At 36.9% G+C, this 72,089-nt stretch overlaps 1 protein-coding gene and 2 long non-coding RNA genes across 6 annotated transcripts; 2 read left to right on the top strand and 1 right to left on the bottom strand.

Annotated features, from left to right (window-relative positions):
- The first annotated feature begins 23,440 nt into the window (after positions 1-23,440).
- On the top strand, positions 23,441-25,392 carry LOC140754250 (uncharacterized). 2 transcript variants are annotated; one of them, XM_073089211.1, is made up of 5 exons: positions 23,441-24,172; positions 24,289-24,384; positions 24,493-24,591; positions 24,704-24,829; positions 25,172-25,392. In XM_073089211.1, the coding sequence occupies exons 1-5, from the start codon at positions 23,749-23,751 to the stop codon at positions 25,387-25,389; spliced, it is 963 nt and encodes a 320-aa protein (XP_072945312.1). In that variant the 5' UTR covers positions 23,441-23,748; the 3' UTR covers positions 25,390-25,392. The 2 variants fall into 2 exon arrangements, with proteins under 2 accessions (XP_072945312.1, XP_072945311.1); XM_073089210.1 differs by having other exon boundaries at positions 24,289-24,591.
- A 15,177-nt stretch (positions 25,393-40,569) lies between these two features.
- LOC140754474 (uncharacterized) lies at positions 40,570-42,471 on the top strand. Its single transcript, XR_012103665.1, has 4 exons — positions 40,570-41,622; positions 41,882-41,998; positions 42,084-42,175; positions 42,317-42,471. It is a non-coding gene; the product is annotated as an uncharacterized LOC140754474 (long non-coding RNA).
- On the bottom strand, positions 42,452-67,306 carry LOC140754475 (uncharacterized). Of its 3 annotated transcripts, none has more exons than XR_012103668.1 (3): positions 43,163-43,794; positions 42,690-42,975; positions 42,452-42,591 (listed from the first exon to the last, which is right to left on the bottom strand). It is a non-coding gene; the product is annotated as an uncharacterized LOC140754475 (long non-coding RNA). The 3 variants fall into 3 exon arrangements; XR_012103667.1 differs by adding an exon at positions 67,151-67,279 and having other exon boundaries at positions 42,453-42,591; positions 42,690-43,307; XR_012103666.1 differs by adding an exon at positions 67,181-67,306 and having other exon boundaries at positions 42,454-42,591; positions 42,690-43,307.
- Positions 67,307-72,089: the final 4,783 nt, after the last annotated feature.

Genomic DNA, 72,089 nt, shown 5'->3' with positions numbered 1-72,089 from the left:
TTATCTAGGCTCGCGACTGTTTGCTGTTGGACAGCTTATATTTTGAACTTTTTGTTTATACAAACCAACACCTTTTTATGAAAATGACTTAGATAATATTTTGTATATCTTTTTACAAAAGTTATATAATTGTTCACCGGGCCTTGGAGATCTAGAGGTTAATGAGGTTAAAGCTTATGACTCCCTACGTCACCTAGCTATTTCAGTAAAGCATATGCTGCTATGACATATTGTGTTTTAAACAACGCGAGACTTTACAAAATTCACTTCGAAGTTTGTTGGAACGGTGTCCGAGTTCCGAATTCACGTTTGAAAATTGAAATGAAAAAGTTAATGAACTTTTTTTGAAAGGCGATTTCTTTAAAGTATCGTCTGAGTTACTATATATGTGGTCACCGAGCAGAAATAATTCAAATGAGAAGAGATGGTATAATAAATTTTGTACGAGACCCACTAACTAAGGTTGCCTTAAGGAAGATTCCACCTTCGAGTCAACATCTATTTAATGCAGAGTTGTTACGCAAGCGGGTCCGAGTAAGCCTGTACACCACCCCTCGCAGCGGCAGGTAATATTTCAAATGCACCCTCGCAGGATATTTCACATGGAGGTTATGCTACAACGCATATTGCCCATTTTAATCAACCCTCGCAGGGTTACTCTAAAAGTGAACCTTCACAAGGGCAAAGGCTCAACAATGCTGACCCTCGCCTTGGATTATTAAATAATTACAGAGGATCCTTTCGCCCAAGAGGAGGAAGATATCATAATAGGCCACAGGAATATCATAAAGGCAGCCAAAAAAGGCCTGCACCATCCTCTGAGATCAACAGCCGCGGGAAAAAGCGTAAGTTTTGCCAATCAACCTTTCATAGCAGGCAGATTACGTCTATTTCTCCATGGGTGGAGAAAATTAGGTGCTTCGAAATTCATCCTGAAGTTAATTCAAGGGTACCATACCCATCTCGAACCTCCTCCAGTAATACCAAATCTTACGCACGCTCGACTGCTATGACAACGGTATTAATTCAATTGCGGAATCAGAGTGTGTTGGTGATAGTCAAGCCTGCCCCGAGTTTTGTTTCGGAAATGTTTTTGGTTCCAAAAACCGACGGGTCTCACAGACCCATCTTCAACTTGTCCACGCTAAACAAATATGTTATAACAGACAAGTTTCGCTTAATAAACGTCTACCGAGTACCCGATTTTTTACAGCCCAAGGATGGGATGTGCGAGATAGACTTGTCTCAGGCGTACTTTCACGTAATCGTGAGCGGACACAGACGGTTCCTGTGTTTAACTCACAATCATCAATTGTTACAAATGACTTGCCTACCGTTCGGTCTAAGCACAGCAGCAAAAGTGTTTGCGTCTTTGACAAATTGGGTTGCTCAGACTCTGCGAGAGAAATGAATGAGGATATGTCATTGTGACAAATGACAGCAGTTGTCAATTTTACAAATCGGACGAGCTTTGTGCGGTGGCGGAAAGAATTGGAAACTCATATTATTTGGATTAACGCTATAAAAGTAATTGTGAAATCGCGAGTACTGCAAAATGTGTGCCGGAAGACCGGAGTGGCACACAAGGTTGGCGCATCAGAACTTTACTTACGTGAAAGATATTTTAAGGAAAAACAACATTGAAGTTAAACAACAAAGCCTGAGTGTGAGAGTTGCTTGATCGGTAAAATGCATAGAAAAAACACAAGAGCACCGAGACATGCGAGTTTATTCATGCTGATATCTGCGGTCCCATGGAAGAAATGTCAGTCGGCGAGTCAAGATACTTTGTCATTCTAAAAGATGATTATTCAAACTTCAGGTGAAGACAAAAGATGAGATCAAACATTGCATTGAGAATTTTATAAATAAGGCGGAGAATATTACTGAAAACAAAGTGAAAATATTCAGGAGTGACAATGGCCTCGAGTTTGTGAACAGTGGTGTGAAGGAAATATTCTCAATAAAGGGTTAAATACACCAAACGACAGTAACATACACCCCCGAACAGAACGGGAAAGCAGAAAGAGAGAACATTAGTAGAAGCGGCAAGGACAATGATTCATGAGAGGAATTTACCTAAGAAACTATGGGCGGAAGCGATAAATATAGCGGTGTTCGTATTGATCAGAACGAGAAAGAGCCATAAAGAAAGACAGCATCCGTTTTTTCTGTTTGGTATGGACTGGTAAAACATTGAATATGCATAATTTGAAAAACTTTGGTGCAGAAGTGAATATACACATTCCAAAGGAAAGAAGTAGGAAGTGGGATAATAAAGGAGGAAGATGTGAAAGGGTATCGCATATACTATCCTCAGAAGAACACAGTATAGTCGAAAAGGGACACAGGGGAAAAAGAGAAAAAAAAAAACTTAAATGAAGAGAGATGAAGGTCAAGCTGCAGTGTAATTAGATATTTAATAAAGAGTCAGAATTTGTGTATAAAGTACAGTGGAGAAAGCAAGGATCTTGTTGGATATTCAGATTCAGATTTTGCTAATGATATTGATATATGTAAATCCACTGCAGAATATTTGTTTATGATGAATCGAGGACCGATCACATGGTCCAGTCAGAAACAGAAGACCGTTGCTCTTTCCGTTCAGAATATGTACTTGGTAGTGAATACTACTTGGTAGTATTCACTACCAAGTACATATTCTGCGTAGTGAATAATACCAAGTACCACTACCTCTTTAGTACATTCGTACTAATATCTCTTTATCGTCTAAGAGCTGGCAACGTTTTTGAGAGAGAATTTCAGGTAGGCCAGTTTTTAGATATGCTCTCTCTCTCACTCTCCCGGACATCATACGGGCTATCTGGCTGGCGACAGTGGTTGCGCTCATCAGTGCGCATCGTACCTGTACAGGTAAAATATCAATTTTTCAAATCATTTTAAGAAGTTTTTTTTTTTTATTGTTTTTATTGGACTTTTTGCAGGATGAATCTATTATTGCCAGGCATTTTTAGTGTTGTTTTAATTGTGCCAAGCGCCAATTTTGAATGCAATTTTTTTTTTTTTTCGAATTACTTTAGTATGGCTGAAATTTTAATATGATGTTATTTAAGTAACTAAAAACACAAATTTAATTTGCCAAGCAATAATTCGATTGTTAACACCTTCGGCCAGATCGATCTAAAATTGAAAAGTGATTGGGCATATTGGAGGAGTGCAGACAATCACGTGCTAGTCGCGCAAGCGAGATAGACGACAACAGCTGTTTGTAGTCAAGATGGCGTCAGTTTAGTCACGTCGATGCATTTATTGCCGGTATTTTTAATGTTTTTAATGAAATTGTGTTACAATGGCTAGTGAAAAATTGAAGTGTGTTTTTTGTAAGGACAGAAATGGAAAAATAATCTCTTTTGTAGAAGATAAACTGAAAAAGTGTAAAGAAGTTCTACAAATACGTGTAAATTTTAAACTTAAATATGATAGTGTACAGTTACCAGAGCAAATTAATGACACTGACGGTTATCACAGAAATTGTTACAATAGTTTTACAGCTCTTATGGCAAAATATCGCAATTTATCTGAAATTAATTTTTCATCAACAGTAAATCTTCCCAGCACATCTAATTCAACTTCGATATCAACTACAGCAGATGTTAGCAAAACTCTGTCCGATAATACGTCTCAAAATCCACATACAGAAGTAAATATTCAAGAAATTGACAGTTCTAATGCATTTATTGAGCTTGATACTGAGGTAAATCCGTCAAAATCAAATTCAAACATCAAACGAGTTTGTTTTTTTTGTGGAAAAGATCGCAAGCAAACAAAAGGTAAACAACAAACTTTACATTTTTCAAATGATGCTAAAATTTATAAAAAAATAGCAGAATGGATGACAAAATTGAATAATCAAGAGCTGCTGGACAGAATAGAAAATTTACAGTCAAAAAGTGAAATTATATTTTACCATCATTCGTGTGAATTGGGGTACTTAAATGATTATAATAAAGTTATTGCTGATAATCCACAAACTCCCTGGCATGACAATCGAAGTGTGATTTCAAAAAAATTTAATCATTAATAGAGGAAGAAGTTATCAATAGTAAAAACTGTTTGCTGTTATCTTCTATTTGTGATACATACAATGATGAATTGAAGCTTCAGTCTCAGTCAGATGTAAATTTAATGACAAATCATTATCTTGAGGAGAAAGTATTGAAACAATTTAAAAAATCAATTAAAATTATTTCAAAAAATAAAAAAAAAAATTTCATGCATAATGAGAGTAGTTTATTAGAAGATAATGATTTGACGAGGCTCGAAGAAAATGAGCTCATTGATAAAGCTGCATTACTTCTACGGAACACCATTTTAAAAATGGACAAATTGGAATGACCATCAAAAATCAAGCCACGTGATTTAATTAACAGTGAATGTACCATTCCTGAAAAACTAGATCGATTTTTTAAAACGTTGATTGGAGGTGATAAATATGCGGACAAGGGAGCGAGTGAAAAGGCAGCTGTCTATTAACGCACTGTCGTATATTCGTGAAACACCGGTGGTGGTGGGCGCAGCCACGCACACATGCATACTGTACTATACACATACACAACATTCCTCCCCCTTTAATTTGACAATTATTATTAGTGGTTGAAGTATACCATTTAAACATATTAAGGGCGTTTACGTAACAACCCTGTCGGTTCGACCTTCTAACCGTCATCCTGTTCCTCAGCCTCGTGAAATTCATCCTCTGCGTCATCCAAGGCTGATCTTCTTTGTGAAGCTGCTTGTTCGCCAGTCGTCACATCACTCTCATACTCGCCTTCCCCCGACGACAACGTTTCATTAGGCTTATAAATTTCTGCTCTTCTCCCTCGAATACGGGTATTAATGACATCAGGCGATGAGTCCCGGGATGAAGTAGGGTGCGACGCCCCAGGTGACTGAGCCATCGAAATTGCGGTCGGCAGTGGTGACAGGGGACGTGTCAGTACCGCGGACGGCGGCGTTGATGGTGTCGATGATATCGTTGGTGATGGCGGTGAGCAGGGTCGTACTGGCGACGGAGGCAGTACCGACGGGCCCGGCGAGTTAGGCCGAGAACGCGACTCAGGTTTGTTACTTTCCCCGGCATTGTCCCAAACATTGCTAGGTGTCCCCTTGTACAACAACAATTGATTTACATGTCTTTTATAACAAGTTAATGTTTTAACATTCTTAATTAAATATAATACTTTCCCTATTTTTTTTTCAACTATCCCTTTTTCCCATAAAAAATTACCTTTACCATAAAACAATTTATACAGTACTAGATTGCCCGGTTGAAATGTTTTCACTGATAATTTTTTATTTAACTTTTCATTTTGCATACACTGTTGGTTACTTACACGGTTAGACACGGACGGTGACGAAGGTGTCGATGACTTCGGATTGATTAAATCTATTCTAGACCTAAGTTTACGGCCGAAAACCATTTGAGCCGGGGACAAACCAGTGGCGGAGTGAACAGAGTTTCGATAGTCCATTAGGTACCTAAGTAATTTTAATCGCGTATCCTTTACATTTCGACACGATAGCAAACACGATTTAATACCCTTTTTTATAACTTTCACAAAACTTTCTGCTTGACCATTACTGGGCGCATGATAAACCGGCGATGTAAGGTGTGAACAACCATTGGCCGTACAGAACAATTCAAATTTCTGAGAACTAAAGGCTGTGCCATTATCACTCACTATTGTTTGCGGAACCCCAAACCTCGACATGAAATCACACATTTTCTCTATTACTGCTGCTGACGTTGTACTATTATTCATATTGTAAGTTTCTACCCATTTAGTATGTGCGTCTACAACTACTAGGTATACACACCCTTTAAACGGACCTAAGAAATCTATATGTATTCTTTCGAAAGGGTGGTGCGGGAATTCCCAGTGGGCCAACGGTGCCCGCGGGGGAGAGGCGCGCAATTGGATACATACTTCACATGATCCTATCATTCTCTCTAAAGCCTGGTCGATCCCCGGAAACCAGAACCTCGACCTAGCTTCGGCTTTAGTTTTTACAATCCCTAAATGTGAAGAATGTAACTCTTTTAAGACTGTCCCATACAAGCTTTCGGGTAACACCACTTTGTGTCCTCTCATTACGCAACCATTTTCGTAAGATAACTGAGATTTACACAAGTAATACGGTTTTATCTGCAAATCTGTTAATTTCGGTGGCCAACCATTCATAATTAGACCCACTACACGCTTAAGAACCGCATCGTTTTTCGTTTCCTCGCGCAATTTATCTAAAGTAATCGGCATGGTGCCGTCTACGACAAAACAAACGTAAGTAGCCGGATCGCAATTAAATTCATACTGTTCAGTGCTCGCGCACTCGCCGTCGAGCGTCGCGGGCGCTGCGGCGGCCGCATCCGACCCGTGCGCCCCTCCCGCGCCGATCGGCTGCGGGCGCGCGGCGAGAGAGGCAGCAGGTAAACAAGAGCGAGAAAAATAATCGGCACTATTATCGCTACTACGAACATATTCTATTACATAATTGTAATTACTGAGATATAAAGCGTACCGTTGCAATCTGTTCGCAGACATCTCGGGTATCCCTTTGTGCGGTCCGAATATCGTAATTAGCGGCTTATGGTCGGTACGCAGAATAAACGGTTCTGACCTACCATATAAATACTGGTGAAATCGTCGCACCCCAAATATGATAGCGGTTGCTTCCTTTTGAATTTGAGCGTACCGTTTTTCTGCCGCACTTAAAGTTCGCGAAGCGTACGAAATAGGCCTCTCCACACCATTCGATCCTATTTGCGATAAAATAGCTCCTAAGCCACTTGGTGAGGCGTCCACAGTTAATATGAGCTTAGCTTGTGGATCGAAGTGTGCAAGAACTTGATTTGAGGTCATCATTTTTTTAATGGTTTCAAAAGCCTCATTATGAGCATTAGTCCAACTCCAACTACGGCCTTTTTTTAATAAGTCGTATAAAGGACATAGCACACTGGACGCATTCGGTACAAAGTTCCTATAATAATTAATTAAACCTAGGAATGACTGCAATTGATTAACATTCTTTGGTATCGGGGCTTCTATCATAGCTTTAATTTTCTCAGGCGCTTTTTTTAATCCGTCTTTTGAAATAATATATCCTAGGTAAGTAACTTCGTCTTCAAAAAAATGACATTTCCCCTTTTGCAACGTAAGCCCCGCCGCCTGCAAACGCGACAGAACTGTTTTCAATCGTTCTAAATGCTCCTCTTTGTCTTTACCAGTTACCAATATGTCATCCAATAAACAGAGGACCCCGTCTATACCCGACAACACCCCTTCCATGGCGCGTTGAAATATAGCCGGTGCGCTGGCTAGACCGAAAACAAGACGAGTGAATCTATACAACCCACGATTTGTATTGATGCAAGTTATATTTTTAGATTCATCATCTAATACAAATTGGTTGTACGCCATGGACAAATCAAGTTTACTAAACTGTTGACCCCCATGTATTTTAGAAAACAATTCATTTATAGTGGGAAGCGGATATTGTTCCACAAGTAATTGTTTATTAATTGTACCCGAATAATCAGCACACAACCTCACAGTTCCGTCACGTTTTAATACTGGGACTATCGGCGAAGCGTAAGGAGAGTACTCCACTGATTCTAGAATACCTAAACTGACTAATCTAGTGATTTCCTTCTCAACTTTATCGCGTAATGCAAACGCTATTGGACGAGCTTTACAAAAAACGGGTGTGGAGTTATCCTTTAATACTAAATTAATTTTATATTTCTTGAATGTTCCTAATTTACTCGAAAATAAGTCAGAAAATTGTCGCTCTAAGTCTCTTACGCACAAATCTGTGTCCTGACAATAATTAATTGGCACTAGATGTAATTTAAATTTAGATATGAAGTCCCGACCTAGAAGCGGCGGTCCACCATCGCGAACAACATAAAATGAGATTTGATTAGTTTGTCCCGCGTAACAAACCGGTAAACACATTACACCTATACAACAGATATTCCTGCCGTTATATGTCATCAGCTGTTTACGCGTAAATGATAACGGCACATCCTTGAAATGAGTTTTGTAATAGCCTTCTGAAATCACCGTCACAGCTGATCCACTATCAATTTCGAATTTAAATTCAATATTGTTAATCGAAACTGTTTCCACCATTGGCTCGCCCCTGAATGAACGAATATAATAAATCTTACCGTCATCGTCACTTTCGTCAACGCGGTCCGCCTCCACGTAATTTACCTTCGTGCACATTTTACGCAAGTGACCCTTTACATGACACTTTTTACACACGTAGTTTTTATATTTGCACTCGGACGACCGGTGATTGTTAAACCCGCACACACTACACTTCACTTTTCCTACATTTGCACTTCTTCCATTGTTCGAGATTTTGTACAACTGCGCGTCGGGTGCCGCGGGCGGGGCGGGGCCGGCCGAGCTGGCGGCCGCCGCCGTGGCACGCGCGCAGCTCAGGTTCTCCGCCATCTCCACGACCTTCGCTAAGGAAAGGTCGTTCAGATCCACAGCATACAGCTTCTCCTTTTCAGGTCCTGGGCGCATACCCATTATAAATTTGTCCCGAAGTGTCTCTTCGACGTTTAAAAAGCCACAATGTGCCGTTAATCCCCGCAGTCTTGCAGCCCATTGTGAATGCGACTCGCAAGTGTGTTGAACGGCGGCGTAAAAATTATGCCGCTCACCGAACCCGATGCGTTTTGGAGAGAAATGGCCGTCTAATATTTTCAACAAATCTTCGTAGGGCACGTCTTGGACCTCTTTAGGCAACGCCAAATCCGTTGCCAGCCGGTACGTACCCTCACTGAGTGCGCTCAACAAGATCGCCTTCCTCTTCTTTCCCGTTGCGTCTGACTGTTCATTTATATCGTTCGCAATAAAGTACTGCTCTATGCGACCTTTATATGTTTTCCACGTTTGCACATTATGGTCGAAGCTATTTAAAATTCCGAAGTGAACGTTCGACATTGCAATTTTTTTTCTTATAACGCGGGTAATCGTCGCCACTGATAAATATGCGGACAAGGGAGCGAGTGAAAAGGCAGCTGTCTATTAACGCACTGTCGTATATTCGTGAAACACCGGTGGTGGTGGGCGCAGCCACGCACACATGCATACTGTACTATACACATACACAACAGGAGGTAAAGATATTCGTCGCAGAAATGGTGCGAACTGTACTCGATTATGCAACTCAATCGCCTCTGATATAATTTTTTGTGTAACCAATGGCACAATTAAACAATCAAAACATATTACTCTCGGCATGACTGTTAAAACTCTTACAAGTAGTCGAAGAATCATCAACATTCTTAATCGTCTTGGACATTGTTGTAACTACACTACACTGGAGGAGCTGGAAACTGAAGCAACTTATTCATCCGTACATCGCTCTGAAATTTGTCCACCTGACATTACTCGGAAATCATCGTTATGCACAGGTGTCAACTTCGATAACTTTGACAGATACGTAGATACGCTCAATGGGAAAGAAACTTTGCATGACACTGTAGGGATAATATATCAAAATGTTGACAATGATTCTCTCGATGAAAGTGTTATCGCTTCTACAAGTGATCAATCTGACGAGTTACCACCACCAGTAAAAAGGAGACGAACCTTTGAAGCCATTGTTCCTGAACTTATTCCGATTTCTGCCCGATTGCAAATGTTAGATCAATTAACACCTGTTGAGAACATCGAGCAAAATATTCCAAGTACTTGGTCTTTAGTACAAACTATTGATTTATTACATATGGTTTCACTCTTTCTCCATGTGCCAAACACTCCAATGTGGACGGGATTTAATTGCAAAATTATACAGGATGATACTCCAAAACAAAAAATATCCAATTAATTTGTCACCAACTGAGACGTCAGTAGTAAAGTTAACAATGATACAGGCTAAACAAGTTGGCGTGGAATGTGACCAAAAATATGTCCAAGTAACATATGATTTGGCCATTGCTAAAATAGCTCTCAAAATTCAGTCAACAGAAGCTCCACAGTTTGATAATCTGTTCATTCATCTGGGCTCATTTCATCTGATGATGGCGTTTTTTAAAGCTATTGGAGTATTCATCAATCAGTGTGGATTATCACATATGATGGTTGAGAGTAAAATTATAGCATCTGGCTCTGTAAACGGAATTATTGAAGGGAAACATTTTAACCGGTGCAAACGTCTGCATCCGTTAATGGCTGTAGGTTTGCAAATATTACATTTTGACCAATTCTTAAAAACAAAACAAGTGGAACGCGATTTTTTGAAAGAACAAATCTTTGATGACCTTTTACAATATCAAGATCTTGCAGTTTCCCATTCGACTACAACTGCTGAATTATTACCGAATCAGGAACTGTCCCGGCTGCTCTCTTCCTATCAAAAATTCGTAGATAAAACAAGACAAGGTGATCATGGTAAAACTGCTCAGTTCTACATGACCTACATCCAGCTAGTTAATTATTACGTCATTTTATCGAGAAGTATACGCCTGGGTGATTTTCAAATGTTTAAGCATATAATTCCAAAAATCACAAATTTATTTTTTATGGTTAATCAGCCAAACTACGCTCGGTGGTGTGTTAAGTATTATGACAATTTGCAGAGTGTAGAGGAAACACATCCAGGACTTGAGGAGGACTTCAAATCAGGATGTTTTGGTATTAAAAGAACAGACAAATCTTTTTCAAGAATACCAATAGACCTTACGCTGGAACAGACAATAAATGCTGATGCAGCAAAACGTCTCAGCGGCATTGCACATTTCACAAATTCGCTAGCTGCACGTCAACGCTGGTCAAAAAGCCATAGTATAAGGGCTGCTTTGATCTCCCATGTTCTCGATTTTTGTGGATTAAGATACTTACAAGACATTACCGCAGACTTACAACCCAATCGGATTAAAATTTTTGAAAATCAACTTGCCCTATTCATCGATATTTTGGAAATAAACTGTAATCCGTTCGATCCAGATTTAAACAAAGATGATCTTTACAATATAGCTACTGGAAAGCCGGTCTCTGAACAAATAGCAGAGTTTCTCCTGAACATCGAAGAAAGTGGTGATGCATTAAGAAAGCAATTTATTACTGAATGTGCGGTAGATGGAAGTAGATTTGACAAACCTATAAAAAAGAATAAAATACAGAATTTCGCTGAAGCTCCGAAAAAAAAAATTAACTCTCGGAAATAAAATTGTAGAGCTGAGAATGCAACGGGACTTATTTGGGAGAATGTTGGGAATATCCTTAACTCATAAAGTTGATATTGAGAAGGTTTTAACGTTTCCACTGACACCAGTGCCAACATCAATGTGCCACGCAGATGGCAGTATTTGTAAAACTGATAAATCTCAATTAGTTAAATTAATTGAAAAGAAAATCAGTGATAAGGTCGATAAGCCACCTTCGTGTTTTGATGTAGCTATTTTAGATGGTTTCTTCATGCTACACTTGATGAAAGAAGTACCTGTAACCTTCGACGCTTTATCTAAAAAAATTCTGAGCATGATACTACGATTTAAATCTAATCGAGTCGATGTTATCTTCGATCAATATTTTACACCATCAATCAAAGATTTTGAGCGCACACGTCGGGATGAATTAATGAGCCAAGTTACAATCGGGCCCAATCAAATCCGCCCACATAATTTTGTGGCTGAACTGAAAAATATTAATTTTAAGGAAGCCCTTGTCAATTTTTTTATTGATCATTGGGCTGGTGATGAAATAGCTCCTATTATTGGAAATAAAATAATTTATGTGAACTTCAACAAGTGCTATTCATACCGGGTTGAAAATAATAAAGTAATTAAAACTGTGGAAGATTCATTGATTTGCGAAGAACATGAAGAGGCCGATTCACGAATAATATATCACATTTGTCAAATAAATGTTGATGCCGAAGTTGTGGTACGCTGCTCGGACACAGATATTTTAATAATACTTCTTGGTAACATGGACCATTTGAATGCATCTCTGAAAATCTGGATAAATTTGGGTGTCGAGAATCACGAACGATTTATAAGCGTCAATCAAATATACGAAATTCTTGGGAATTCTTTATCGAAAGCGCTACCGTGCTTTCATGCCCTCACAGGATGCGACTACACACCAGCCTTTTTCCGAAAAGGTAAACTTCGGCCTTTCAAACTGTTAGAGCAATCAGAACAGTATCAGACAGCGTGTCAAAATATTATAACAGATGATGAAGAATTGTTAGAAGAGACCTTTAAGATCTTAGAAAAGTTAATTTGTCATATTTACGGAGTTCGTGATTCTTGGAACGTCAATGCAGTTCGGTTCCAACTGTTCTCAAACACTTACCGGTCCAAAAAATCAGATGACAACTTTGAAAAAGATTCCGTAATTTTGACCCATCAAGCCTACCACCATGTAAAGCTGAATTATATCAGCATTTACTACGAGTTCGTTACGTAACAAAGTTCTGGAGGAATGCATATTTAAAATATCCAACATCTTTATCGCCTCAAGCTTCCGGTTGGACCATAAATGACGGAAAATACGATTTTATCTGGTTTGTTGGGGAACAATTACCATCATTAGTTGCCGACATTATAATTAAAGGTAAAAATTAAAAATAAAAGCACTTATAAATTTTTTTACCCGAAAAAAGTATAAAATTTTTCATTTTATTGCAGATAATAATTTATTACAAAAAGATGATGAAGAGAAAAAAACCCATGAATTTTGGGTGCCTTTAAGAGATGAGCACAAAAACAAGTGCAATTGTGGTATAACCGGAAGGCCGAGAAGATGTCAATGACGATGCTCGTCCTGGTGGCCCGAGCACGTCAACAACCGATGAATCCAACATATTTCATATTTTATTGTTATAACTGTCAAGTACCCAATTATGAACCTCTTGAGGTGTTTAGCCTTATTTTTAAAAATTGGTTACTTGTTTACCATGGATAAAATTATTATAGTATTCTTAAATGTTGTATCTATGTAAGAGTATAAAATATACTAAATTGTACTCCATTATACGGTCACAAAAAATATTGAAAATGTAACTCGCTTCGCGCGCGAAATCTGTTTTTCGCCGAATTTCGAGCGAAGTTTATGAGTAAAAAAGTGGAATTATTATAATACAGACATGCATATTTTTATTTTTTTTTGTAGCAAGATTATACTATAAACCATATAAATAAATAGATATGAAATGAAACCATCTGTTTTTCTTCTTAATATATATTTATTCTAAAATAATACCAGTTTTTACAAGATCCGCTCAAAACAAAGAGCCGTACAAAATTAGACAAACATTTAAATGGTATTGTTTTTGTTTCTTGTTAAAGCTTATCTATCTGACTTTCAAGAATAATAACCCGAACTCCTCTAACCCAAGCAATCGGCACTTGAGAAACATAAATAAACGATTTCAAGTGGCCGCGCGCCATGACGTAATTCGATCGCGGCGGTTAGCGGTCCTTGGAATTTCACGAGCGCCTGGACTTATGTCGGTTAAATCGCAGATAGACCAAAATCCTAATATAGAAAATTACGTCATTTTCGATTCGGATAATTGTGGCGGTCAACAAAAAATAAGTTTCGTTTGTCTGCCTATTCCTATGTCGTCAACAAGGTGTTCCAAGATTCAAGGTTGCAAGGTTATAGGGATGTAGGTCATGTACTCGTCATAGACAATTGGTACAACCAATTGCCTTTGACGATGTACCTGAAAACCCGTCGTACAGATGTATTGGGGACGAAGCCGTCGTCGCAATGGCATCCCACCTGCCATAAAGGGTTTAATACCAAACAAAATGGAGCGTGGTGCGGTGGTAAGTAGTCATTGCGGTAACATGGCGTTAACCGCCTGGAAAGACGTGAAATTAGTCACAGCAATTTCGACTTACCACCAGCCTTTGATGGTGCCGGGAAGACGCGCGGTTCAGGCGGTCCAGAAGCCTGAAGTGATCCACGAGTATAACCGATACGTAGAGGGTGTAGATTTAAAAGACCAGAAATTGAGTATGTTCCTTATGGAACGCAAGAGGAACCTCAAGTGGTACATGAAAGTGTTAAGGCGGCTGTTAAACACCAGTCTTCTGAACGCTTTCATAATTTACCGCAAAAGCCCCATGTTTCGTGTGTACTCACATCGGCAGTTCAGGCGGATGGTCGCCGAAGGGCTTTTGAGTCGATACCCGCGCGTATCACCGGTGTCGGTATAATAACCTGGCTGGGCAAATATCAGGTCTGTCCCGAAAATAAGGGAGTACAAGAGTTGGTTGTATTGAATTTACAAGCGAAGTCTTTATTAAGTCGGGTATTTTAATTGTAATTTCACTACAGCTTATATTAATGTTACGAATGTTAATTAATGAAAAGGTTTGAACCCTGTGTGCTGTCACTAACGCGAGTAGAGTGACCAATTTATATGACATTTTGAAACCCTAATGATTTGCTTATAATTGGCTACTTGACACTTTTTGGGAAACTGTTTTAATGAATTCATATACGTATTATATATGCCTTTCATTGATCATTTTTTCGAAAAAGGGCTATTTATTAATAAAAAACATATTTTTATTACGGTAAACGGAACGTTACGCCAAAACAGGCGGTCAAGTGTCATTTCGTAGCGTGACGTCAACACATTGAAAATATAGAAATAAACTTCGACGTTACACATACTTCAGGTTTCGATGTGATCGACAGGTTTCGATGTAGTGACGTCACATGACATTTGAGGCAGCACTGTCGCCGTTTTGGGATTTAAAATCCACAGATAAAAAATCGAAAATTTCTTTTTAAAAATTAAAATACTTAGAACATATTAAAAAACAAACGAAATACTGCATAATTTATGTTTACTTATAAGCTATCATATCCAACATATTTCATATTTTATTGTTATAACTGTCAAGTACCCAATTATGAACCTCTTGAGGTGTTTAGCCTTATTTTTAAAAATTGGTTACTTGTTTACCATGGATAAAATTATTATAGTATTCTTAAATGTTGTATCTATGTAAGAGTATAAAATATACTAAATTGTACTCCATTATACGGTCACAAAAAATATTGAAAATGTAACTCGCTTCGCGCGCGAAATCTGTTTTTCGCCGAATTTCGAGCGAAGTTTATGAGTAAAAAAGTGGAATTATTATAATACAGACATGCATATTTTTATTTTTTTTTGTAGCAAGATTATACTATAAACCATATAAATAAATAGATATGAAATGAAACCATCTGTTTTTCTTCTTAATATATATTTATTCTAAAATAATACCAGTTTTTACAAGATCCGCTCAAAACAAAGAGCCGTACAAAATTAGACAAACATTTAAATGGTATTGTTTTTGTTTCTTGTTAAAGCTTATCTATCTGACTTTCAAGAATAATAACCCGAACTCCTCTAACCCAAGCAATCGGCACTTGAGAAACATAAATAAACGATTTCAAGTGGCCGCGCGCCATGACGTAATTCGATCGCGGCGGTTAGCGGTCCTTGGAATTTCACGAGCGCCTGGACTTATGTCGGTTAAATCGCAGATAGACCAAAATCCTAATATAGAAAATTACGTCATTTTCGATTCGGATAATTGTGGCGGTCAACAAAAAATAAGTTTCGTTTGTCTGCCTATTCCTATGTCGTCAACAAGGTGTTCCAAGATTCAAGGTTGCAAGGTTATAGGGATGTAGGTCATGTACTCGTCATAGACAATTGGTACAACCAATTGCCTTTGACGATGTACCTGAAAACCCGTCGTACAGATGTATTGGGGACGAAGCCGTCGTCGCAATGGCATCCCACCTGCCATAAAGGGTTTAATACCAAACAAAATGGAGCGTGGTGCGGTGGTAAGTAGTCATTGCGGTAACATGGCGTTAACCGCCTGGAAAGACGTGAAATTAGTCACAGCAATTTCGACTTACCACCAGCCTTTGATGGTGCCGGGAAGACGCGCGGTTCAGGCGGTCCAGAAGCCTGAAGTGATCCACGAGTATAACCGATACGTAGAGGGTGTAGATTTAAAAGACCAGAAATTGAGTATGTTCCTTATGGAACGCAAGAGGAACCTCAAGTGGTACATGAAAGTGTTAAGGCGGCTGTTAAACACCAGTCTTCTGAACGCTTTCATAATTTACCGCAAAAGCCCCATGTTTCGTGTGTACTCACATCGGCAGTTCAGGCGGATGGTCGCCGAAGGGCTTTTGAGTCGATACCCGCGCGTATCACCGGTGTCGGTATAATAACCTGGCTGGGCAAATATCAGGTCTGTCCCGAAAATAAGGGAGTACAAGAGTTGGTTGTATTGAATTTACAAGCGAAGTCTTTATTAAGTCGGGTATTTTAATTGTAATTTCACTACAGCTTATATTAATGTTACGAATGTTAATTAATGAAAAGGTTTGAACCCTGTGTGCTGTCACTAACGCGAGTAGAGTGACCAATTTATATGACATTTTGAAACCCTAATGATTTGCTTATAATTATGAACCTCTTGAGGTGTTTAGCCTTATTTTTAAAAATTGGTTACTTGTTTACCATGGATAAAATTATTATAGTATTCTTAAATGTTGTATCTATGTAAGAGTATAAAATATACTAAATTGTACTCCATTATACGGTCACAAAAAATATTGAAAATTTAACTCACTTCGCGCGCGAAATCTGTTTTTCGCCGAATTTCGAGCGAAGTTTATGAGTAAAAAAGTGTAATTATTATAATACAGACATGCATATTTTTATTTTTTTTTGTAGCAAGATTATACTATAAACCATATAAATAAATAGATATGAAATGAAACCATCTGTTTTTCTTCTTAATATATATTTATTCTAAAATAATACCAGTTTTTACAAGATCCGCTCAAAACAAAGAGCCGTACAAAATTAGACAAACATTTAAATGGTATTGTTTTTGTTTCTTGTTAAAGCTTATCTATCTGACTTTCAAGAATAATAACCCGAACTCCTCTAACCCAAGCAATCGGCACTTGAGAAACATAAATAAACGATTTCAAGTGGCCGCGCGCCATGACGTAATTCGATCGCGGCGGTTAGCGGTCCTTGGAATTTCACGAGCGCCTGGACTTATGTCGGTTAAATCGCAGATAGACCAAAATCCTAATATAGAAAATTACGTCATTTTCGATTCGGATAATTGTGGCGGTCAACAAAAAATAAGTTTCGTTTGTCTGCCAATTCCTATGTCGTCAACAAGGTGCCAGTTAAGTCCATAACGCACAAGTTTTTAATAGGCGGCCATTCTCAGAACGAAGGAGACAACGTACAGTGTAGTTGAAAAACAAATCAAAAGATACTTGCAAGCGGGCCCAATTTACATACCAGAACAATACTGAACGCGCCACAGCCCTGCGCCCGCGATCGGGTGCGGGGAAGCGGTGCGGGCGCACCTTCCTCCGCCCCCCTCACCAAGACGACGGAGGCGGGAGCTCATTTATCCGCGAGCGACCAGCGAGTCCCCTTAAAACATTCGAAGCGACCGCACGCTACTCTTATGTAATTTTCGGTTAATATAATACCAGCTCAAACACATTCTACGTCTTTTATTTCGGGGCCTACCTCCGAGAGATAGGGACTGCGCACCACCAAATACAAAACATTGATAACCACGGCAAAAAAGACTGGAAAACCTTACAAACTAGTTGAAATGACCTACAATCAATTTATTGATGTTAAAGCTTTACAGGAATAGGGGTTCGTTCTTTGATGATTAATGCCTGCCTTCTGCAAATATAAATCAAACTGACTGTTACAAAACTCAAGACCATTATCGCTTCTTAAAGTTTTTATTCTTTTATTTGTTTGATTTTCCACTTTTGCTATAAATTCCTGAAAACAGGCCAACGCTTCATTTTCTGCTTTAAGAAATACACAAATATCATGCGTGAGTAATTATAAATAAATAAAATGAAATATTTAGAACCTCCTATTGACTTCACCTCCATTGGTCCACAAATATCTGCGTGCACTAAATTTAGCAATTCATTACTTCTTGAACCAATATGACTAAACATCTGATCTGAGTAATCAATAGCACATTTATGACGATTATAGTCCGCTATCAGCGTTGATTTCATCGTCACTTTGTTACGGTTTCTCCTACTGCGCACGGTGACAAAAACCAGGTGTATGCCGAGTCGATAGATCTAAGACATCAGGCTTGTTTATCCATCGTAGAACCAATACTCCGTCATTATTTTCCATTACACAGCTCTCGCCTTTCTTCAATTTCTCTTTCAATAATTCTTTTGGCAGCCGTTTTCTGTTTTTCTGAGAGTCCCCAATAAATGAGTATTTTGTTGTAGTAAGTTATTTGCCAAAGTAACACTTGCGTAGTAATTATCCGTTACGATACTTCTTCCAGTATTAAAATACTTTTCACTGAGTTTCATTACTATTACACACGATACGTTTTGTGTCGTTGACGTGGTCGTTTTTCCTTCATATGCAATAAAATCGTAGGTATATCAATCGTCGTCGCATACTTTAAATACCTTTATTCCGTATTTATGTCGCTTTCCAGGTATGTATTGCATAAAAGCAATCCGGCCACGTAAAGCTACCATAGACTCATCAATGGTAAGAAAAAGAATCTCTACGAAACGTCTTATTTTTACCAGCTCTTGTCGTTCCAATATAATAAGTATCTTCGAAATGCCAACATCGAAGTAATATTTCAAATCGATTTCTACTCATCACTCTTTTTGCTACATTGTTTTCATATAATACATCCGTACTCCAATAATCACTTATTTTTGGCGGTTTTTTGAGCCCCATCCAAATCAGCAATCCGAGAAATTTCTTCATTTCGGCAGCATCATAATCGTGCCACTTAGACAACCGACTGTTTTTTTGTGTTTTACATGCGTACGAATTAGTCATAAGAACCATCAAGTCAATAATCTCATTATCCAAAAATAAACAGAAAAAGTCTAATTCACTTTGACAATCTTAATGAATGTTCTTCATACCTGGAATAACTGTAAACGGAAACTGCTTTTTACTTGAACTATCTGATGAGGGCATATTCCAACTAGAATTTGGCAGGTTGGCATTCTTCGTCTGTAGACGGCTGGTAGTATGGGTCAACTTCTGAGTTCTGACTCAGACTATGTCTGATAACCACGGCAAAAAAGACAAGACTATGTCTGCATAGTCATAAAAACTTGGTACAAGTACCAAAATGCACAATAATGCAGAGATTCCACAAAAAGCGCGCGAAAATGAGACCGTTACAAGCCATGCGGGCGACCAGCGGGCTAAAGATTGATTAATAGGTATTAGGATAGCCCCAGAAGTATGTAATCTATTATTAAAACAGCAGTGCTCCGATAACTTTCTCTTTAATCTCACACACAACACAATAATACACGTCTTGTCCTTTTTCTTAACAGTCGAGAGACAAACCACAATTACCCGCTTTTTTATATATCTTGCTATTCTTTATCTATGATTATTGATACATTGTTTACTTTATACATTGCAATAGATATAACGTGGTTAACTGTTGAATCATTCATCATAAATTATAATATAAATATTAATTACGTTAGGCTTAAATATCAATGTTAATATATACCATAGAGTAACATAATATCATCGTATACCATAGGCTAACAGCTCGGCCTTCCTGTTGATAGCGAGTCCTCTCGCGCTAATATTTTAGTTCTAAGTCTGAGTCCATCAAGTCACAAGCCATCAAGATAAGATGTGTCTAAATTCTTATTACAGTTAATTTAAAATCATCAAACGTTTTAAGCATTATTAGAATGTTATATATACCTAATCAAAAGATAATAGTCACTAATCGTTTAATACATATAATCATTTATGACATAAATTTAAATACATTTAAATCACAAAATTTACATTGCGTTACTTTATGTTAACAACTACTCAGACCTTGTTGTTATATATATCTGATTATTATTTGTATTATTATTATTATTATTTTTTTTTGTAGGTTTACCCTTTCTCCCATTTCTGGGGTAATATCCATTGCCGCGGGCTTGGGGCCAAACGACATTTGAAAGTATATATGTTAAATCTATAGATAACAAATAAGTAGGTACATACTTAATATAATATATATTATTCCTTACTCATCAAGTGACAGAAATTTTCTTACTATTCTACAAGTGTTTATGATGACAGCTTTCTATAGGAGAATGTGTGTGAGATAATGGATACCTAAAATGTAAGACTATTTTGAAGTGATCGTGGTACGACTCCTGTGGTAGATAGAATTATAGGTATTGTTTTGACTGTTTTTACTTTCCATTGTGATTTTAATTCTATTGAGAGATCAGTGTATTTGGTAATTTTATCTGTATATGTGCTACTTAAATTGTGTGTATTTGGTACTGCAACATCAATTAGGTAGACTACTTTATTTAACTTATCATAGAAGGTGATGTCAGGCCGGTTATGCTGAATTGTTTTATCTGTTAAGATGGTTCGATCCCAATAAAGTTTGAAGTTATCTGACTCTATCACAGCTTGAGGAGTATATTTATAATAGGCAGTTTTTTCTTTAACTAGTTTGTGTTTAAAAGCCAAATAATGGTGGATGATTGCCGCAACCTGATCATGCCTGTGCTTGTAATCTGTTTGAGTAATGGCTCGGCATGCACCTGTAATGTGTTGAACAGTTTCTGATGCACTGTTACAGTGTCGACATTGGTTATTATTATTATTACAAAAAAATATTTATCCTTTTTTATTATTCATTTTGATTTTGTATCACGAATATATAAGTACATAAATTTTAGTAAATCATCTATTATAAAATATAATTTGAGATTTGATACAAAATTATTATGATCCAATATTAGATGAACTATTCATATTTCATTTTTTTATTTTTTATTATTTTTATTATTTATTTTTTTATTTTATTATTTATTATGTAACTATTGTAAATGTATAAATGTAAAGTTATATTGTAAATATTGTAAATGTAATATTATAATTTGAATAATCCTAATACATTTTCATTTTGTAGATAAATTAATCCCCACCTTCATCATAAGAATTATTTTCCTCACAGCTACTTTCTAGATCCCTATTAAAGTTGAGCCACGGCTGTATCTTATCTACTGCTACTACGGCTTCATATCGACGATTATTTTTACGTGTTAGGAGAGTATCTTCTATCATATCTGTCATTTGGAAGCACCTTTGTTAGCCGATAAGGACCCTGATATTTAATGACTAATTTTTGAGACTGCCCATCGTGTGGTACTTGTCGTTCTACGCGAACCAAATCTCCTTCCGAGTAACACTTAGCTGCTTTCCTTTTGCTATCGAATCTTCTCTTATCCTTGGTTTGTTGTTCTTTTATTTTTGTGACTGCGTCTTCTCTGAGGTCCACTAACTTATCTATAGAAGTTGCTTTAATAGTGTCGTCTAAAACATCGCTTAAAATCCCTTCGCTTTTGCTTTTAATGTTGAACCCAAAAAGAAGTTCGGATGGTGTCTTTTGAGTTGTCTTGTGGGTTGTAGTATTGAGGCCTAATTGGATATCTGGAACTTGTTCATCCCAACATTTTTCATTTTTGCCATGAGTCGAGGTAGAGAGAGCGTCGAGTATAGTTCTATTGAACCTCTCCACTTGACCATTCGCCCGAGGGGTAGACACGGCGTTGACTATGTGCTTAATGCCATAACTCGTGATGAACTCTTTGAAAGCACCGCTTGTGAAGCTACTACCTTTGTCGGTTATAAGGCGCGTAGGGACACCAAAACAGCTAATGTGGTCTTTAAGAACTTTAATTGTAGTCGCTGATTTGGTATCCCTTACAGGTCTCACATTTACGAACTTTGTGAAGCCATCTACAAGAACCAGTATATAGCAATTGCCTTTTTTACTCTTTATAAATGGGCCCAAGTGGTCTGCGTGCAGTGTATGAAATGGCAAGCTTGGCTTTTCAATAGGGTGTAATTCTCCATCTCGCTTCCCACCCGGCGCTTTGTGATGCGAACATTCCAAACAAGATGTAACATATTTCTTAACGAGTTTTCGAATCTTGGGAAACCAGTAGTTCTTGCGAATACGTTGCAGGGTTTTATCATAGCCACAATGGCCGACATCGTCATGATTCATCTTCAATATCTGCCAACGTACACCTTTTGGTACGAGCCACTTTATTTCATCTCCTTCAATTCTGTAAACTCGGTTGTTTTTAAGTTTATAATTTTTGTGGATGTCCATGACTTTTTCCGAATTAGGGTCAGATAAAATTTTTTTTATCCTTTTCACTTCCTCGTCAGCTTATTGTACGGTAGCAATCCAGTCTTGATCGTGACTTTCGACAGCAAGAACGTCAAAACACTTCTCGGGCTCCGTCGCACATGCATCAACTGGATTGCGGCTCAGCGCGTCAACGTGAGTCATACGCGATCCCGGTCTATATTCAATAGTGCAGTTAAATTCCTGCAACTGAACCCACCAACGCGCTACTCGTGGGATTAGATCGCGTTTAACGAAAGTTGACCGCAATGCATTGCAATCAGTAAATATTTTGAATTCAATGCCCATGAGGTAAACTCTAAATCGATTATGCGATGCCACCACAGCCAACGTCTCGAGGTCGTAAGAATGAAGTTTTCGTTCTTCCGGGTTTGTTTTGCGACTAAAATACGACACAGGTTGAAACACACCATTCGAATTAGCTTGAAGTAAGATGCCCGCCAACCCATCTTTGCTGGCATCTGTATGTACCTGTGTTTCCGCGTTGTGATCGTAGAGCGCGAGTGCTGGCCTATCTATCAACATTTTCTTAATTTTGTTGAATGCACTCTCCTGACTATCTCCCCAGATCCACTTAGCGTCCTTTTTTAGTAAATCAGTCATCGGCGCAGCTATTAAAGCATAATTCCTAATAAACCGTCTGAAATACCCTGACAGGCCCAGAAACTGTCTCAACTCGTGTTGGTTCGAAGGTTTTCGAAATTTCGACACCGCTTCGGTTTTCCGTTGCCCCGGTCGAATCCCACTGGAGTTAACTTCATATCCGAGAAAGTCAATGGTGTCCAGGAAAAAGTGGCACTTGTTTAACTTAAGCGTCAGACCACCCTTCTCGAGGAGCCCTAAGACTTCCTCTAATCGTTGCATGCCTTCAGCAACATCCTTCACGGGAATCAGGACGTCGTTCATGTATACTATCGCATATTTAATTTTCGCTTCCAGCAATATCTTATTGATAGTGCGCTGAAAAACCGACGGCGCATTCACTAGGCCAAAAGGCATTCGGTTGTATTCATACTGACCGTCTGGGGTCACGAAGGCGGTTTTATGACGTGACTCTTCGGCTATCGGTATCTGATAGTATCCAGATGCCAAATCAAGCGACGTAAATACCTTGTTACCAGCCAATTGGTCTAATTGATCCTCGATCCTAGGGAGGGGGTAATGTTCCTTCTAAGGGCCTCGTTCACCATCACCAAGTAAAGCGTTAATTAGTTACTTGGCAATTAACGTTAATTGGCAAGTAAAACTTCCGAGTATCTTCTATCAATTTCACAAACGAAAATCAAGCTTCGAGTAACAACTCACCGGTTAAGTGAACGACGTAACAAATCATACGTTACATTCGTTCAATATTACGTCAAAGTCACTTGTCAAACGTCGTTTTTTGGCAGCTTAGCTGTCATTTTTAATTTCGTATCTTCATTTCGCGTCATAGCGTGTTGTTTATTTGGTTGTTATTGTTTGTATTTATTATCATGGATGTAATGGACAAAGTTAAAAGAGATAGAAGTGCAAACTTTTCGTTGCCCGAGAGGGATATTTTGGTATCCCTTGTGCAGAAATATCAAACTGTGCTAGAAAATAAAAAAAGCGATGCTTCGACGTGGAAAATGAAGGAAGCCGCTTGGGAAAGCATCCAGAACGAATTTAATGCGCGATCTGGAGGCACATTCAGATCAACCAAAACTTTAAAAGTAAAGTATGAGGGCCTGAAACGTACGGTCAGAAAAAAGTCGGCTGCAATACGCTTGGAGCTTTACCGCACTGGTGGTGGCAGTAATAAGGCACCTTCATTGGATAATGTGGAGGAACAAATAAAATCCATGATTACACTCAGCACCGATGGCATGAAAAGTGTTTACGATTGTGATGTAATATCACAAAGTCATGAAAATCAAGGTGAGTTAAATGTTTATTTGTTTAATAAATAAAGTATTATAATGTTCAGTATCGTTAATAAATTATGAATTCCTAATTCCTAATAAATGAAATGAAAATATATGCTTATATTACAGATGTCATTGATGTTCCCAAATTAGAAGAATTTAAAGGGATTTCAGTATTAGACGTTGACATAACTGAGGTTGTACAAAGTGAGACTACTGAAAATCGTAAGTATCTAAAGTACTTAGTAGTTAGTCAATGTTATTTCATAGCACAGTCAATGTTATTTCATAATTATTCCCTCTTATCTGGTAATTATGCTATTTTTTTTACAGAAGTTATGTTACTAGTTACTGACGAGTGTGAACCATTGCCAATTACTAGTACAGACACAATTCCAGGAGAAACAAATATAATGCTAGAAAATATGAATGGTATGAATTGATATTGTTTTTGATGCTTTTTCTAAATATATAATCCTAAAAGAAGTGTGTAGTTGTCTCTGCCTTAAAAGTTTATGTTTAAAATTCATTAATTTTGTTACAGATGCACAAACATTGCTTGATACTCCAATGAGGAAAAATGTAATAACTCCATGTACAAATGCAAATAAAAAATGGGATGTCACTAGTAGAAGGAATTTAAAATCAAGGAAACACTCTTCACTGATTGGTAAGACATTAGGTTTACAGCCACAACACCACATCTTGATTGCTGTGCTAATAGAGAAACTCCCTAGGTCATTATTTCTTAACCTGTGGCCTGAGAGTCAAAGAGCAGCTGCTGTGTATTGGGGTCTGCCGTCTTATCTATTGGCATTTAAATTAGTTAAATAAATAATTGTAAGTTATTTTTTGCAGCACTAAAATTAATTATAAAAATAATTTTGCTAAGAGGGCCCGTGAAATCATACTTACGTTAACAACCACTGCCCTGGATCAAAGTATTACCTGTGCTGAGTGGTCATGTGTACTATTTCTATCGGTATTTATTTTACTATTGTTTTCTTTACAGCTAATGTACAGAAAAAAACACTTTTCGATGAGCTGACTCAAGCAAAATTAGATCTAGTTCTACTTCAAAAAAAATTTTTGGAAGAAGAAATTACTGAAAAAAGGAAAGTGTGGGAATTTGAAGAAACTGAACGCAAGAAGGAGGCAGAGTTTAAAGAAAAAGAGCGCAAATGGAAGGAAGAGGAGTACAAATTAAAATTACAAAATAATTTTAAATGAAAACTTTTGTTTTATTTACTCTCTATTATTATTTAATAATGGTAAAAAATATTCTTGCACCAGTCTATTCCTCAAATCATTATTCAAATCAGGACTCTGTGTTGCATTTTCTTCACCAGCCTCAGTATGTGAGTCATAGTTGTCTGCAAATTTTTCTTCATTTGCATCAATTGCAATATTATGTAGTACAAAGCAGGCAACTATTATAGCTTGTACACGATCTAATTTTAACGTTATCTGTCGCCGAAGGACAGGAAATCTGTTTTTACACACACCAAAACATCTTTCAATGGTGTTCCTTGTCCGTATGTGTGATTCGTTATATAAATTTTCTGCAGGGGATGAAGGATTCAGAAAGGGGGTTAAAAGATATTGCTTTATTTCATATCCACTGTCACCAAGAAGCAAGCTATCTCCAAAATATCCACTTTCAAATCTTTGTTTCAAACAAGAATTGTTAAAAATAGTCTGATCATGAACAGACCCTGGCCACCTTGCCACAATATCCAAGCATCTTAATTGACTATCACAAACCACCTGAACATTAATTGAGAAATTAGATTTTCTGTTTCTATAATTTTCAGCTGAATCGCCTCCTGAAATAACAAGTATTACATTAAAATGTTGTACTATGTACGTTCCTAGGTGAACAATCATAATAACTTCCATTCATGATAATATTTAGAAATACTTATAACATACCGGGTGACTGTATTGTAACATGGGTACAATCTAGAGCTCCTATTACCCTGGGGAATTTTGCGATTTGATAAAAACCGTCTTGTAGTGCAGTTAGGTCCTCAGGGAACTTTATTGTAAGTGGTCGTAATTGAGCGATAGCCTCAGTTACTTTCTTAACAATACGGCTTGCTGTTGGTGGACTGACACCACAAAAGTCAGCCGCACTTCTTAAGTACGATCCAGTAGCAAGATACCTCAACGTTAATAATAGGCTTGCTTTAGTTGAAACTGCTTGATTTCTGAAATAAAGATTTTATGATTAATTAAAGTAGCTGAAGTAGGTTACTGATAGAACGCCGCATTCAATCTTTACGTCCTTCTATACGTCGTCGTATAGAAGGAACATTATGTTTTTATAGGTTATCTATTAATAAAATCATTTAATTAAATTATTCATAAATAATTAATGATACTCACCTTTGCGTTTTAGAAGTTATTTTATGTTTTATAAGGTTATGCACTTGGTTTACTGCAAACTTCGATAAACGAAATCTAGCCAAAAAATCACTTTCGTCTAAATTTGTAAAATAATCAACACGGAATTTAAACACACGAATCCTCGGTATCCGTTGCAGCGTAGAATATTCTAATTCATCCAATTGATGGTCAATTAAATCAATTAAATCCATTTTTACACGACCGATACACAAATGTTCATAAATCTAAAGCCTGTCATTTAATTTAACTGCCAAGTAAACACGCTAATTGGCAGACAATGTGGCAAGTAAGTTACGAGTCAGTTTAATCATATGATTAGTGTTACTCGAGCGTCGTGAAATAGACACATGCAGTTACGGGTGACTTTAACTGACGATTAGTCTACTCGATACTTTACTCAAGGGTGGTGAAAGAGGCCCTAAGTCTTGCGATTTAAAGCCCGATAATCAACGCACAAACGTTTCTCACCGGTTTTCTTTTGCACCAGAACAATAGGGCTCGCATACGGAGATGTCGATTCCCTAACTATACCGTGATCAGCCATTTCTTGTACCATATTCCTCACCAAGGCACGGTCTGCATACGACATACGGTAAGGGCGATAGACAACCGGCTCGGTGTCTTCAAGTTCGATTACCATCTCTGTTAAGTCCGTGAAGCCTAGATTCTTCAGCCCGCTCGAAAAGCAATTACTATATTTCTCAATCAACTGTTGTAATTCCGATCGTTCTTCATCGCTTAACTTATCGCTACAGTTCAAACTGTCATTGTTTTGTGTTTCGCAAAATGTAACACTACACGTGCTTATTTCATATTTCGATCTTTCTGTACCCATGTGACGAACTCTCGTTAATAGGGTCCCCTTCTCGAGAGTTATTAAATTGGGCGAAGCATTAAAAACCAATAGCACGCTGGCGCTGGCTTTTATTTCGTACTCCCCTGGGAGAAGATAATGTTCTTTCCCTTCGCATCCTCTTAGAGAACCATTGACGTAAACGCGCATGTTCGTAACAGAACTGGAGGTTACTGAGACGGCACGTTATGCGTTTGAAGGTATCTCGATGTCTTTATTACTCACTAGGTGAATTTTATCGCTGCAAACTTTCTGGAATATTACCGCAGTCGGGGTCTTTGTAATAACGATATCAGGCCGTTCCGTAAAAGAATGACCTAATAAAACAGACTGATTAATAACATAGTCATCCACAACGTATAGATTTATCTTCTCGTTAATGCCTTGAACCTCCACAGACGCCATTGTCATACCTAACGGGGACACAATATTCGCGCTTATACCCCTAAGAACTGGCAAATCTTCGGGTACCACTATGTCCAGGCTAAGTTCTCTGGCTTTCGACAATTTTATAAGAGAGCACTGGCTACCTAAATCTAAATGGCAGTCAATAGTCTGCCCATTCACTTTGATGCTGATCATATATTTAGCTGTTAAGTCCTCAGTCGTACATAATTGAGCTACCTGTTTCTCATTCTTTCTTTTATCCTTGTTCGTGTTCGTCGTATCGCGATCTTTATTTGTGTTTTTATTTTTGAAACAATGTATTGCTAAGTGGCCCGACTTATTGCAAGCAGTGCAGTTTGCAGGCGGCTTCTCGCATTTAAAACTCGGGTGACTAACTTGGTCACAGTTGTAACACGTCATTTTAAAATTAATAAACTTTGCAGTAACGTTTACACCCTTGCGATCATTTCGAGACTTTGAGTTTACATCGTTATTTTCGCGACTTTGTCCGACTTTAACAGTCCTAAAATATTTTAACACCTGTTCGGGTTCGGAAAACTGTGCCGCTTGTGCACCTACTTTTACCGCCCTATCTTCAACGCCGTACAGTAGACAATCTACAGCCTGTCGCCCATATATCCTACAGCGATTTAACAAATTGATTTTGGCATAATAATAAATCTCTAGGGATTCCCCAAATTTGACCCTTTTGGCTAACATCTCAGTCAAGAGTTCAGCGTAGTCTTCACGGACCGGAAATGATTCTATTAATTTCTTTTTCCACTCTGCCCAAGTAAACAACATTGATGGTAAGCTTTGATACCAAGATTTAGCTATGCCACTTAATTTGGGAAGAGCGTAGTGTATAATTTCTCTATCTTCCCAATGATAAATCTCAGCGCACTCTTCTACTTTTGTCAACCACGTCAAAACCGTTTGTTGCTTTGACATAGGGTCGAACTCGGGAACAATGTTAGTATTAAAAGTTAATTTAGGCTTCTCTGAACTCTTGACTGATTGCAAAATTGACAAAACCTTATCTAATACGTTATCGGTAGAATCAGTAGGTTTATACCGTTTAGAGGTAAGTGATTGTACTCCATCATAATCTCTTAACGCGTCACGACTTCGCTTCCTCCCTCGTCTAGTCCTGTGTCGACTCGAACGCCTCGCGTCAGCGGCCTCGTTGTCGCTGGAGTCGGAGCGCGAACGTGAACGCGAACGTCCGCGCACTCCCCTCGCTGGCGTCCGGAGCGACCTCTCCCTGAAGGTATGTGACTCGAGGGTCTTCCGTGCTTGATGCCCTCCATCAAAGATGTTATTTAAATCAACCTCAGTATCGCGCACCCGCGATACCCCTGGTTGCTCCGAGTAATGCCTCCACGTCTTCGCCTGACCCTCAAACCTGGGTCGCCCTGGCCACGACACATTACTCGCTCCACGTTGCCGAAAGTCTCGACCCTGACCCTCAAACCTGGGTCCTTCTGGGTCAAGATTTTTCGCCATATTCTCTGGCTCCACATCTTTCGGCCGAATCATATCCGGACCTGAAACTGACAGGTAACCGCTCAACTAGCTGTCACAACACCAATATTTTACAACACAACAGACACATATAAAAACTTTTTATACAATTCAGAGCGTAACCTACCTTAAAGTTTGTTTCAAAACGTAAATATCGCCTTAATCGCAATAGTATCCTCAATGGCACTTAGCTTTAACGTTACGTCAACTATTACACAGTTTGTATTATTGATAGAAAAAATATATATATGCTGCTTTACATTAAAAGACTAGTGCTAAATCACTTGAAGATGAGTACAATAGATTATATAGTGGAAAAAACAAACGCCAACGCCGACTTGTTTAAACGTATATATCGCTGACTGAATACATTAGTGGCACAAGTCGAAATTGTTGCAATTTGAGTTAGTAATGAATTGTTGTTCTAAATTAGGTACTTTATTTTATGCATTAAAGACCTAACTCGTTAGTTCATAAACTACCCAGTTGGAGGCGTAAGTGTCGTTAGTGAATGAACGATAATGTTGCATCTCTTTCATGCAACACCGGCTCATCGTTAGTCGGCCACATGCGCTCGCGGCTACCGCACGCTCAATGTTGTGCAATAGTGACACTTCGGAGTTGTGCCAGTTTTGCACAAACATCGCGAAGTTTTTTTAGTTGTGCCTGGTGTAATTCTGATAACAATGATGCCAAACAAAAATATGTGTGCTGTACCACGGTAAGTAGTCATTAATTTTGTTTTAAATAAAAATAATCACCATTAATAATACAACATAATGTAACCATACTGTGAAATGTGTGGGGAGGCCTATGTTCAGCAATGGACGTCTTTCGGCTGATGATGATGACTGTGAAATGTGAAAGACACTTGTTTGCCTAAAAAAAATAATTATTAAGTACGTACAGTTCGAAAACAATCCAGCTAGAAATATTATTATACGTAGCTGATTGTTATGTTCTATTGTAATGTTTTTTAATGTATCACTCTCAGCCCCTTATTTGGTCTGAGGTATCACTAGTAAAAACTTAATACAGCGTATAATTTGCCTTAAAGTGTAAAATATTCTTTTGAAGATTTAATTGACAAATGTATTTTTTTTATCAAGGTCGCTCTTAAAAACAAATAATATAATTGACATCGTGTAATATAACGCAAATTTCTTAATACCGCAAAGAATCGAGTATGGATTAATATACTATAACTGTTTTTTTTTCAGGTCTAAAGAAAACCCTTGTCAAAGTGAACACGATGAGACTGGTTCATCAGTCAGTGACCCTGGTGTAAAAAAATTGAGTGATGCTAGAAACACAATTGAAAACAAATGTTTCTCCGGACTTGATTATGATTTAATGAAGGATCTCTTTGGAAAAAATTGTGTTTCGAATGTATCTCAGATTTTATGTGACTCACCATCGACTGCATCAGATTTCGAGTTTTCGCAAAGTCAACCTGAAAGCTTGGACAAACAATCAAAAAGTGTTATCTCTTTGGAAAACGATAGACCAACGTTCTTCTGCGTGCCAGAGGGAGAAATATTGTACGAAAGCTCGGCATCTTTAGATACAGATAAAATTATAAATTACCGTACAATGTATGAGCAAGACACGCCAAACGATCCAAATAACATTATATATAATATAAGTCCTGGTAGTCCTTCGATTTTGCCACCAACGTCTGAATTTAGAACTGAACCCATAGAAGACGATTTGACTGATTGTGAAAGTCCTAATAAACAGCAAATGCCCCTAAATCTATCTCCATTAGATAGCCCTTCGCGATATGACACTCTACTTGATTTACCCACCAATGTGTCTCCGGAGCACCATTACTCCGAAGTCAATTTAATACCAACTTCTGATTTTAAAAATTGGTGGTAAGATTAAAATTGGTGGAATATACACATTAAATAGAAATATATTTACAGAGGCTGATTACATAGCCGCTGCTGCTGATGTTTCAGCGGATCAAAAGCCTCAAACGAGTTCAAACCCGCTCGGCTCCTCCGTGGCCGCTTTCCGGCAAATGGAGAATTTTGTTGAACTTTGTTTCGTTTTTTGCTCAACAAGAAGCTCAACTTATGGCCCTGATAAGGAATCCAATCGCTAGTTACTCCCTCTCAAATTACTCCCGTGCCAATAGTAAAAAAGAGAAAAAGCAATAGACGCCCATTAAATTATGCCTTTTCTATTGTAATCTACAAACATATTAAGCGGCACCTAGGCGAGATTTTCAGTATTTAAGTGGCAACGAATGGGTTAATGAATGAAAAACTAAAGCGCGGCATACAGCTCAAAGCTAATTTCATTGAACACCGTGAAACGCAAGAGTATATTGAAATTTGGAAAAAATGTATTAGCAACTATAAATGTTTACAACAATTTTGTTCGACTTCTGTATTTTTGTGAGGCATCATTTTCGAAAATGAGATTCTTGATAAAGAAATAATTAAGCAAAAACAACGGACCAGCGGCGGCAGTCTCGACATTCGTTACGTATCTGACGTTAACTATCGATCGCTAAATCTGAACGAAAAATATTGCTTGCAAAAATCTTCTTTACGACAAATGCAAGTCTCGACTACTCAAATTCCACGCAAAGTCGGTACTTGAAACGTCGGTAATTCGGTACGATAGCGAAATCCGTATTCATAGCAGTGACAATTTATATCAAGAAATGTCGCAACTTAAAAAATGTAAGGCAGAATTGGTGAAGTTAATTTAATAAAAATAATTAATTCATTTTGGCAATTACTAAAAAAGTATGTGAAATAATCTTAGGAAGTATATTTTTATTAATCTATTTCATTTTAGTGATATAATTTTAATATATCGAGAATTGTAATAAAATCAATGCACATTATAATTTATGTTACTGTAACACTAGCGAACGTGACGTTTTATTATTGAGACAATGTCAAAATTGTTTTTTGTTAAAACTACCCCAACAAAAACCGGTTCACTTTTCTGAATATTATTTAATTATTAAAGTAAAATGGGTGACGCTGACAGCAACAGTGAGTTGCAACTGCCAGGGTGTTCGCAAGGGACGCTTACTAAAAAGTAAGTAGAAAGAACTTTTAACCCTTAATGCATTTTTGTACGTTTTTTGGGACAGCTAAATTTTCAACGTTAAAAGTATTTCGAAACGTAAGAGTGCTCTGTTTCTGAACGCAGCGTTAAACGTCGGTGATATATCTATCTCTCTCGCACACACACTTCGCGTTGCGCGCATCACAATTGCAACTGTCGTCATTTAAAATTTGACAAGTTGAGACTCGGCGGCTACTCGTACAATAGTTCCAAAATTTGTGTCACAAAATGGTTAAACCACTAAGACCTACGGTTATTTTGAAAGGAGGTGAGTTTATTTTTTGTTTCTAATCAACACATGATTGTTTTTCACGTGAATTTCTAAGACTGTTATGCTTTTTGTTAGGTGTCACTTTTAACGGACATTGCCGCTTTAGCAATACTCGGTGCTTTATTTTATTTGTCCCAAATAACGGACCTTGCCAATAATACTAACAATAATAATCGGGACGAGCACGTATCTATTATTGATTTTTTTGATGACTTATGCTTTGTGGTGATAGGTTTTAATAGCTTAATATGCTTGTTAAAGGTAATTCTACTAATAAAAGCACAGCATGGCGTACTAATAGAATATTGTCCATGATTCCACCATCGGACTCGGAACAATCAGACATCGAAAACGATGAGGAAAATGAAGAAAGAGTACTTTCTCATATACCGCTAGATGATTCATCTTCCTGTCGAACTTTATCTCCCGGTCTGGAAGAATTACTGAATGGCTTTGATGATGATTATGATGAACAATTAGCGAGTCCTTCTGTACTAAACAATTATGATACTCTAAATGATTCCCCTGCATTGAGCAATAATATTCCTCCTCAACCTTCCCCATCTGTGGTCACCACATCAGTACTATCTCCAAGGAATGTTCCCAATATTCAGCCGCCTCAATCAGTACCATCCCCAGCAACACCACTTGGTATTTCAACACGACGTACAAGAAATGTAATAAATACTAATAACACTGCTCCTTCTGCATCCAACCCTGTTAGAAACCGGCGAAAAAAATTAGAACAGATGGAATTTAAATTTAAACGCCAAAAATTCAGTAGCCAAGTCCAGATTGACTCAGAATTTCACCCTTTCGTTGATTATACTGATAAAACATCTATGGATTATTTCAAAAAGTTTTGGAATGAGGATTTATGGAACCACATAGTCGTCATGAGCAACTTGTACTCAATTCAAAAACAAGGCAAGCCTATAAATTTGACAGTCAAGGACATAAAATCTTTTGTCGGCATCGAAATATTAATGGGCATAGTAAGTATGCCAGCTTATGCTGATTACTGGGCGCAGGGTACTCGTTTTGCTCCTATTGCAGATGTTATGAGCCTCAAAAAGTATGAGACAATCAGGGGTAATTTACACTTCTGTAATAATGCAGAGGATGATCGTACAGACCGTTATTTTAAAATAAGACCAGTGATGGAACACATACGGCAAAATTGTTTGGCTGTTGAAGAAGAGAAATCATACTCCATCGACGAAATGATGGTACCGTATAAAGGAAAAAAGGCTGGGTCTAGACGTCAATATATGCCCAAAAAACCCACGAAATGGGGTTTCAAATTTTTTGTTCGAGCTGGAAATTCCGGGATAGTATATGACTTTTTTGCATACGATGGTGGCAACAGTTGACATTGACGTTGACATTGACATTCGACATTGACGTGCTAGTGAGAAGACGTGTTATTGCAGTTCTGAGTTATTTTAATACAATAGTGTGTTTAGTTCATCTTAATCGCCTCTTGAGTTATACCAAACTAATCAGCGTATCAAGTACTACAGACTCGTACAAAACTTGTGTTCGAAAAGTGTCGAGATCGTGTGCAATCTTAAAAAACTGTTTTAAAATCTTCCATTGCCCTATTAAAACTACGCAAAGAGAACAATAGATTGGACTTTGACCTGGTGACCACTGAGTTAATTATCGTTATTTCCGATACATAAGTAACTCGAAAGTGAAACCCGTTCTCTTATTTCGGAATCGTATGTTACTTACTGCGTGGTGTAGTGGCTAAGAGACCGAACAAAAACAGTCGACGCTGCAGAAACCGCGAGGCGCAGGATCGATCCTCACTTATACCATTTTTTTTTTTTTTTTAATTTAATTTTTTTTTTTTTTATTCCTTTTTTTTATAAATTATTTTTCTTCATCATTATTATACATATTTTTTTTTATTGAAAAAGAAAAAGAAGTGAGAACAAGGGATTTTTTTTTTTATTTTTTTAAGAAGAAGTTTTCAATATTGAGAATAGCAAATCAGAAATATATTACACAATCCACATATAAAACTTAAAATATAATATTGTCAAGAAATGGCCTCTGTTTTGAAAACTTGTTCTGGTTGTCAAAATGCTTTACCAAGAAAGGAGTACATGATTTGTGCCACATGTAATCTGGGGTACGATTTGCTATGTGCAAACATTACATCTAAGCGCTTCCACCTCATGGACCAAGAGCGAAAGACCAATTGGACTTGCCAAGAATGTCGCAGTAAGCAACCCAAGTCTGATAACTCTAACACTCCTGTACGCGCTATGAATCGTCCAGTTACGACAGATGACGATATCAGGCAATCTCCTGGAGAAGACAGGAATGTCACCATACGCACCAAAAAACAGACCTCAAAACCCGAAGGCGATGAGTCATATGTGACGGAGGACAGGTTACGCGCTATTTTCAAGCAGGAAATAACGGAAACTATCAAACAATTAGTATCCGAGCAATTAGCGAATATAGGAAGTCAAATATCTGGTTTTCAAGACTCTCTGTCTTTCTTCAGCAAGCAATACGACGCGCTCACGCAAATCATAAACGAGAAAACTGAAATAATCAGTAGCCTACTAGCGAAGAATGACAATCTTACATCACAAATCAAGAATTTAACAAGCAGATTGGGTCAAGTGGAACAAAACATGCGTTGTACCAACATTGAGATCAATGGAATACCGGAGCATAGAACTGAAAATCTGATCAAAACCGTAGAGCAGCTGGGTAGAGTAATCGAAAGCCCCCTTGGCGATACTGATATTTTATATGTAACACGTATTGCGAAGCTCAATAAAGAGACTGACCGCCCCCGATCTGTGATAGTTAAGCTACACAGCCAACGTCGCCGTGATGAGTTGCTGGCTGCTGTCACTAAGTTCAACAAAAACAACCGTGAAAACAAACTGAATTCTGAGCATCTGGGAATAGGCGGACGTCGGGAGCCCGTTTTCGTGTCTGAACATTTAACGCCTACTAATAAACATCTACACGCAGCAGCTCGTAAAAGAGCAAAAGAGACGGGCTCTAAGTTTGTATGGATTAGAGACGGCTGAGTATTTGTAAGAAAAGATGAACAGAGCCATGCCATCTATATTAAAGACGAAGAATCTCTTAAATTAATAAGTTAATTAAAATGTACAATGTTCTGGTAATTTTCTTATAAAAATGTCTGTTCTAAGCATTTACTATCAAAACGTACGAGGTTTACGAACCAAAACTGAAGATGTTCTCAGAAATATTTTGATAAATAATTATAGTTTAATTGTTTTTACCGAGACATGGTTAAATAATAATATATCAAATAGCGAATTCATAGATAATCGCTATGTTACGTATAGGAGAGACCGTTCATGTACAAAGAGTTCCAAGAAAGACGGAGGAGGCGTCATGGTAGCGATATCTAAGGAAATACCTTCTTTCAGACATAACAACTGGGATAGCGATGCCGAGGACTTATGGGTTTCGATAGATGTAAAAACGAGCGATTATATTAAAAAAATCCTTATTTGTGCTGTGTATTTGCCTCCTCCTGTCAACTTGGAATCCTTTTCTTGTTTTGTGGAACATATTTCTAATGTCATAGAAAATTTTGAACATGTCATAATACTAGGTGACTTTAACTTAAGCTTTATTAGCTGGACTCGTGAGGCAAATTTTGGTCCTTGTACACCATCGAATTATAGTTCTAAATTAGGATTGTCACTTGTAGACTTTATGTCAGTTAACAATTTGTTGCAAATAAATAATATTACAAATGTCGACGGCAAAATATTGGACCTCGTTCTCACAGACAATCACTGCTTGGAAGTAACTAGCTCTATGAATATATTAAGTAAAGTTGATCAAAAGCATCCTCCACTTGTAATCACAATTCCTTACAGTTCTCCTCAATCTCTTCAACCCGCCACACTCCCCAGATACAATTACTTTAAAGCAGACTACAGTAAAATTATAGCTTACTTAAAAAATATTGACTGGATCGCTGAATTGGGAGATTGCTTAAATGTAAATGAAATGACTAAAACATTTTATAGTTTTATAAATAAGGCTATTGACTCTTTCACTCCGATATCAAAACCGAAAAATAATAAATACCCCGCGTGGTTTAGTAGTGCATTAATAAAAATAATTAGAGAAAAAAATAAAAAGCGATGTAAATATAAGAAATATAAAAATCCGCGTGACTTGATTGAATATGAATTACTGCGTGAACGTGCCCATAAACAGACTAACAGATGCCTACTTAATTATAAGAAAACAGTTGAATCCAACATTATTAAAAATCCCAAAAGCTTTTGGCGCTTTATTAAGGATAGACGACATGGGGAATCGACTATTCCAGCAGTTATGTGTCAGGGTGATACAATCGCAAACACTGGGCCGCAAATTGCACAAATGATTGCCGACAATTTTTCATCCGTGTTTAGTACTGTAGACATGAACTACTCGTAGGTGATGACCTAAACTCAAGGACTACTGAATCCATTTTAAAGTCTTTAAAAATAACAGAACGTGACGTGATACGTTCTATTAAAGGTCTGGATATATTTAAGGGCGCTGGCCCGGATGACATCCCCCCAGTTTTTATCAAACGTTGCAGTTCTGTTTTGGCGTTACCGTTGTCAATTATATTTAATAGGTCGCTTAAGGATGGTGTGTTTCCAGACACATGGAAAAGGGCCAAGATAGTTCCAGTATTCAAAAAGGGAGATGTCAAACATGTCAATAACTACAGGCCCATATCAATACTGTCATGTATGTCAAAATTATTTGAATCCTTAGTCTGTCCCATCATCACACGCCATTTAAATAATTTTATCTCTGACCACCAGCATGGGTTCAGGAAAGGACGTTCTATTGAAACTAATTTAGTGACGTTTACGTCTTATCTTTGCAAAGAAGTGGACAGTGGTCATGAAGTTGACGCTGTCTATATGGAATTTTCAAGCGCCTTCGATAAAGTCAGTCATATCCGACTCATAAACAAGTTACATAAGTATGGGATCAGTGGATCACTGCTAGAATGGTTTAGATCTTATCTGGCAAAGAGACTCCAGTTTGTGGTAGTCAATGGCTACGCATCACAAGATTATTTAGCAGCATCAGGGGTGCCACAGGGGTCCCATTTAGGTCCAATCCTTTTTTCTGCATTCATCAACGACATAACACCAGAAATCACTAACTGTCAGTACTGTCTCTTTGCTGATGATTTAAAAATATATAAAACAGTCAGCTCTACTTCTGATATTGAACTCATTCAGGACGATTTATGTAGAATTAGCGTGTGGTGCCGTTTAAATGGTATGACTCTTAATACGAAGAAATCATTTCACATTAAATTTTCCAGAAAAAGATTGTCAGTAGAGTCTTCCTATAGATTAGACGGAGATACACTACAACGAGTAGATGAAATCCGCGATTTAGGAGTGATTATAGACAGTGAATTAAAATTTAAAGGACACATTGACGTAATTTGCAAGAAAGCAGCAAACATGTTAGGTTTTTTAAAAAGGAACACCAAAGGTTTTTTGTCACCGAAAACAAAAATTATTCTTTATAATTCATTGGTTCGTAGTCAATTAGAGTTCGCGTCAGTGATTTGGTCTCCTCAATACGTTACTTATACGCAGCGTGTAGAGACTATACAGCGGTCATTTACGAGACATTTGGCATATCTTTCACCTGGCATATCTCATCGCAGTACCTACGACATGCGCCTTAAATACTTTAAAATTATGTCCCTTAACAACCGTCGTCTGCTACTAAGTATTATGTTTCTGAAAAAACTTATATCCGGAAACATAGATTGCAGTCACTTACTGCAAAAGATAAATATAAATGTTCCTTACCAATATCCACGACATCCCTTAACCAAAGTTTTTAGTGTACCTCCAAGCAGAACTGGTCTCTTCAAAAACTCTCCGCTGTGCAGAATATGTAATGAATACAACCGAGCACGTGCATCAATTGTAGACATCGACATCTTCCATGATTCGTGTCTTTCGTTTAAAAACAAACCAACAACTCATTTGCTTAGTGTTTAAATTGAACTGCTATATTAACATTTAGTCATTTTTAGGCTTAATGAATACCTACTATTAACATCCTATTATATTTGTCTTTTTTTTTTGTTTTTACAACAAGCAATAACATGTCTTTGGCTAATTACGAGAATGCTGTACATACTTATAATTGGCATGTATATATGGTACATTATTACTATTGTATTTAAGTTGAAAATGTTATGTATACTATGCTGTTTGTATGTCTAAATAAAAAAAAAAAAAAAAAAAAAAAAAACAGTTTTGATGATGCTGAATTCACAGAGTGGGAAAATAATTATCTAGGAATTGGTGGGAGAACAGTTATAAAACTGTGTAAAACCATCAAGGATCAACCTTTATCAACTGTTTACTTTGACAACTGGTTTACTTCTCTGGAACTGATATTTCACTTACGAAATGAATATGGAATTCTTTCTTTGGGTACTATAAGAAAGGATAGACTTAGAGGACAGTCTATTGTCGAAGATAAAGTGCTGAAGAAAAAAGGAAGAGGAAGCTATGAAATGATTTCAGATAATAAAAATAAACTATCGATTGTCAAGTGGGTTGACAATGACTGTGTGAATCTAGCGAGTTCGTATTGCGGAGAAGAGCCTGTCACCAGCATTTTACGCTATAATAAAGACGTGCATGAAAAGCGGCCAGTAACATGCCATCATATTATCAAGGAATATAACAAAAAAATGGGTGGAGTTGATAAAGCTGATATGTTGATTGCTTTATACAGGATTGCTTTGAAAAGTAGAAAATGGTACATGAACATATTTAGTCACCTCATCGATATATCTTTGAATAATGCGTGGCTTGTATACAAACGTGAAATGCAGGAAATGGGTGATAATTCTATCCCACTAAAAAAGTTCCGAATCCAAATTGCAGATGCACTAATAAAATCAGACACACGTATGAACATTGTAATAGACTCAGAAATTCCAGCTGAAATTACTAAACCAATAGTTCCGAGACCGCCACCAGAGATGCGGCTGGATGGGATCCATCATCTTCCCGATATCGATACACAAGGTCGTTGCCGTCTCTGTACCAAAGGGAAAACGATGATAAAATGCCTAAAATGTGATGTCAGATTATGTCTAACTCAAAAAAAGAAATGTTTTTTGCTATTTCATACACAAAAGTAATAAGGTAATTGCCTGAAATGTTCATCATAATTACTACTTGATATTAAATATATTTTTGTCAATTTCATTCCTTTATTTTAACCGCATTTTATATATTTGTATATAAATATTTTAATATTCTTTATTTATACAATATCCAGCACTGTCCGTTTTCGAGGACGCTAATTCAAACAACTGAACTGTTACGGATGCAGCTCTGTCCGTTTTATGGGACATTACAAAAGAAAAACTAATTAATAATTATTTTAAATTTTTCATATCAAGAACTTTATACTATATCCCTAGTAACGCATAAACATAAGTTTTAAACAAATATAATGCTTTATTATTAGTTTGCCGTTTTAAGGGTTAATATCATAATAATCCTTTAATATAGTAAAAGTTTGTATCTCATTAAACTAAGTTATAATTTAATTTTATGTATGTTACTAGACGTAAAATAACAGCACGGGCTACATCCAACCAAGTCGAAACATTAATAGCTATTTTGGAAGCCCGACCATTATTGGCCACAAGACGGGAAGTAGCCACCGAATTAAATACCTTGCTAAATGGCTCAGTAAAATCGCCTGAGCATTGGATGACGGTTCTAATTTATTATATTAAATATCGCCCTAATTATATTATATTCATAAATTATTATAGAACGACTAATGGCCCGCGGGCCAAAGTTACCAGGATATTTATAACTTTCAAATAGAAGTGTAATGATGCTATTAATTTTTAAATTTTATACTAATTTATAACAAATGATGCAAAATTATAAATTATAATAATAACATGTTTTATCTTTGTCACAGGCTATCAAATCAGAATGAGTCGCAAGAAGAAATCTGCAGTAGGAGTCAGGAAATAAAATAAAATGCAAAAAAGAAGAAAACAAACAGTGTGTGATACACAAGAAGAAGTACAAAAGAAAGATACACTAGAAAATGCAAGGAAAAATACTAATGAGGAAAAAAGAGATGAACTGGAAGACTTTGATGTGGAAAATTCACAAAATGCTGCAAATGTTCCTAATTCAAACAAAAATCGTGATAAATGTGTAGAAATAACTCAAAGCGAAGAGGATTATATTATAGAACGGTTTGAAATAAATGATGATGGTAATTTAAAGCTCCAGGTGGTTCATAATGAAACAAAGTCTGTGGACAGCTATTGCATCGTCAACTATGAGGGAATACTATTACCGAGCAGAATAGTGCAATCAAATCATCCAAACTACAAAGTTTCTTTTATGCAAAAAGCTGAAGCGGGCTGGATTTGGCCTAAAAAGATTGAAAATCATTTTGGAAATGGTATAAATATACTAAGAGTACTAAATGACACAAGCATAAAAAAAAATAAAGGACATTACCATAGAAGATGACTTTTTGGCTATGGAATGGGGTGACTAAACACCATTCCATAGCTAGAAAATCATCTGATTTTGATCTCATTTTCATAGTATTCTAAGAAACTTTTTTTTATTCCAATATATTTTTTAAATATTTTGTATATGTTTGTACCTAAAAATAATTAGCATAAGCTTAAGTTGCAAACTGTAACATTAAAATAATAGTTAATGATAAATAATATTGGAAACAGAGGGAAAGAACAGGGAATATTCCTATGGAAATTCCTGCCCTGACAGATACGGAAAGGCGTATATTATCCATCGTCGGAACGGACTACGTCTTTGGCACGGATTGCCCGGACTCAATGCCTGAAAATGTAAGTTCTAAATTTTAGTTATGAATATAGCAGTATTTTTTGTTATATTTTGGACATAATACTGAAAATTTATAATTTTGAAAATTAATGACTTGTTATTATTATCTATAATATTGCATTTTTAGATTCCTCCAAATGAAAATGAAACAGAAATTACTGCGATTGCGTAGGAATTTGATTTACCTCATGGTAATATACTTTTTAAACAAGTTTATGAGATATTGTTTAATTTTAAATTAATTGAAATGTATAATTACAGCAATTGAAATGGAAATGAGCAGCGTCGCCGATACTACCCCAGCAGCTCCAACGGAGTTATCTGTTGCTCCACCAGCAGAACAAGTGGAATATGAGCCGCAGGATAGAAGGAACAGAAGTACAGAATTCACAAATTCAATACAAATATACTCTATACATAAATCGTTGTGATGTTGTTGTAACACTTTTTCACTATGTTTCAGATCTTAATCCACGACGAAGCGTTGCTGAGCAGCATAGCCAGGCGCGTCAAGAATTCTTGGCCATCGCTGAATCAAATGCTCAAACAATGAGAGTGTGTAGTCTCTTATTATTATTTATTAATATACTGTACATAATTGAAAATTGTATAAATATCCTTTATTTTTTTTAAATATAAAAAGTAATTCATAAATAAAATAACTAAGTTTGATAAAAAAAAAGATAATTATTTCAGATACTGGCAGATGCAACGAAATTACAAGCGGAGTCCTCAAAGATGTACGCTGAAGCAGCCAAAGCCGAAGCTAGAATGCTTTTACCACAGGCATTAAATAAGATGGGGGATGCCTTAAAAATAATTGCAGAGAAACGATATTTTTTTTATTTTTATAATTATAATTTTTTATGTTAATATTAATATTATGTAAATAAATATAAATTACGCTCAAGAAAACTTATTAATTACAAGCCTTCTCCGGATACGCTCTGCAACAGATCGGCCAGTTAACCCTGAAGAAAAAAATATCAGTTAAAAAAAACATCTTGAAAATGATATTATATAAATATATCATTTAATTGTTTATCGATATAACTTTCAAAATAGTTACCTAGATCTACGTCAGGTTCATCATAATAATCTGTATGTTCGAGTGTTTCGGCCTAGAGGTTTTTCAGCCTATATTTGATACGCATGTTATGGAGGAATGCACATGCATTAACAATTTGGCCAGCAATGTTAGATGCATACATCAGTTGCCTTTGGAAACATCTAAAAGTAGTTTTAAGCACCAAAACACCTTTCTACAACATTTCTAGCTGCACATAGTTCCTCAGTGTACCGATGTTGCAGTGTACCAGTAGGTTGGTTTTTTATGGGGGTCATCAACCAAGGCTCTAAGGGGTACCCATCATCACGTATAAAATATTATAAATTAATTAATGATTACAGTACAAATATGCTTTATTGTAAGCCATAAGAACACGATAGAAAGAAAGAAAGAAAGAAAGGAAGAAAGAAACATTTTTATTCGGATAAATTGCAACACAAATGAAATATAACAGATAGCAGCAACAGACTTACCAAGTAGCCAAGAATGACGATCACCATTATCGAATTTTTGTTTCATCATGACCCTGACAGGTGAGTTTGCTCATATATGAGCATCGTGCCTGGAGCCAGGCCATCGAGCGTTAATATTTAAAATTAGTAAGTCTGGATCACATATCTAAAATAGAAATAGAAATTTATTTATAGAAAACAAACACACATACAAAGCTTATTTATACAAGTATTCAAGCAGGTAAATTTACCGCTTGTACATTTAATGAATGGCCCTTATTGTGGCCATTTACATAAGCTTCCTCATGAATTTTTGGAGCTAAAATATTAATGTGGGTACAGTCAATGGCTCCTAATGTTTCCGGGAAGCCTTATTACCGGTAAGACTTATCAACCGAATTCGGTCGCTACGCGATCACTATCTATGTCGAGACTGCCGCAGCTGATATCACTGTACCCGTACTTAAATTGATCAAGGAGAAATGACCGAAGTAGACGGAATTCATTTTTATTCGGATGGCCTAACTGTACAATACCGACAGAAGAAAAACTTATACTACTTTGCAAAACTGACGAAAGAATTGGGCCTTCTATTTTCTACGTGGAATTGTTTTGAAGGTTCACATGGAAAGAGAGCTGCCAATGGTGTAGGAGGAGCATTTACTTGCTCCTCCGAAAGAAAGCTAGTCCCAATTGTCACTTATGGTCAAAATATTCCTGACAAACCGAACAAGATTACAGTCTCAAACAGATGCCAGAAAATGTGGAAGAAGATATACAAATAATATTTCCCTGTGCGGAGATTCTCGGGGACGAGCTGCAAATGAACGCACAGGAAAGCCCTGGACCTCATAATGATGATAGGGCAGCAGCGCCCTTCGATATCATGGCATTGTTAGAAATGGGCGGGGCTAATGAAGGCTAATTAAGAAATATTGAGGAATTCGTATCGGGTACAAGGCAATATCGTCAAACTTTGGGCAAAGTAAGTATCGCAAAGTCAACGAGGACAAAAATACGCTAAGATATGTATCTCTTCGCCGAAACGAAAACCCGGCCCCACAACCCACACTTGGTCAACCAGATCTATCTCCCTTTGATTTCGTCGATGAGCAGCCAATTCGAAAGAACTTTCTTATCGTCAGCGGGTGACACGGAAACCAAAGATAAACCAACGGGTTCCGCGACCTGGTCAAAAAAGACGTCGAGTGGGAAATAACGACGGTGGAGTCTAAAAAGTCATATTATGTTACGTATTTAGAAAATCATAATATTTTAAATCAATGGCAAAAAATTACGAGTTGAGACATTTAATATTTTTAAAAATGTAACCTAACAAATCTAACGTACAAGTATTTTATTCAAACTTGAACTTTATCATATTAAATTTTTCAAAATGTTGCTGATAGTAATGAAAACATTGTAGAGTATGTGGATGCTTCTAACTTTTGTCGGGTACATGTCAAATAGAAAACCGCTTGCTAGAATGATCTCTGAAAGATTTATTTAAAATAACTACTTCACATGGTGTCCGAAGATCAAGTAAAGTTCAATAATAACGTCGCAATCGAAATAAAGCGAAAAAGTCACGAAATGACGTCGAACGACGCTGTATCTGGTATAAAGCCGCCAGCCAACTTACAAATTGACGTGGACAAATCAACGTGTTGGAAAAAATGGCTGCAACAATTCCGAGTTGTACGCCACTGCGATTCAATTAGAAAAATTGCCAGGCGTGGTCCAAGCAGCAACATTCATGGCTGTGATAGGCCCGGATGCAATTGAAATTTATAATTCTTTCAATTTGAACAACGAGGAAAAAAATAACTTTAAAATGATTAAGGAAAGATTCAGATACTATTTCGCACCAAAGACGAATATATCGTGCCGCACTAAGAAGAATTATAATAATAAGCAGAAAGATAGAGTAAATGCATTAGAAGAAAGCTCAAATTCTGAAGATGATATGTACATATCAGCTTTAAGTGCTGGTGAACAGAAAATGTACATGTAGATAATATGAAGTTTACCGTTAAATTAGATACAGGAGCAGAATGCAATGTATTACCAAGACACTTGATGGAAAAAGCCAAGGCAAGTTTAAAACCTAGTCGAACAAAAAAAATGATAAGTTATACAGAAGATAAAATGGCAGTTATAGGTGAAACAGAGTTACATTGCTGGGCCATTTCAAAAACATGCGCGATTCAGGTCTTGGAAAGATACCAATCCTCACGAAATGAGGAGGTTTATTGGGATGCTAATTTATATGGGCATTCTTCAATTACCTGTTATTTCTTATTACTGGCGCATGGATAAATTATATAACTTGCCTTTATTTCGATCGCTTATGAGATCAGTCTCAAAATGATGCCAGAAAATGTGGAAGAAGATATACACATGTTATTTTCCTGGGCGGAGATTCTCGGGGACGAGCTGCAAATGAACGCACAGGAAGGACCTGGACCTCATAATAATGATAGGGCCGTTCGATATCATGGCATTGTTAGAAATGGGCGGGGCTAATGAAGGCTAATGAAGAAATATTGAGGAATTCGTATCGGATACAAGGCAATATCGTCGAACTTTGGGCAAAGTCATTATCGCATAGTCAACGAGGACGAAAATACGCTAAGATATGTATCTCTTCGCCGAAACGAAAACCCGGCCCCACAACCCACACTTGGTCAACCAGATCTATCTCCCTTTGATTTCGCCGATGTGCAGCCAATTCGAAAGAACTTTCGTAATCGTCAGCGGGTGACGCGTAAAACAAAGATAAATCAACGGGTTCCGCGACCTGATCAAAAAGACGTCGAGCGGGAAATAACGACAGTGGAGTCTAAAAAGTCATATTATGTTACGTATTTAGAAAATCATAATATTTTAAATCAATGGCAAAAAATTACGAGTTGAGTACGAGTGACATTTAATATTTTAAAAAATATAACCTAACAAATCTAACGTACAAGTATTTTATTCAAACTTAAACTTTATTAAATTTGTCAAAATGTTGCAAATAGTAATTAAAACATTGTAGACTTCGTGGATGCTTCTAACTTTGTCGGGTACATATAAAAAAATAATGAATTTCGCTACATTAGATTATTTACGAAAAAAACGCCACCTTGCCCAATACTTCAAACCCCAAGCAAGCTCGTAGTACCCAGTTTGCTAGACAAAGGAACATCCAAGTTTTCGCCACTTTTCCTGAGGTTGTCCGTTGATCTGTGACCTCCTCTAGAAAGGTTAAAGTAGATGCCTTTCGATTTCTTTTGTCCAAGCTGTGGGATCTATTTCACATCTCAAGGGTGTTCAAATGCACTGACGTTACGTGCATGACAAACTACTCTAGTTTACGGTGTAGAGATGTTATAATGTAAGGTATATAATTAGTGTCGAACCTAATAAACAGACAGTATTAGAACAGACTCCGAAGTTTCATTACGTGTCCTAATACACACCTCACATGGCGACCCTGCTAAAAGTGCAGTAGTCAGCCTCCGCGCTAGTAACATTCCTTTGTCCATATATGTGCCGGACGCGATGAAATTTAAAACTCGTGAGCCGTCTTTGTCTGCGCGTGCACGAACTTCTACGGACTTTTAATATTCAAATTCTACATTAAAAATGGGAGGCAGCCAGACAAAAGAAGAGGTGGTCATAGCCCAGAATGCTGCTGGAGGAGCAAATGCTGCTACCGTGGAACAACTAAGGGCGAGCCTCGGCACAACAAACATAATGCTGCTGGTTGTAGTCGTTCTGATGGTGCTGGTGGTGACGTACGGAGGATACCGTATTTACAAAACCTGTCATATGCAGTGGATCGCTCAGGGTATCACGCATCATGCACTTCGGCGGTCGTTTTTACGTGTTCCGAAGCCTGAAACCGCCACGTCAGCTGTCGTCTGAACAAAGAAGTACGTGTTTAGTGACAAGTGCGTTTTTTTTTTTAATACAAAGTGCGTCTAATTAAGTTTCGTGTTCGTATAACGTATATTCAAAGACTATGAACAAAAGTGCCTACAATCCATAATGACTTGAGGTTCCCGTGACGTAGTTAATACAGTTCCTTGGAAATTGGTTCCTAGTTAAACAATAAATTAGTGGACTGTGGTGACTCCGGCTCGGAGAACCAAAAATGTGAAGCATACATCCGGCACGATGGCCAAAAATGTGGTGAATTCGTCTCGAAGACCAAAAATGTTATGCATTCGGCTCCGAGACCGAAAATATTAAGATTTCCGCGGCCGTTAGAACAAATAAGGAACCGAATGTTCCTCTCTTCGATAGACAGGATGACCGTGTCCCGAAGAAGGTTAAGTGGACTGTATATACGAAAAATAAGATGCAAAGTGCTATAGGGTCACGCACTCACCTGCTGCTGATGGGCGCAGCCTCTTGTACTAGGTATAAGGCACCTTCAACTCACCCTAAGCTCGAGCTAGCTAGTCTTACCTCGGAATGGTCTACCGGTTACCTCTACCTTCTTCCTCTTCTCACGTGGCGTCGATCTTACAGCACGTTGCACCGCGAACAATGAAATTAACGCGAATTTAAAGGAAACGCTACGAATACGAATAGTGGCTTCTACTTCGGAGTATAACTAAAACGACAAATATGCGCGAGCGCGACCGACGACTCCGAAGCTTCTCGAACAAGTTAAAATATCGGTGGTGGCATACACCACCGCGAACGACACGACGACAACGACACTCTACAACGAACTATTTCAAACTATAAATCTCTATGCTTTTAATCCTACAGATTAAAATTAATACCAACGACAAATAATTAATACGTAGAACCATAGACAAAACTGAACATACCGCCCACCTAAATACTACGTATTTACGAAAACAACAAAAATTACTTAACCTACGACAAGAAAAAGTTAAGTTAAAACGTAACTATTTTGCGAAAATGACACATTATGAACTAGGCCACGAAAGAGTTACGTGGAAACGTAACTAAAACGACACAAATTATTAACCTACAACAAGAAAGAGTTACGTTGACACGTAACTAGTTTATAAACACGACAAGAAAGACTTCCAGATTCTCACACCACGCTCACGACAGAGAGCAACAACTACGTAATAAATAGCTCGTTTAGGCGAGAGAATCCAAACATCTTGCGAAAGTAAATTTTGTAGAGTTAGAGCACCAGGATGCATAAATTTCTTATGGTACTCATCGATAATAAGAAATGTTAATCTATGATTACGAGGTAAAAGAATAGGATGTCTAACGGTAAACTCTACATTAGCGTTAGCTAACCGACCGCCCACCCTCAAAATACCCGCGTCATCAACGAAAGGAGACAATTTACGCAAGGCTTTGGGTAGCGAATTAGGCGAACCTTTACTTAGACAATCCAATTCAAACGAAAACGACTCTACTTGTGCTTGCTTTATGAGCAACTGAAAAGCTTCACGTAGCTCACAAGGCTGTAATGCACCGACAAATTTATTTTTATAATTTCTCAAATTATGAGCGAAACGAAAACAAAATGACAAAACACGCTTTACTTTCGAAAGCGACGAAAAACGATTTAACAAATCGCTAACGAGATTCACCTTTTCCGGTGACAGAAGGCTAAGAATCCTTTGTTCTTCTGCGATAGAGTCTGTGTCCTGTTCTACCAATAATGAAGAAGGCCAATCATTCTCTGGCTCTACAAGCCATGAAGGGCCCTTCCACCACATGGAACAGTCAACGAGGTCAGCTGGAAGCGTACCACGAGAACCAATATCAGCAGCATTCGAACTAGAGCTCACGTGACGCCAATGGTCAGGAGCTACTCTACTCTGAATGTGGCTGACTCTATTCGCCACAAACGTTTTCCACTTGGATGGACAAGATTTAATCCAAACCAAAGTGACAGTAGAGTCAGACCATGCGTAAAGTTCTTGAACTGCATGAAATGGTTTTAAAGCCTCTACCACTGATTCCATTAAAGTAGATAACAAGACAGCAGCTAAAAGTTCCAATCTTGGAATCGACAATTTTCGCAAAGGCGCGACTTTCGACTTTGCGCAACAAAAATGAACGGATGTAGAGCCATCCGCCTCAACGACACGAAAGAATGTGACAGCACAATAGCCACGTTCTGAAGCGTCACAGAAGCCATGCAACTGTAACGACACGAAAGAATTTACCATACGCCGAGGAATGGTAATCGAAACTAACGACGACAATTGAGACTTAAATCGCAACCACTCGTGTGCAATGTGAGGTGGCACATTATCGTCCCATGAAACTCCCGAAGTCCAAAGAAGTTGCATAAGATATTTAGCATAAAACGTAATCGGCGCTAGAAATCCCAAAGGGTCATAAATCCGCGCAATATGGGAGAGTATGGTACGTTTGGTGCACCTAGAGTCATCGGGGTTGACGACACGAAATCTAAAATCATCCGATTGCGGATGCCATAAAAGTCCCAAAATTTTTAAGGAGAGGTCTGACATCTCTTCGAAATGTTTAAATTCTTCTGAGTATAAGTCAGCAGATGGAAGATCAACGAAAAACTCACTACAATTAGATGTCCACTTTCTTAAATGGAAACCACCAGACGACAGAATTTTGGTGAGTTCCGAGCGCAATTGTAGAGCTTGCTCTACCGAGTCAGCGCCCGACACGATATCATCGACATAAATGTCTCTACTAAGAACTGTAGAGGCAGCCGGAAGTTCTTGGGTAGAGTCTTCGGCTAGTTGAGCGATCGCACGAAGAGCCTGAAACGGTGCAGATGATACGCCATAAGTGACCGTGCGAAGCCTATAGTCACGTATAGGACCGTCAGCAGATGGGCGCCACAGAATGCGTAGGTACTCGGTGTCATCTCTACAAACCAAGATTTGTCTATACATCTGTTTGACGTCACCAGTAAAAACGACAGCATGCCAACGGAACCGAATAAGTAAATCGAAAATATTAGTTTGCAGTTTAGGCCCAGCAAGTAGCGTATCATTCAAAGACAATCCATTAGCATCTCTACAACTTGCATCGAACACAGTACGAAGTGGGGTGCTAACAGAATCTGGTCGCAATACTCCGTGATGAGGGATATAATAAAACATCCCAACGCTTGAAGTCGGGGGATCCACCTGCTCCATATGACCGGCAACCTCATACTCATTCATGAACCGAAAGTAGGCATCTCTAAATTCAACATTTATATTAAGTCTTCGCTCGAGAGAGAGAAATCTTTTTAAAGCAATTTCACGGGAATGTGAGAACGATGGCTTTACTGCAGGATTCATGAATGGAAGAGGCACCACAAATCTACCATCATCGTTACGACTATAATTATTAGTGAAATAATTTTCACAGGCTTGATCCTCCTTCGAAAGGATTTTACAGACAGGAGTGCGAACCTCTTCTGTTTCCCAGAATCTTTTTAAAGTGTTATCTAATTTTATATTTGATAAATAAGAGTTATCGACGAAAAAACAATCACTCTGTTTACTATTACGACAGTTGTGTGTGTGATCTACCTCACACTCACCCATTAGAATCCAACCAAATTTAGTATTTAGAGCCTTTGGTTGTCCCTGCCTCCCTCGTCTCAGACCAGGTATGAGAGATGAAGCAAATATATCCGCATTCAATAGCATGTCAATAGCCCCTGGACGAGCGAAGTCTGGATCAGCCAAAGGTAAATTCCTAATATGTGACCAACCACAAAAATCAACGAAATGTGCAGGTTGGTCACTACATATCGACGACAAAACAAAAGCTTCAAACTTAAAATCGATTTTATTTGAGTTATAGGATTTTATTTCACAACATAGTGAACCACGAGACTCAGCAACAGAAGATCCGATTCCATTTATTGATTGTTTAGTGTTTTTAATACATAACCCGAGGCGCTTTGCACATGGTAACGAAATAAAGTTGCAAGCGCTTGCACAATCCAACAACACCCTTACAGGTTGAAAGTTTCCCCAACTATCTTTTATAAGAACCTTAGCTGTAGAAAACAAGATTGTACTTTTACCACCGACAGAAGTTAAAACAATATTACTCAGTTGTGCATTATTATTAATGGAACTAACAACTTCAGTATCAGGTTGGGAATTGCTATCAGCGGACGGTGTAACCGATTTTTTAAAATGTAACAATGTGTTATGTGAACACCCACATACACCACAACTTATAGGGACTCGACAAGTTTTTACCCTATGAGTTTTCGAAAAGCAACGGATACAAAGATTTTTATTTTTAATGAATTTAAATCGAGAATCTATATCTAAATTTAGAAAATTCTTACATGATGAAAGACTATGTTGGCCAGTACAAAAGTCACAAGTCACTCCCGACACGACAAATGAGGATTTGGACTTTTTAAAGTTACTTGGTTTCGGTTCTTTTGATATTCCTACATTACTTAATATTGGGTTCGGAGTTACCTCACTTAATGCCCTAACTTGTTTCTCAACAAAATCCTGAACTTGAGTGAACTCTGGTATCTCATCTGAATTAAATTCAAATTGAAATGATTCTTTTGTGGCCCGATCTAATTTTGACCAAAATAAATGGAACAACATGAAGTTCTTATCTGGTAATCCAAACTTTTCCAAAACACTTAAATTCTCCACAAAAGTTCTATGAACACGCTCAAGTTCTACAGCTGATTTTGTTTTCACTGGCTCACATGACAACAACTTTTGATAATAGGAGGCCGTTATATAGCGCTTCTTATTATAATATTTATTAAGTGTATCATACGCGTCTATATAATTTTCATCCGTGAGTGGAAAGTTCCTGATTAAATCATACGCTTTATTTTCGACACAAGTTAACAAGTAATGTAACTTTTCCACATTAGGAATATTTCTATTATGGATCAACGACTCAAATAATTGTTTAAAAGATAACCAATTTTCTAGCTTACCATCGAATGGCTTAATGTTAATTTTAGGCAGCTTAGCAAAACCCGAAACTACTTCTTGTTTAATCTGACGGTCACTATTTAAATGCCGCAGACGGGCCAAAACACTTCTAAATTTTGTATCAAATGATGCAGTTACACCAATTTCAGACTGGCGTTGGGCAGCACTTAATGAACGCAATAAATTTATTTGCGCTTTATGGAATTCATTTGAAAGTTCCCTAAGGTCCTCCTCAACGCAGCCTGTCATATCCGATCCCGCTATATACTCCAATCGCATCATACTGTAATCCCGGGCAATCCTATTAACGTCCCCATCACTTGCGCCACTTTCGTTGCTCCCAGTAGACATTGTCATTAATTGATATAAGTTTATAAACTTAACGAAATCGACAACAATAGCAAATAATTGCAATGTCACTGACAGCTGACTTCGACACAATAATACGTCAAAGTCTAATACAATTTGACAGTATTGACAATATGACCAACGACAAATAAATATGGCGCAATGCAATACTGACAACCAACGACTATTAATAAAAATAGCGCAAAGATGGCGGGACCTAAGTACAACTAACAAAGTGATGAGTTGTAAAGAATCACACCCACCCTCAACATAAAATGTTAATCGACAAAACGAAAATTACGAAATTTTATAGAAATGCAATACAAAATAGCAAATCTAATACGAAATACGACACGAAACGACAAATTTAGAAGCCACTTTACGTAAATGTTCGTTCCTTTAGCGAAATACGACACGATAAAATTAATTTCAATGTTCGTTATGTTCGGTCGACGGAAAATAGCAAAAATGGTGTTTAGGACGATGGAACAATTAAGATCCGCCGAAGTGACCAAAAATGTGGTGACTCCGGCTCGGAGAACCAAAAATGTGAAGCATACATCCGGCACGATGGCCAAAAATGTGGTGAATTCGTCTCGAAGACCAAAAATGTTATGCATTCGGCTCCGAGACCGAAAATATTAAGATTTCCGCGGCCGTTAGAACAAATAAGGAACCGAATGTTCCTCTCTTCGATAGACAGGATGACCGTGTCCCGAAGAAGGTTAAGTGGACTGTATATACGAAAAATAAGATGCAAAGTGCTATAGGGTCACGCACTCACCTGCTGCTGATGGGCGCAGCCTCTTGTACTAGGTATAAGGCACCTTCAACTCACCCTAAGCTCGAGCTAGCTAGTCTTACCTCGGAATGGTCTACCGGTTACCTCTACCTTCTTCCTCTTCTCACGTGGCGTCGATCTTACAGCACGTTGCACCGCGAACAATGAAATTAACGCGAATTTAAAGGAAACGCTACGAATACGAATAGTGGCTTCTACTTCGGAGTATAACTAAAACGACAAATATGCGCGAGCGCGACCGACGACTCCGAAGCTTCTCGAACAAGTTAAAATATCGGTGGTGGCATACACCACCGCGAACGACACGACGACAACGACACTCTACAACGAACTATTTCAAACTATAAATCTCTATGCTTTTAATCCTACAGATTAAAATTAATACCAACGACAAATAATTAATACGTAGAACCATAGACAAAACTGAACAGGACATTAAGTGTTAGTAGCGTAAGTAAAATAAATAAAATGTATCCAGAAATAGTAAAGTTTTGTGACAAAATTATGGTGAGTAATGGCAGATGTTTTGCGCAAATTGTGTGATGAAATAAAAGATATTAGAGTTTATTTGATAAAAATTGGTAAAACTCGAAGGAAGGGAAATATTTTATTGAAAAAGTTAAACGAGGCTAATGAGCTTTTCTCTACGTTTCAATCTTGTTTAAATAAGATAAGTAATGATATTAAGGAAGGTTGTTTAAAAACTAGTGATACCAAGGTTATTGATATATATGTAAGAGAATTTCATACTTTATATGCTGAAATTATTGAATTGTGTAAATTGTCGGAATTAAATGAAACCACAATGTCGACTTTTGATTGAAGGTGGCTTTGAGCTTAATGCCGCTCATGACTGATGAGGAAGTCAATACGAAACAATTAATCGATAATATTGAATATTACGCCTCTACTCTTGCGTCATCTGAGTGTAAAGCAAAACTTATAGATTTTGTATTGAAAAGTAGATTATCTCAGGGTGCGAAATTACAGTTAAATTCTAATTATACTAGTATTAATGACTTAATAAAAGATATGAAAAATGTATTGTTGCCAAAAAAATCCGCTAATGCCATCCAACAAAAACTAAGTCATATGAGACAAAATGATTTAACTGTTAGTGATTTCGGAAAACAAATATCTGAATTATTTATCGACTTGACGATTTCACAGGCCAGTGGTAATTCTAGCAGTTATGCTGTGCTAAAACCATTGAATGAACAGTTTGCTATTAAGAAATTTTCCGATGGTCTGAGAAATCGGCGGTTGAGTACAATAATTGCTGCTCGAAATTTTAGTTCTCTCAAGGACGCGATTCAAGCGGCTCAGGATGAAGAGGTACAATCATCCACTTCCGGAGAAATCTTAGGTATGTCTTCCGGTCGAGGTATCTATAATAATAACTATTACAGAGGCAGAGGGAGAAATTTAGCTCAAAACTATGGTCGGCATCAGCGAGCCACGTCTTACAACGGAGCGCGGCGCAACGGTTACAACCATTACCGTGGTGCCTACAGAGGACGAGGTCAACAGCCGGTACACACATCGGTACCCAGAAGGCCTAATAGAGGTAAATCTTATTATAATTCCAGCTCAACTCGAGGGTTACGTCATAACATTAATGTCGCTATTCCATCGAGATCTGAATTGAATAATGAATCTGAAAGTACATTTTTTCGTGAATAGTGGGAAAGTTTTATCGTGTAACAGTTCTAGTTATGTTCATTTATCGCTAGGCAACGAAAATTACGCTTGGTTACTTGATACGGGCGCTTCGATTTCCGCTCTAAAGTATAAACATATTGTTGAACAGCACATTCCTTACTGCAATGAGATCATGTACATAAATGGTATTGGAGGTAAAGTAAAGACGATAGGATACTGTTACTTGAATCTCTTCGTGGGTGGTCAAAGCTTACATCATAAATTCTATCTTTTTGATTTCTTACCAATTAAAGCGAATGGAATTCTCGGTAGTGACTTTTTAACAAAGTATAAATCACTTTTAGATTTTGATAAAAATATATTAACGCTTTCAGTAGAGCATACGAAAGTTTGTCTTCCTTTGTTAACCTATTCTGACAATGGAATGTTTAACATTCCGCCGAGATGTGAATCAATTCATTATATTGAGTCAAATCTACAAAATGAAGGGGTCGTTTGTAGTTCTGAAATTGCTGAAGGTATTTATTTAGCAAGCACTATAGTTAAACCGACGTGTGGTAGGATACCTATAAAGATTTTAAATACAACTGAGAATACCGTTACATTAACTAATACACTCCTTTGCAAAAAAAACGGGCGGGTTTGATTTTTTAACATTATTGGTAATAATTTAGTTCTTCAGAGGTTTTAATAGCCAAACTATGTTACTGGCACTTAATAAAGAGTCTGGGTATGAAAAAAAGTTCATTCCAAATTCAAAACTTTTGTTTTTTAAATTATTAATCCCTTTTTCATTTTGTGACACTTTTCGCGGGTTTGCGGTTAAAAGGTTATCAAGCAACTAAAAGTAACTTTTCGTTATTTTTAGTACAACAATTTATGTTTATCGCATAATTCTGCCTTATTGTGACTTAAAACAGATATCTTTGTGTCTATCGTAATGGCAGAAAAAGCAATGAGAGCTAGTAAAATTATAGCGCTGCTGGAAGAGGGGTGTAGCCAATGTTACGTCTCACAGCGGTTAAACGTGAGTCGTTCAACCGTACAAAGAACCTGGACTCGATACCAAGAGACAGGTTCCGTTCAGAGAAGGCAAGGTTCTGGGAGAAAACGTTGCACACAGCCGCGAGACGATCGCTTTTTAGTGACTCAGGCGCTGAGGAACCGCAAATGCAGTTACATAGACCTCAAAAGAAACCTTGAAGAGGTACGAGGAGCACAAGTTAGCCTATGGACTGTGAGGAGAAGACTTTTAGCTGCTGATATACGTAGTCGACGACCAGCGCGGGCCCCCAAGTTACTCCGTGAGCACCGGATTGCGCGGTTGAGGTTCGCTAGAAATTGCCTATCTTGGACACCAGGTAACTGGAGTAGCGTACTCTTCTCCGATGAGGCTCGAATTTGTCTGCATGGTGAGGACCGACGTCGGCGAGTGTTACGAAGACCAGGGGAACGCTATGCCGATGTGTGTTTTGAAGAAATCACCCCTTATGGTGGAGGGTCCGTTATGTTTTGGGCGGGCGTAACTTCCAACTATCGTACCGAGATAGTATTCATAGAAAATGGCTCACTAAATGCGCATAGGTACATAACAGAAATCCTTTCTCAAAATGCACAACCCGCACTGACTGTAATTGGTGAAGATGCCATTTACATGGACGATAATGCTCGGGCCCACCGTTCTGGCGACGTAGATGCTTATATGCAAGAGGTCGGTATTCGTCGTTTGGATTGGCCAGCGCGGAGCCCCGACCTTAACCCCATTGAGCATGTTTGGGACCTCCTAAAAAGGCGAGTACGATCTGTCCAACCACCTCCACAAAACATCAGAGAGCTTAAACGTGTAATCTCGACTGAGTGGGAACACATTCCACAGGACACCATCAAAAGCCTGGTGGGAAGCATGCCAAGACGATTACATGCCGTAATCGCTGCAAGAGGAGGTCATACTCGTTATTAATTTTTATTTTTTAATGTCTCTTTTATTAAAATACCATAAAAATACTCGTAGTCTTAATTTCATTATACCCATAAAAATGTCCATTTTAACACGGCTCTCTGTTTACATTGACTAAAACACCGATACCAGGATAAAAGTGTTAAAAAACTAGATTCTCATTGATAATAAGAAATTTCTAGTCATCCAAGCTAATGACATACTAAAAATATAATAATATTTACCCATAGAAAAGCTAAGGTAAAGTGTGTGTGTAAGGTGCCCGTTTTTTTTGCAAAGGAGTTTATAAAACCGGTAATTCACGATATAAATGACTATAATTTATGTGCTTTTGGGTCAACTGAAATAAATGCAAACCGAGTAAAGAAGTTATTTTCCCAGTTACAATTAAATCATTTAAATAAAGAAGAACGAACTTGTGTAGAAAACTTGTGTGCTAAATATTCTGATATATTTTATTTAGAAGGCGATAAGTTAGCAACTACAAATATTTACGAACATAAAATTAAATTAAAACCAAATTCAAGTCCAATTTTTTCTAAACCGTATAGATTACCTCATTCTCAGAAAAATGAAATTCAACGTCAATTAGATAATATGTTAAAAGATGGTGTTATTGAAAAATGTAGAAGTGAGTGGAGCAGTCCAGTATTATTAGTTCCAAAAAAAATTGATGATAGTGGGTCAAAAAAATGGAGATTAGTGATTGATTATCGCAAATTAAATAATTGTATAGAAGATGACCGATTTCCACTCCCGAATATAACCGAAATTTTAGACTCCTTATCGGGATGCATATATTTCAGTCATTTAGACTTGTATCAGGGTTTTCATAATGTGAAACTTGAAGAAGGTAGTAGAGATTATACATCATTTTGTTCCGGACAGTATCGTATGACCAGGATGCCGATGGGGCTAAAAACTAGTCCATCATCCTTTTCTCGAATGATGACTATGGCTATGTCAGGGTTAACATATGAGAAATGCTTAGTTTATCAAGACGACCTTATAGTATTTGGGAGGAATTTAGAAGAAAAAATGCGAAATTTGCTCGTTGTTTTTGAAAGAATTAGAGGAGTTAATTTAAAGCTTAGTCCTGTAAAATGCGATTTCTTTAAAAAACAATTGTTGTATTTAGGACACGTTGTCTCAGCTAATGGTATTTTGCCTGATCCAAACAAAATTAAAGTTGTTGAAAATTATCCATGTCCAACCTCATTAGATGAACTTAAACGTTTTACAGCGTTTGTTAATTACTATCGTAAGTTTATTCCAAATTTTGCAGAGAAAGCTATTCCTTTATATCAATTATGTAAAAAGAATGTACCTTTTATTTGGGACAAGCGTTGTCAAAAATCTTTTGATAATTTGAAGCAGTGTATTATTACTCCCCCGGTTTTACAATATCCAGATTTTTCGGCTAATAATGAGTTCATAGTGCAAACAGATGCATCTGGTTATGCTATCGGTGCAATATTATCTAACAGTAATGGAAAACCTGTCGCATATGCTAGTAGAACATTAAATAACGCAGAGCGACGTTACCCGACTATAGAAAAAGAATTACTTTCAATAGTTTGGGCTGTTAAATATTTCAGACCATATTTATACGGTCGCAAATTCAAAATTTTAACAGATCACAGGCCATTGGTTTACCTTTTTTCTATGCAAGATCCGTCTAGCAGGCTCATGAAATTTCGGCTAGTATTAGAGGAATATGATTATACTATAGAATATGTGAAGGGTTCAGATAACGCAGCTGCAGATGCATTATCTCGAATTTCTTTCACATCTAATGAATTAAAAGAAATGAGTAATTCTCATATAAATGTACTGACTAGGGCGCAAACTAGGAAACTGCAAAACCTTTCAGTTGATATTGTTCCTTCGGACGTTCAGTCTGATCAACCGAACGTTATGGGGACACATATTAAACCGAAAGAGGTTGTAGAGCTTAGATTTATAGACAAGAAACAATTACAAGAAATGCGAAGAAATCGTAAAATAAGTAAAGAGAGAAACGCGTTTTGTTATGTAGACAGTAAGTCAACTATTTTCATTAATCCAGATTTCCGATCGCAAATGACGCGAGCCGCATTTGTGAAGGACCTGGATAATTTTTGTAAAGAAATCGACGTCGATGAAATATGTTTTATTAAAAACAAGAATAATGCTATTTTTATAGGAAAATTATTAAGTGAAATAAAATCTATGAAAGATAGGTCCGGACCACGAGTTTACGTTTTAAATGACGTACAAAGAGTAGATGATAAGGATGATAGGAAAGTTATCCTAAATGACTTCCATCTTTTGCCCACTAGTGGCCACGCGGGCATAAGAAGGATGATAAATAATATAAAAAGATATTTTTATTGGCCAGGTTTAGATAGAGAGGTGAAAGAATTTGTTAGGAAGTGTGATAAATGCCAGAAACAAAAACATTCTATAAATATAAAAGAACCTATGTGTATAACATCCACAGCTACTACAGCATTTGAAAAAGTTTATTTAGATTTAGTTGGACCGTTAGATAAAGATTGTTATGATAACATTTATATTTTGACCTTACAGTGTGAACTGAGTAAGTACGTAGTTGCTCAACCCTTAGTCTCTAAAAAATCAGAGGACGTAGCTAACGCATTTGTGAATAGTTTTATACTTCGTTACGGTATACCAAAGGAGATTGCAACGGATCGAGGAACGGAGTTTATGTCTTCTGTATTTAAAGAGGTATGTAATCTATTAAAAATTAATCATTTAAACTCTACAGCTTATCACCATCAAAGTATCGGAGCTCTGGAAAACTCACACAAAAACCTAGGTTCGTATTTACGTATTCAAACAGATAATCATCCAGAGGCATGGAGTCAATGGTTACCATATTGGTGCTTTGCATATAACACGTCTGTACATTCAGAAACAAAATTTACCCCATATGAATTAGTTTTTGGGAAAATTTGTAATCTTCCGAGCAACTTAAACAATAATCTGGTCGAACCATTATATAATCATGACAATTATTCTCATGAACTAAGATATCGCTTACAGTTATCTCAAAAAGAAGCGAGAGAGAACTTACTTAAAGGGAAATGTGTTAGGAAAGGTGTTTACGATAAATATGTTAATCCTGTTGTATACAAAACTAATGACTTAATATTGATAAGAAATGAAAATGTGAATAAGTTAGATAGTATTTATTCGGGACCTTTTGTTGTAGTTAAAGACATGTCTCCAAATGTTCAAATTATGAAAAATGGAAAATTAGATACAATCCATAAAAATCGAACAAAATTGTACGTTTCATCTAAATAAAGTTTTTTTTTTGTGGTGTAAGTACTACTAAATGTAAAGGCACTCGAACGTTTTAAATAATACGCATTTTGTAATATTTTACTTTATTTTTCATCCTACCATTGTATTTGTGTAGGTATTGTAAGTTTGTACTCGCATATAATCTTAATTTGCTATTGTAAACTCTAATACATTTTCGGCACTATACTAAGATATACGAATATATGTAAAAAAAAGTAAATATTGTTATATTATACTTTTTTTTTATGCGCGATGGGCGTGTAGAGATGTTATAATGTAAGGTATATAATTAGTGTCGAACCTAATAAACAGACAGTATTAGAACAGACTCCGAAGTTTCATTACGTGTCCTAATACACACCTCACAACGGCGACAGCGACTTGCTGCCAGAAGGACGAATGAGCTACTCTGCATTGTGCGTCGTTATGAAACATCGTCTGAGGATGCTGACTGGATCAACGAAGACAAAGTTGATGCAAGTGGCTTAACAATTCCAGAACAGTCTTCGTCTGCACTCCAGGTGCCAGTGATGAAAGAATCTGAGTGGCTAGCAAACAAGTGGACAGTTAATCAGTAATTTCAACCGAAGGTTGAAGGTGGTAGAACCCTTTGTGGTTCGATTTCGGCTGCACCACCGCCATACCTATTTCTACCTAATAACAGCAGTGTTAGGCGCTGCTGGAACACAGCAGGTGAAGGTGTGGTAAGGGAAAATAAATGCCCAAATAATCACAATAAAAGTGAAAAAAGGCAGGGGTGGCTGTTACCAGAGGTTTGATTGGTGGCTATAGCAGCAGAAAAAGAAGATCAAGCTTGCCTACATACATCTGCAAGAAATCACGCATAGCATACCTTTTTTTTAACGAGGGGGAAAACTTCAAAAGGTACCCGACGACGTGGGAGCGACGTCGAGTTATGTGGGATTTTTACCGCACTAAACCTCGCTCCTCCCAAACCATCTGGTGTTAACGACGGTATGCGACCACACATACCGCCATCCTTCCCGGGGTCGCTTACTGGACGGTTCGAGCTCCCACTCTTGGCCCCCGCAACCCCGGAAGCCCCCTTTTAGTCGCCTCTTACGACAGGCAGGGGATACCGTAGCCCTATTCTAGTCCCGGAACTACAGGGACAACGCATAGCATACCCAGAGGTTTATCAAAAAAGTGTAAATGCTGTACCTGAAGAACTGCGGTTTGTAAACTTAGGTGACCATATGCCGGCAGAGTAGGAGACTAACCGACGCTGTAAATTGTGCAGCATAAAAGTCAAAGATAAGCGTAGCAAAATAAAATGCAGTAAGTGTAATGTCCCTCTTTGCATTAAGCCTTGTTCAGCACGATCTCACAGAATATAATGTCACAAATTTAGCTTGCATGTGCACATGGTTCTGTGCTTCCACCGGGTCTGGGTCTGTTGACGGGCAGTGGGAATATTTTTACCATCTATTTTTCCAAAACTTCCGAAATAATTAGTGTTTTTCTTTTAACAGGTTCGCCCCGACCCCGCAGATCTGCGGGGTGCGGGGCGAGCGTGGGGTGCCGATTCCGCAAATCTGCTTGGTAGCTCCCCGCTAACTATATGAATCAGTACGCGCCCGGCATTGCACTTGGCGACACGTATTTTAGGCTGGCACTGCGCTTGAATGTTGTAGATATTTGTAACAAGTTGTGGTTTTGGAATTGTGACATTTATGTTAAAGTTATTAAGGCTCAAATATGGATGAAGAATAAGGGCCATCGAGACCTAAACGAGCACGGCGGTTGAGTTAACATCATCAGATGGTGAAGAAGAGACCGAAGACCGCCGGCTTATTACCGAAAATGCGTCATTAAATTTAGTACCGTCATTGCCAACTCAGAGTTCATCCGAATCATTACAAGCATCTGAAGAAATGAAATGATATGAAATATATTAATTTTTGTATAGGCCAACGACGGCACTTACAAATTGTCAGGTACAATATTTTCCTTAAACTACTACCGGATCGGAACGCGACCTCTACTGAGAAGATCCGGTAAGAAACTCAGTGGATTTGTCTTCTTTTTTTTTAATAATAATTATTATGTTTTTTTTTTTTTTGCAAACTTTTTTACATATAATTAATAAAGCATTAGCTCCAGTATCTTGTTTTACATTTATCTAAAAAAGAAGTTTGTTCAGCAAGATACGCTACACTTTGACATTTTCTTAATTAATAAATAATTTTGTTATTGATCAGTCCCAAGCTGTTTTATCATCAATATAATCAGAAATTTTATAATAAACTTTACGACTAAGTTTGATTTTGATTATGGCTTTAAATTATTAATTGACAAATTTCTGATTTCGGAGGGAAGTTTATTATAAAATCGTATACATTGACCCATAAAAGAATTACTTATTTTGTGGAGACGAGTAACATGTGTAGAAAGATTATTAAAGAAAGATTACACAGGTCTACAAAAAAAAATTTTTTGTTTGGTGCCGCTAATTCTAGGTTATATTTTGGTTAATTAGCCTACAAGATGTCGTGTGAAGCTGTCAAAATTGTGAAGCTACGTTCAGGTTTGTATCGATCGATATAATAACCTAAAAAACGTATTTTATCATAATTAATGTCATTATAATCAATATTTTTTTTTTTAAATTAATAATATTGATATGCCGTCGTCAAGAAGGTGTTGTGTAAATAATCCAAATACTTTTTGTTACATTTGTGGTGAATATGTAGTGAAAAAGTTTAGAAAACCTATAACAGATTCAGTGAAGAAGACATATATTGATTACTTTAAAATAGAGATGAAGGCTCTGAACAAGCCGTGGGTTCCAAACATTGTGTGCAAGTTGTGTAGTGAACATTTAAGACAGTGGGCAAACGGTAAACGTAATCATTTAAAGTTTAATGTGCCGATGATTTGGACAAAACCGAAAAATCACATTGATGACTGTTATTTTTGTGTTGTAAAATTACATGGTATAAACAAAAGAAAAATGACATATCCTGATTTACCGTCTGCTAAAAGACCTCGACTGTGTTCAGATGACGTACCATCTCCTATGAGTCAAGATCTTTCAGATCTATCAGTTTTTTCTGATGAACGTGACAGTGATTTTAAAGTGTCAACAGCGCCTTCATTTTTTTCTCAAGATGCTTTAAGTGATTTGATTAGAGACCTTGACCTTTCGAAAGAGCGCTCTGAGCTACTAGCATCTTGACTCAAAGAAAGAAATTTGTTATCTCAAGGTACAAAAATAACATTTTATCGTGATCGCGAAAAAGAATTTCTTCCATTTTTTAGCTCAGAAGATGATATAGATTTTTGTAATAACATTGGTGGCCTTCTAATGAAATTGGGGCTCTCAGGGTACAAAGCTGAAGAATGGAGATTGTTTATGGACAGCTGTAAGCGAAGTTTAAAATGTGTTTTACTAGATATTGGTAACAATCATGCAGCTGTGCCTATTGCTCATTCAACGAAATTAAAAGAGGAGTATCAAAACGTGGATCTTGTTTTGAGAAAACTTAAGTACTCGGAGCACCAATGGGTTATATGTGTCGATTTAAAAATGGTCAATTTTCTATTAGGCCAACAAAGTGGGTACACTAAATTTCCATGCTTCATATGTTTATGGGACAGCAGAGCAAAAAAAGACCACTGGATCGAGAAAGATTGGCCTTTGAGAGATAACATGACGGTTGGCAAACAAAATATTATAAACCCGCCTCTAGTTTCTAGTGATAAGATTATTTTGCCTCCATTGCACATCAAATTGGGACTTATGAAGCAATATGTTAAGGCATTAGATAAAACTAGTCCGTGTTTTGTATATCTTTCAAGAAAGTTTCCTGGTTTAAGTAATGAAAAACTAAAAGCTGGTATTTTTGATGGCCCACAGATAAGACTTTTAATGAAAGACAACGATTTCATACATTCAATGAATAATTTAGAAGCAGAGGCTTGGAAATCTTTTGTTGCTGTTGTAAAAAATTTCTTAGGAAATCAGAAGGCCGAAAATTACAAAGAGTTAGTTCAAAACCTCTTAATTAGCTTTAAAAATCTTGGATGTAATATGAGCATAAAAGTACACTATCTGGACAATCATTTAGACAAGTTTCCTGAAAATCTTGGAGCATATAGCGAAGAACAAGGAGAACGTTTTCATCAAGATTTAAAGGTGATGGAAGATAGATACCAAGGTCGCTGGGATGAGCATATGATGGCAGATTACTGTTGGAGTATTACACGGGAATGTCCTGAAGACATCCATCGGAGAAAATCTAAAAAGAGAAGCTTCTAACCTGTGAAATACAATGTTTAATTAAATGTATTTAACTGTTTTGAATTAAATGTTCTTTTGTTTTTTAATAAATGAAATCTCGAAAACTATACGTAGCAATAAAAAAGTAAGTATCACGTTTTTATCAGGGTACCGAATGTACTTGAAATCAGTTTTACTTTTAGCGGCACCAAAATCATTGTAGACCTGTGTTATATGTATTTACATTATGCGTGTCACAGCGTTTCACAACTTTATTAATATTTTTCCTTACATACATGAGGTTTTCATATATGCATTGAGATATAACAGTTAGAAGCCCTATCAACTGCAGAAATCCCTACCAAGGCTTGGTGTACGTCTGGTGAGCTAAGACACATTGAATTTTGTAAACAAAATGAGTTTACTGACATCCGTGGGAACACCCCGATATCATTTTTCAAGATCTTTTTTTTTGAAGATGTTTTCCTTACAATGATTTGCGAAAAAACTAATGCCCAAGCTGTGAAGTTATTTTTCCAAAATACGGTATCGGAAAATTCAAGAATTACTTCTTGGAAAGAGTTGAATGTTCCGGAACTAAGAGTTTTCTTGGGATTACTATTCCACATGGGTTTCATTCAATTGCCTTGATTACAAGATTATTGGAAAACGAACAGATTACTCGCTATACCAATTTTCGGTCAACATATGAGTAGAAATAGATTTTTGCTTATAATGAGGTGTTTTCACTTCAGCTTTTGAGACATATGAAAAAATGACCATTAATCGACATAAACATAAGTTAAAAATTTTTACTCTAGGACTAAAATGTTCCAAGATAGCATACTTTGTATGGGTCCTAAAATATATAACGCCCTACCTGATCACATCAAAAAGAAAAATGGATTTGATTAAAAAAAAAAAACTTAAGATGTGTTTCATTCAAAAAGCCTATTACTCTCTTAAAGATTTTCTTGATGACAATATTGTGTAATAATGACTATGACTATTGATATATATACTGTAATAATAATGGCTAAATTTTAACTAGATTGTGACTATGTACTGACATTATCTAGATATTAAGTTTTTGACATTTTATATTGTAATCAATTGATTATTGGAATCCATTTTATTACATATAAAATTAACGAATGATTGCAGTTTAACTATGAGTAATCTTGTAAATTTATTATATTGCATGCCTTGACAGGTGGAATTTGGCGAACCTATTCAATTACCGTCGATCAATTGTACCTAACCATTTTCAGGCAATAAATGGTTTGAATTTGAATTTGAAAGTCTCTTTTCACTCGTCACAAATTTACATCTTTAGAAAATTTGTAGTATTTTCGAAAAAAATGTAAGCAGATTGAAACCACGCGGAAGAAGTAATATACAGCCATGCCGGTCACGTCAGTTCAAAAAATGACCAGTGACCATAGTGGCGCATAGATGTAGACAGGGTACGGTCACCGGTAACCGCCATGGTGACCGGTGAACGTGTTAAAAACAGAAATAGCACCATACAACATCTATAATTATGTATTATACAAAAACCCAACATCGGATTTTTCCAAGAATTCTCTATATACTAGCTGGCAAACCTGTTAAGTTTATTTTTGTTATATAAATTTTTGATCATTATTGAAGTGTGCTTATAGAAGTGTGCCTATAGAGGCATGTTGGGCATTTTTAATATAATAAAAAACATTAAAAAATTGGTCATGTGCAACTACAAGACCCAGACAACATAGAGAAGTTGATAGTCGTTGGTCAAGTGGGTGGAAAGCGTTGCAGAGGGAGATCACCAACCCGTTGCACAGATGTTGTTAAGAAAACCAGCAACACCATTCTACAGAAATAGAAATAGTACAGAATTCCACTACAAGCAAGACCATCATAAACAGGGCTGTTTTTGGTGTTCACAACCCTCAGTCATGAGGAATGGACTAAGAAGAAGAAAAACTAATAAATAATGATTTTTATTAAGCTGGGTTATTGAAGTTTATGGCAAATAAATAATTCTATGTATACTCGTATTTTACTTGAAATCCCCCTTTTTACGCATCCAACCTTAACAATATTTCTACTGTATTACACAAATCCAGTGTATTATTGTGTTATGCGTTACTATTGTGTTAAGCAGTGATAGCCTAGTAAGCAGTGATAGCCTAGTGGTTAAGAAACGCGGCCTCTCGATCGAGGGGTCCGAGGTTCAAATCCCAGGGCACGCACCTCTGATTTTCAAATTAATGTGCGTAGTAGAAATTAATTATCACTTGCTTAAACGGTGAAGGAAAACATCGTGAGGAAACCTGCATACCTGAGAGATTTATAAAAAAAATCTTAAGGGTATGTGAAGTCTACCAATACGCACTTGGCCAGCGCGGTGGACTATGGCCTAATCCTTCTCATTATGAGAGGAGACCCGTGCCCAGCAGTGGGACAGTAATGGGTTGATGATGATGATGATGAAGCTCCCTAGTGTTATGGTGCATTTTTGGAGGGCCTCACTCAATTACAAATCGTGATTGAAAGAGATTGTGTCAAACTTTGAGTGTCAAAGAAAAATCTGGGGCTCCTAAAAAGATTTTAAATTGAAGGACACTTTTATGTGTAAAAATAAAGAAAAAACTTATCGTAATCTAATACATCTATTGGTTTATAAACAAAGGCCTAAGATTGTAGCAATGTTTCGCTGTTAAATAACACGCATAGGTACTAATCTATGCTAACACGCTTAAAAGTGAATAAATACAAGACAGACTTCGTTAATCAAAATAACCTTCAGAATCAGACTTATTCAAAATATTACCGAGAACATCATGTCACAAAAACTCTATTATTATACACGTTTATAAGTGATATTCTGTAAAAAACACTTGATTTTCTGTAAAAGTAATGTTCCCCAATTTTCTTTACTTTTGACAATGACAATTGACAATTGAGAATTGACACATCCAGTCACCAGCTAAAAGATTACGAAATAGATAAAAAAGATTATACATATAAATTTACCGATATTTAAGACATTAAATATTTGTAAGTAAATATAAAACTAACTTTTTTGTAGGTTTAAGAAACATGATTTACATATATTATATATATTTTTTGTTATTTAATTAAAATACCAGAAAATACAATCTACTTTTTTTGCAGTACAATCGATTTAATCAATAAAGGACCTATTTTATAAATGTCTCACGCAAAAAATAAAAACTATATAGTTTTTCGCACATACCATAGACAAGAAAAAGCGACAGAAAGTCTACAATCGAGGTAAAATATGTTTTATAGTCTAATGTCTATATGTTGGTGAACTTAGCACAGCATTTGCCAGCAGAGCACTAAAAAATGAGAGTTCTATTCGCATGCACATGAGTTCTATAGTTCCTGATAGTTTTCAGGAATAGTTCTGGCGATTTCACGGAGATAAAGCAGAATGAAATAATGCTCTGCTAACTTCACACAGCAGAGCATTTTCTAGAAAATTGAAAAAAAAGCTATTGATTAGTGTAATTAGCTAATATCTGGAGTTCCTAATAGTTTTCAGTGATAGTTCTCGCGAAATAAACATAAAAAAAAAATATTGATAAAATAAACTGACAACAATTTAACCAAAAAAAATGTGCAAAAAGGTTATTTAAAAGCGGAAACTCGACGATTTTGCAAAGCCTAGTAATAAAATGATACATTTATATAGTATCTGTCCCAGGAACTCACACTAAAGTGCCAGCACAGCATACTAGAATAGTACAAATCGGAAAGATTTTCGACAAAACTCTTTTAATATTATTTTTACGTAACCAGGGGGAAGGAACTCATCGGTTTTATATACACTAGTAACAAAGCTACAATTTAAAAATATAACCAATCCCAGAACTCACACAAAAGTGCCAGCAGAGCATACTAGAACAGCAAAAATCGGATGGATTTTCGACAAATATTTTATTTAAATTATTTCCACGTAACCAGATGGCGGGAACTCATCGGTTTTATATACAATAGTAACATAGCTACAATTTAAAAATATAACCAATCCCAGAACTCACACTAAAGTGCCAGCAGAGCATACTAGAATATTAAAAATCGGATAGATTTTCGACAAATATTTTATTTAAATTATTTCCACGTAACCAGATGGCGGGAACTCATCGGTTTTATATAGACTAGTAACATAGCTACAATTTAAATACATAACCAATCCCAGAACTCACACTAAAGTGCCAGCAGAGCATGCTAGAATATTAAAAATCGGATGGATTTTCGACAAATATTTTATTTAAATTATTTCCACGTAACCAGATGGCGGGAACTCATCGGTTTTATATAGACTAGTAACATAGCTACAATTTAAAAATATAACCAATCCCAGAACTCACACTAAAGTGCCAGCAGAGCATACTAGAATATTAAAAATCGGATGGATTTTCGACAAATATTTTATTTAAATTATTTCCACGTAACCAGATGGCGGGAACTCATCGGTTTCATATAGACTAGTACCATAGCTACAATTTAAATACATAACCAATCCCAGAACTCACACTAAAGTGCCAGCAGAGCATGCTAGAATAACAAAAATCGGATGGATTTTCGACAAATATTTTATTTAAATTATTTCCACGTAACCAGATGGCGGGAACTCATCGGTTTTATATAGACTAGTAACATAGCTACAATTTAAATACATAACCAATCCCAGAACTCACACTAAAGTGCCAGCAGAGCATACTAGAATAACAAAAATCGGATGGATTTTCGACTAATATTTTATTTAAATTATTTCCACGTAACCAGATGGCGGGAACTCATCGGTTTTATATAGACTAGTATCATAGCTACAATTTAAAAATATAACCAATCCCAGAACTCACACTAAAATGCCAGCAGAGCATACTAGAATAGCAAAAATCGGATGGATTTTCGACAAATATTTTATTTAAATTATTTCCACGTAACCAGATGGCGGGAACTCATTGGTTTTATATAGACTAGTAACATAGCTAAAATTTAAAAATATAACCAATCCCAGATCTGACACTAAAATGCCAGCAGAGCATACTAGAATAACAAAAATCGGATGAATTTTCGACAAATATTTTATTTAAATTATTTCCACGTAACCAGATGGCGGGAACTCATCGGTTTTATATAGACTAGTAGCATAGCTACAATTTAAAAATATAACCAATCCCAGAACTCACACTAAAATGCCAGCAGAGCATACTAGAACAGCAAAAATCGGATGGATTTTCGACAAATATTTTATTTAAATTATTTCCACGTAACCAGATGGCGAACACTCATCGGTTTTATATACACTAGTAACATAGCTACAATTTAAAAATATAACCAATCCCAGAACTCACACTAAAGTGCCAGCAGAGCATACTAGAACAGCAAAAATCGGATGGATTTTCGACAAATATTTTATTTAAATTATTTCCACGTAACCAGATGGCGGGAACTCATCGGTTTTATATAGACTAGTAACATAGCTACAATTTAAAAATATAACCAATCCCAGAACTCACACTAAAGTGCCAGCAGAGCATACTAGAATATTAAAAATCGGATGGATTTTCGACAAATATTTTATTTAAATTATTTCCACGTAACCAGATGGCGGGAACTCATCGGTTTCATATAGACTAGTAACATAGCTACAATTTAAATACATAACCAATCCCAGAACTCACACTAAAGTGCCAGCAGAGCATGCTAGAATAATAAAAATCGGGTGGATTTTCAACAAATATTTTATTTAAATTATTTCCACGTAACCAGATGGCGGGAACTCATCGGTTTTATATAGACTAGTAACATAGCTACAATTTAAAAATATAACCAATCCCAGAACTCACACTAAAGTGCCAGCAGAGCATACTAGAATATTAAAAATCGGATGGATTTTCGACAAATATTTTATTTAAATTATTTCCACGTAACCAGATGGCGGGAACTCATCGGTTTTATATAGACTAGTAACATAGCTACAATTTAAATACATAACCAATCCCAGAACTCACACTAAAGTGCCAGCAGAGCATACTAGAATATTAAAAATCGGATGGATTTTCGACAAATATTTTATTTAAATTATTTCCACGTAACCAGATGGCGGGAACTCATCGGTTTTATATAGACTAGTAACATAGCTACAATTTAAATACATAACTAATCCCAGAACTCACACTAAAGTGCCAGCAGAGCATGCTAGAATAACAAAAATCGGATGGATTTTCGACAAATATTTTATTTAAATTATTTCCACGTAACCAGATGGCGGGAACTCATCGGTTTTATATACAATAGTAACAAAGCTACAATTTAAAAATATAACCAATCCCAGAACTCACACTAAAGTGCCAGCAGAGCATACTAGAATATTAAAAATCGGATAGATTTTCGACAAATATTTTATTTAAATTATTTCCACGTAACCAGATGGCGGGAACTCATCGGTTTTATATAGACTAGTAACATAGCTACAATTTAAATACATAACCAATCCCAGAACTCACACTAAAGTGCCAGCAGAGCATGCTAGAATATTAAAAATCGGATGGATTTTCGACAAATATTTTATTTAAATTATTTCCACGTAACCAGATGGCGGGAACTCATCGGTTTTATATAGACTAGTAACATAGCTACAATTTAAAAATATAACCAATCCCAGAACTCACACTAAAGTGCCAGCAGAGCATACTAGAATAACAAAAATCGGATGGATTTTCGACTAATATTTTATTTAAATTATTTCCACGTAACCAGATGGCGGGAACTCATCGGTTTTATATAGACTAGTATCATATCTACAATTTAAAAATATAACCAATCCCAGAACTCACACTAAAATGCCAGCAGAGCATACTAGAATAGCAAAAATCGGATGGATTTTCGACAAATATTTTATTTAAATTATTTCCACGTAACCAGATGGCGGGAACTCATCGGTTTTATATAGACTAGTAACATAGCTACAATTTAAATACATAACCAATCCCAGATCTGACACTAAAATGCCAGCAGAGCATACTAGAATAACAAAAATCGGATGAATTTTCGACAAATATTTTATTTAAATTATTTCCACGTAACCAGATGGCGGGAACTCATCGGTTTTATATAGACTAGTAGCATAGCTACAATTTAAAAATATAACCAATCCCAGAACTCACACTAAAATGCCAGCAGAGCATACTAGAACAGCAAAAATCGGATGGATTTTCGACAAATATTTTATTTAAATTATTTCCACGTAACCAGATGGCGAACACTCATCGGTTTTATATACACTAGTAACATAGCTACAATTTAAAAATATAACCAATCCCAGAACTCACACTAAAGTGCCAGCAGAGCATACTAGAACAGCAAAAATCGGATGGATTTTCGACAAATATTTTATTTAAATTATTTCCACGTAACCAGATGGCGGGAACTCATCGGTTTTATATAGACTAGTAACATAGCTACAATTTAAAAATATAACCAATCCCAGAACTCACACTAAAGTGCCAGCAGAGCATACTAGAATATTAAAAATCTGATGGATTATCGACAAATATTTTATTTAAATTATTTCCACGTAACCAGATGGCGGGAACTCATCGGTTTCATATAGACTAGTAACATAGCTACAATTTAAATACATAACCAATCCCAGAACTCACACTAAAGTGCCAGCAGAGCATGCTAGAGTAATAAAAATCGGG

This window comes from Epargyreus clarus, unplaced genomic scaffold (assembly GCF_041222505.1).
Source record: "Epargyreus clarus isolate Ecla_fem2 unplaced genomic scaffold, WU_Ecla_fem_2.2 ptg000029l, whole genome shotgun sequence".
In the NCBI taxonomy this organism is placed as follows: domain Eukaryota; kingdom Metazoa; phylum Arthropoda; class Insecta; order Lepidoptera; family Hesperiidae; genus Epargyreus; species Epargyreus clarus.
The sequence above is the reverse complement of the archived record's forward strand: the minus strand, read 5'-3'. Positions and strand labels throughout refer to the sequence as shown.

Bases quoted from the DNA above. Each gene is read 5' to 3' on its own strand.
- LOC140754250 (XM_073089210.1), top strand. From the start codon at position 23,749: ATGGATGTAATGGACAAAGTTAAAAGAGATAGAAGTGCAAACTTTTCG. The intron at 24,173-24,288 runs GTGAGTTAAATG...CTTATATTACAG, and splicing joins ACAAAGTCATGAAAATCAAG to ATGTCATTGATGTTCCCAAA. The intron at 24,592-24,703 runs GTATGAATTGAT...ATTTTGTTACAG, and splicing joins AATGCTAGAAAATATGAATG to ATGCACAAACATTGCTTGAT.